A 72089-nucleotide genomic window follows, 5' to 3' on the forward strand; every position below is an offset into this window, starting at 1 on the left:
CGTAGTATTGGAAGTCCAAGCCACAGCAATCAGACAAACAAAAGAAATGAAAGGCATCCAAATAGGAAGCAAAGAGGGAAAACTGTCACTGTATGCAGATGACATGATACTGTATATAGAAAACCCTAAGAACTCAACCCCAAAACTACTTAAATTGACTAACAAATTCAGCAAAATAGCAGGATGTAATATGAACACTCAGAAATCAGCCACATTCCTCTATACTAACACAGAAATATTAGAAAAGGAATAAAAAGATACAGTGTCTTTTAAAATTGCACACCAAAAAGTCAAATACCTGGGTATACACCTGACTAAGGATGCAAAAGGCTTCTATGCTGAGAAGTATAAAACATTAATCAGGGAAATTAAAGAAGATGTAGAGAAATGGAAAGATATTCCATGTTCCAGGGTTGGAAAAATTAATATTGTAAAAATGGCCATACTACCCAAAGCATTCTACAGATTCAGTGCAACCCCTATCAAATTACCCATGACATTTTTTACAGAACTAGAGCAGACACTCCAAAAATTTATATGGAACCACAAAAGACCCAGAATTGCCAAAGCAATGCTGAAGAACATCAACCAAGCAGGAGGCATAACCCTCCCAGACTTCAGGCAATATTACAAAGCCACGGTCATCAAGACAGTGTGGTACTGGTACAAAAACAGACAGACAGACCCATGGAACAGAATAGAGAACCACAAAATAAATCCAGACTCCTATGGTCAGTTAATCTTTGACAAAGGAGGCAAGAACATAAAATGGGAAAAAGACAGTCTTTTCAGTGAGTATTGCTGGGAAACCTGGACAGCTGCCTGCAAATCCATGAAACTAGAACACACCCTCACACCACGCACCCAAATAAACTCAAAATGGCTTATGGACTTAAATATAAGACAGACACCATCAAACTCCTGGAAGAGGACATAGGCAAAACATTCTCTGACATCAACCTTACAAATATTTTCTCGGATCAGTCTCCCAAAGCAATAGAACTAAAAGCAAAAATATACCAGTGGGACTTAGTCAAATTGAGAAGATTTTGCACAGCAAAGGAAACCAAAAAGAAAACAAAAGGCAACTTCCAGAATTTGGGAAAATAGTTTCAAATGATGCAACTGACAAGGTCTTAATCTTTAACATATACAAACAACTTATAGAGCTCATCAGCAAAAAATCCAACAACCCAGTGGAGAAATGGGCAAAAGACCTGAATAGAGTGTCCTCCAAGGAAGATATGCATGTCGCCAACAAGCACTCGAAACAATGCTCAACATCACTGATTATTAAAGAAATGCAGATCAAAACTACCACGAGATACCACCTCACACCGGTCAGAATGGCCATCATTAATAAGTCCACAAATAGCAAATGCTGGAAGGGGTGTAAAGAAAAGGGAACCTCCTGCATTGTTGGTGGGAAAGTAAGCTGGTACAACCATTATGGAGAACAGTATGGGGGTACCTTAGATAACTATACATAGAGCTACCATATGACCCAGCAATCCCACCTTTGGGGATATATCTGGACAAAACATTCCTTGAAAAAACACATGTATCCACATGTTCATTGTAGCACTATTCACAAGAGCCAAGACATGGAATCAACCCAAATATCCATTGACAGATGATTGGATTAGGAAGATGTGGAATATTTATACAATGGAATACTACTCAGCCATAAAAAAGAAGCAATTAATGCTATTTGCAGCAACATGGATAGAACTAGAGACTCTCATCCTTAGAGAGGTAAGTCAGAAAGAAAGACAAATACCGTGTGATATCACATATATGGACTATAATATATGGCACAAGGGAACCTTTCCACAGAAAAGAAAACCTTGCACTTGCAGAATAGACATAAGTTGCCAGGGAGGTGGGGGGGGAGGGAAGGGGGAGGGAACTTGAGGTTAATAGATGCAGACCATTGCCTTTGGAATGGATTAGCCATGAGATCCTGCTGCGTATCACTGAGAACTATGTCTAGCCACATATGATGAAACATGATAATGTGAGAAAAAATTATGTATGCGTATATGTGTAACTGTGTCACCATGCTGTACAGTAGAAAAAAAAAATGAAAGGAAAAAAATGAAAGGGGAAAGTCTGGAGATTTACGTGTGCCTTTTCTGTCAAAGGAAGTCTTTTTTACTCCATTTTCCTCAGGGTTCATCTAAGACACCCTCCTGCAACCCCCTCCTCTTTACCTCTTCTCTTGGCAACAGTTTGTTTCAATAGGCCAACCAAGAAGAAGGTGTGCCCCTGACCTGAACAATGGGAAGGGGATAGGTACATCACCTGAGTTAGGGATAAATAGCTAGGGTCTTTTCTTCTTTAGAGCCATTCTGCAGAAGTAAAAGGCCTTATTGAGATCTCCCCCTGTTCATGTGTCTCACTCTCTGACACTGATGACCTGAGCCAGAGTCATTTTTTTTTCTTCCTACTCAGTCACGTCTTCAACCTACACCACAACTCATGGCAATGCTGGGTATTTAATTCACTTAGTGAGACCAGGGATCTAGCCCACATCCTCATGGATGTGGGTTTTTTGTTTGTTGTTTTTTCCCCCACTGAGCTACAAGTGGAACTCCTGGCCAGTTTCTTTTACATTTTCTTAGAAATACTTAATTTGTAAGTGCTGACTTTTAAGTTAATTAAATACAGCTCTTTATCAATTTAATTTTGATAAAATTTCCCAGAGAGAGAGATATCTCATGTATCTGATGTATACACAGACATATAACCAGATGAAACTAGATATAGCATGGGTTCACTTTAAAATCTTTCTTATGAAGCAGGTTTTAAAGCACAAAATCACTTTTTTTATTATTAAAAGTTGGAATATATTAAATATTTTTCCTCAGATGACTACGGCTTTAGTACTTATGGAGAAGAGTTTTAAGATTTTTACTTGTCCTTGATAAGCCTTTAATGGGGTCAATGAATTAGACTTTCCAAAGCTTTTGAATTTAATAAGGGCTTTCTTACTCTCCCCACCTCCCCACCTCCCTACCGCTTGGTTTCCTGTTTTACCTGATTGAGCTAATTAGACACATTCTGTCACTCTGGCCTGTGTTTACATTTCTGATTTGCAAAACAAAAGATTGCAAAACAAAGACAGTAGCCTTTAATTCTCCAAAGGGCTTCTGGGCCACCCAAATGATAATAAAAAATTGATTTGTCCAAACACATTCATTTATATGATTTTTTATATCAGTAAGATGATTTCAAACTAAAGTGAAATTTGAGTCTTAAGTTGAAATATAAGCCTTATTTACATAATATTACCTGAGGATGGTTTCATATACCCAGTCTCATAATACAAGACAGGGAAAATATTGCCCAGTGAAACACGTTTTCCCCCCCACAATATAACGAGGCAAAAGAGATGGTTCTATAAAGCCTATTTAAATATACCAATGCTATAAACTCTTGTCTCAATTCTATCAACTTTCTGTACTTCTAATTTCATTTCCATTAGGATCCAATCAACAAGTCTCGGTCTTACAAGGAGTCCTGGAATCATTATATTTCATCTCCTGACCATTTTATCTATTTCAAATAAAGTTTCTGGGGTTCCCAGTGAAGGTTGATTCAAAGGACTTGCGACCACTAGTCAATATTTTAACTTGATTTGTAGGCCTAATATTGCACCAAGTAATTGTCGGTCAGGTTATCTCAATGTAATTTTCTTCTGACTTTTAAGTATATAATTATTTTAAACTGGATTATATAGAGTGGATTTGATTGGGGTGCTCTAGTGTTGGGGACCAGTATGGAGTCCCGTTGGCTCATCCAACCTCAGATAATATTGTATCAAAATATTTGTGGGTTGCCCAATGTGACTCAGCAGGTTAAGGGGCTGACAGTGTCCATGAGGATGTGGGTTCAATCCCTAGTCTTGCTCAGTGGGTTAAGGAGCTGGCATTGCTGCTGCAAGATGTGGTGTAAGTCACAGAGCAACTCAGATCTCATATTGCCATGGCTGTGGTTTAGACCTACAGCTGCAGCTCTGATTTGACCCTTAGCTTGGGAAGTTAAATAGCCACAGGTGCACCCCATGAGACAGGAAGAAGAAAGGAAGAAAAGAATGAAGGAAGGAAGGAAGGAGAGAGAGAGGGAGAGGGAGGGAGGGAGGAAAGAATGAAAGAGAGAGAGAAAGGAAGAAAGAGAGAGAGAAAGAGAGAAAGAGAGAAAGAGAGAAAGAGAGAAAGAAAGAAAGAAAGAAAGAAAGAAAGAAAGAAAGAAAGAAAGAAAGAAAGAAAGAAAGAAAGGAAGGAAGGAAGGAAGGAAGGAAGAAGGAAGGATGGAAGGAAGGAAGGAAGGAAAGAAAAAAGGAAGGAAAGAAGGAAAGAAAGAAAGGAAGGAAGAAGGAAGGAAGGAAGGAAGCAAGGAAGGAAGGAAGGAAAGAAAAAAGGAAGGAAGGAAGGAAAGAAAGAAAGGAAGGAAGGAAGGAAGGAAGGATGGAAAGAAAGAAAGGAAGGAAGAAGGAAGGAAGGATGGAAGGAAGGAAGGACGGAAAGAAAGAAAGGAAGGAAGAAGGAAGGAAGGATGGAAGGAAGGAAGGATGGAAGGAAGGAAAAAAGAAAGGAAGAAGGAAGGAAGGAAAGAAAGAAGGAAGGAAGGAAGGAAGGAAAGATAGAAAGAAAGGAAGAAGGAAGAAAGGAAAGAAAGAAAGAAAGGAAGGAAGGAAGGAAGAAAGGAAGGAAGGAAGGAAGGAAGGAAGGAAGGAAGGAAGGAAGGAAAGAAAAAGAAAGGAAGGAAAGAAAGAAAGAAAGAAAGGAAGGAAGGAAGGAAGGAAAGAAAGAAAGGAAGAAGGAAGGAAGGAAGGAAGGAAGGAAAGAAAATAGAAAGGAAGGAAGGAAAGAAAGAAAGAAAGGAAGAAAGAAAGAAAGAACGAAAGAAAGAAAGAAAGAAAGAAAGAAAGAAAGAAAGAAAGAAAGAAGGATGGAAGGAAGGAAAGAAAGAAAGAAAGGCAGACAGACAGGAGGAAGGAAGGAAGGACAGAAAGAAAGAGGAAGAAAAGCTTTGTTTCAACAATATTAATTTTCATTTTATTTATCCCACTTTTAATAACTGTTTACCCCTTTGCTTGTTTGTTTTGTTTTATTGGCTTTTCTTAACCTCAGGTAAAATTGCTTTAAAATATTTATTTTTTGGGAAAAATCCCCCAGAGTTTCCCTTATGCTTTTCCTGATTTCGCTGTTAATCAACCTGATTAAACATTAATTATTATAATTTTTTAGCACCTCTAAAATTCATTGATGGGAAGTGGAGATCATCAATAACATTTTCTAAACATTTTTGTTTGTTTGTTTTTTGTTGTAAAGGCATTCATGAAGATTTCACTGTGGTGGGGTGGGTTAAGACTCCACTATGGTCTCTGCAGCAGCTTTGGTCAATGCTGAGGCATGATTTAGAACCTCGTCTTCCACAGTGGGTTAAGGATCCAACATTGCTCTAGCTGTGGCATAGTTTGCAGCTGAGGCTTGAATTTGATCCCTGGCCCAGGAATTTCCATGTGCTGCAGGTGTGTCATATATAAATAAATAAATATACAAACAAATAAAATTAATGTAGTTATTAATTAATGGTGATATAGATATCTACCTTCTAAATAGCCTGCCCTCCTCATAGGTACCCATATAACACCAGAGTAAAATGAGAGCTCTCTAAACATTTACAAGTATAGAAGCCTCTCAAATTTAAAGAATCTGTCATCTGGCCATTGATGAGATATATATTAATAGTGATTCCAACTAAGAAGACACAAGAGGTGGCTACACAAGAAATCATGAGGGATGCCACTTAAATAACGTCCATAAATTTACTGCTGCAGCAAAGGTTAAGATGGCCCCCACAGTCCCCTAAGAATTTGGCACAGCCAGGCAAAAACTGCTCAGAACCCCAGTCTGCTTAATTGGTCGCTGGTGTACACCATATAAGTACTTTCTCTCGGCAGAGGCCAAGCACTCAAAACACAGACACACACGCAGACACACACACACGCAGACACACACACACACACACACACACACACACACACACACAAAATGCCTAATTAAAACAGATGGAACATTTACATCTCAAAGGCACAGGGAGAGAAATGCAATGTTTGTAATTACATAAAACCAGCCAGGGTGTTAGCTGGAGGCTGGCAATCTGTTGCTCATTTTTTTTTTTTTTGAAAACTTTTCCCCTACTCTGAATTCAGCTTGTTGAGATAAAATTGCTAGTCAAGATCATGTGCTGTTTGTGAGCTAAATCCCTGTGTGTGTTACCCTAGAGTTGTTTTCAGCTTTCTTTACCTGTCTTGGTTTCTCCTTTCAGAAGCCTAAGACCTCTGTGTGGGCTGGGCTCATGGACTGGCCTGTTCTTATGCATGTCCAGTAATGAATAATGATTTAGGTGTTTAGTGTAGAAACATGAGCTTTGACATATTCTTTGATTCAGTTGTTGATTAATGTCTATGATTTGGGAGTTCCAGGATATAATATTCTCACAGGCCTTGTTCTCTATAGAAAATACCTCTGCTTTATGTCTAGGTGAATGTTAATCTCTAATTCACCCATTGACTGATGGGGAAGGGATGAGAGGAATGGCGACTCCCAGTCCAGGGGAAAGAAGAACAAAGTAGCCATAATATGTATGGGGCATATCCATCTCTAAGACCCCTATTGGGCGAGGCTTGCTATAGTTGACTGGACTGGGAAAAAAGAAAGATGTCTAGACCCCATGTTTGTACCCCTGTCCTTAAGAAATAAAAATCTCCACAGAACAATAGCAAGGGGGAAAATCTTCCTCCCCCTCCCAGTGTCTGGGCTGGAAGCTATTTGCTTTCCTGTAAAAAAGACTTTTGCTTGCTTGCTGCCTGTGTGTTTGTGAAGTTCACACTTGGGCTCCATGAACAAGAACCTGGAGTTTGGTAACATCTTTCTGCTAACATCAGCAGAGCAATTTTTAATTAAAATGAGTGGATTTCCCTATGAGCACGGCTGCATGATCTGAGGACTTGCCTCCACAATTAGGCAAGTTTCTCCATTGCCTGAAAAAGCCATTCTAACCAGAAAGAGACATCTCTTTTTTCTTCTTGCAGCTGACAACTCCCATGAGTTATCTTCATTTTCATTCCAACATACTCTACTAAAATAGCTAATTCAGGGGCAGGGGAGAAGCTGTCCAGTCTTTCACCTAAAATCCTGCCCCAAGTTAGTGTCTTTCAGTGGAAGAAAGTCTTCCCAGTCTTTCAACTGAGAATAAACCCCTCAGTGTCTAAATGGAGCAAAAATATTGCCAGTGTCCTTCCATGAGGACAATCTACGTACCTCTTCTCTATGTGCTTAACTCCTCTGGGTTTTACCGTAGAGTTGTTTCACTTCCCTTCCCTGTCTCAGTTTCAAGGATAACCTTCTTCTCCACAGAGGATTTTAACCACATCATATAAAATTTAGGATCATGAACCCATAATGCGAGACCTGAGAACCAGGATAGAATCACCCAGATTCTTCTGGACTCTAAGGCCAAGTGGCCTCTGCTGGTACCAGGGCTCCAAGTCCTCATAGAGTTGGGGTGAAGGAGAGAAGACTGCTCAGGGCCCATACACTGACTGCAAAAACTGTCAAGAGAAAAATTACACAACCTAAAGGTTGAGAATTATGTTTTACTTGCGGGAGATACTAAGGACTTTTATGCCCCAGGGAAACAGTCCTCTGAGCCAGTGAAGGACTGTTTCCTCAGCTTAAGTTTCTAATTTTGCACTTTGTTTCAGTAGGCACATCCTTCCAGAGCATGGGAGTTCTTAACCCAAAAGTCAGTTCCAGTGGAATGTGTTCACTCAGGCACTACTGCTTTTCCAGGCTTATGAAGCACAGGACAAGACCATGATGATCAAAGATCAGCAGTGATCAACTCCCAACCAAGCTGATGCTGTGGTGTTTCAAGTTTTGAGTCCCAAACATTTGAGGTGTCCAGGATCAATAGGGCAACTGACAGTCCCCTGGCTATGTAGCCTCCACACCAGTCACAAAAACTCATCCATCCTTGTACCACTTGCATTCAGTCCAGGAAGGTGGGGCTGATGGGCCCACAAGTTGAGTTCCCACTGTGGTACAATGGGATCAGTGGCCTCTTGGGAGTGCTTGGGACACAAGTTCCGTGGCCTGCCTGGCACAGTGGTTTAAGGATCTGGCATTACCAAATCACTGATGTAGGTTTCAACTATCTCTTGGATCTGACCCCTGGCCTGGCAACTGCATGTGCTGAGGGAAAGCCAAAGAAGAACTGGGGAAAAAAAAAAAAAAAGACCACAAGTAGAGGAGAGCACACAAAGAGTTACATTCAGGTGATTTTGGCAGGAAATCAGTCCCTCATAATGCAAGACATTAAGGACACAATGGTGTGGGCCACTACCCAGAGAGGGAAATCCCAGGAGGAAAGGAGTCAGAAGGAGCTTCTGTGTATAGGTGATGTCAACAGCACAGTAGAGAAAGTCTGAGTCGGGGGAACTCCAAAGAACAGCAGTGGTTCACAATGTTTTTACAATCCCAAGGCTTCTGCTGAGTTAGCCTATGTTGAGTGTACTCTGTCATGAGGTATGCAGAGGAGCAAAACTGTTAACTGCTAAAAAATATTCCTATGTAACTGTTCATAAAATAACTGGATACGAAAAATTTGAGTTTGTCACCAGTGAGCTTTTGAGATTATGACCTCAGCGTGCTATGAAGAAGTCAATAACATAGGGCCAATATATGGGTCCATATTTATGCATTTATATTACATTATAGAACATTATATACTCCCTCCAGTTCTGAACACGGGTACTCAAAAAACATGCACACGATTGTTCATAGCAGAACTATTCATAAGACAAAAGAAAGGACCCAAATGTGAATTGACTGAGAATAGATGAGCAAAATGTAGTAGATACATTCAAAAGGAAATTTTTTAGCCATAGAGGTAATGATGTTCTAACACATACTACAATGTACATAAACCACATAATCATTATGCTAAATGATGAAAGCCAGAAGCAGAAGGTCACACTTTGAATGATTCCATGTGTATGAAATATTCAGATAGATAAATTCATAAAGACACTGTGTAGATTAGCTTTTGCCAGGGCTCAAAAGGAGAGGAGAGATGGGGAGTGACTGTTTAATGGGTACAAGATCTCCTCAGTGCATGATGAAATTGTTTGACACTGTTAGAAAAAGATACTGAAACATACACAGTAAAATGATGACTTGACTTTGCATGGGTTTTCCCTCATTAGGGGAAAAAAAAAAAAAAAAAGACTGAGTAGCTATGTTAATTTCAGAGCATTTCCAAGATAAGAGATGGTCCATCAGAAAGACCTAACCACAAATGCTGATATATTAGTAACCTAGTTTCAAGATATATAATATAAAAGATGATATATTAATTAAGAAAAATAAATATGTACAGTATGAAGTTTTAGTACTGTCAACTCAAGAAAATATAGGCCAAATATACACACATAAAATACTAAAGATATGCAAATTCTTGACCCCGTTATCAACTATGTTGAGATGCTTACAAAACAATAAATCCAAAAACAAAGCGTTTGATAGAAATAGAGTAAGAGAGTGACACAGGGAGAAATCCCACTGCAGGAGACGGAGAGCAGGACTCCAGGAGATCACCATAAGCTAGACACCTGCCAGGAAACGGCCAGGATATATGGCCGCTAAGCAAGCATCAGAACATTTTGAAACTAAGTAGTCTCAGGCCACTACCACAGAAAAATGGATACAAGACTTGTATTTGCCCTTGGGGGGTCTACAAGATCACAGACCCTGGAAAAACCTGCATCCCCACAGGAAGCCAAAAAAGGGATATAGGTGAAAGTGGGGAAAAAATTATATTAAAGTGGACACTTTACTAAAATCTGAGGTGAATGACCACATTTTAGTAAAAGTCATCACCCTTTTGCTAACAAGATGTATGATTAAAAATAGTGCCATGGCAGTCCTTGTTAAACCATATCAGGTCAAGGGAGGAACTAATGATGTAAGCCTTGGTGTCTATTCGAGAAGGAGGAAAAAGGCAGTCTTCTCCCCTGAGTACTTTTTATTTGATTGTAAAATGTAGATCTCTTTGTTTCCAGGACTGTGCTCCCTTGCCTGCACACTTCTATCTCTCGCAAGTGTCCTAGGCTATAAACTCTTAGCCTTACACTGACAAGAGGGAAAGTAAGCTTCAGTAAGTCCTGACATTCTGTGAAGAGTGTTAATTAAAAGACAGTGGGTTTGAGTCTCCTCCTAAGTCAGGAATTGTAGGTTTGGGTCCCAATGTGATGTTTTGGCTGGATTGGGGTCCCATCCAAGAAGGAGTTTGGTCTCACATTCATCTCAAGATTTTTAAAATTTCATAAAGGGGAATCTGACTGCAGTGGTTGGGGTTACTGTGGAGATACATGCTTGGTCCCCAGCCAAAGGCAGTGGGTTAAAAGATCCAGCATTGCCAATTGGATTCAATCCCAAGCCTGTGAAATTCCATATGCCCTGGGTATGGCCACAGAGCTAAAAACAATAAAATAAACCTAGTAAATAGTGAAAGACTTTTCTAAGAGAGTATTTCTGACTACAAGACAATCATACTTGAAGTCTATAACAATAAAGAATTCTTGAAGAGAACACTGTAAATTAAGAACATGCTTCAGAATAGTCCACAGGGCAGAGGAAAAAGCACAAGGAAAAATAGAAAACACTGCAAACTGAATCATAATGGTAATACACATCAAAAGTTATGGGATGCAGGCAAAGCAATTCTTACAATTTTTTAAAAAAATCTTTAAACATATCAGAGGAAGAAGAGAGATCTAAAACCATTTGTTACTAAGTCCAAAATCATTCTGCTTACTGCATGACAGGCCAGTAAATCAGGAGATGATTTGCTGGGGGCAAGGGACAACAACTCTATTTGGGAAGCCAGGCAGACTGAAAAGATGGCAGATGAGAACCATATTATCTGAGTTAGAACTCAGGCTACTTTTATACCAAAAGAAGAGAGAGTGTGGATCACCCTTGCAAAATTCTTGGTGTCAGGATATTTGTTCTTTTATTTGCCCATGTAGTCCAGGTCAAGGTGTTCCCTTGAGCCTCCAACAAGACAAATGTTATTCTCTGTTCTGCAACTTTTTATTTTTGTGTTATGCTTTTAAAGTTCAGAACCTTGTCTATGGGATATCCTATAACATTTCAGGCTGTAGGCAACATCACTTTACAATGGATGCAGAGCCAACATGACCTAACACAGGCAGCAGAGCACAAAGATCAAAGCAAAAGAAACAGATCCAACATGGAGTCAATATGTGTTCTTCCCTATTACACAATGACTTAAGTTCTGTGGGGGAGGAGAAGTTTTTCTTTCTTACATTCTAGGTTCTTTGCCTGGGCTAATAATTAAGTGGACATAAAGCAGGTGAAAGGAGGAGGAGGAAAACAAATTAAATTATATACCTATGGGAGCCCCATCAAAAATAGGAGATTCAGGAGTTCCTGTTGTGCCTCCATGAGTTAAGAAACTGATGCAATATCTGTGAGGATGCAGGCTTGAGCTCTGGCCTTGCTCAGTGGATTAAAGGTCTGGGATTGCCACAGCTGTGCCAGAGGTTACAGGTGTGGCTCAGAACCAGTGCTGCCCTGTCTGTGGCCTAGGCCAGCAGCTGCCACTCTGACTCAACCCCGACACTGGGAACCTCCATATGACACAGGTGCAGCCCCCCAATTTTTTTTTTAATGAAAAAAAAAAAACTACCAACAGCATATGCAAAGCCAACTGAGGATTATGGTTGCACGACACTGTGAATATTTTTAATGCTACCTTGAGCTAAGGAAAGTGACAGGGGTCTGGCCTATAAAGAAAGGGCAGGAGGCCAATTTATAGGAAAGTGATAATAGCAGAGGTCTTATAATCAGATAACTGCCCTGCCATGCAGATAAGCCTTTCAAGTAGGAAAAAGTTTACTCTAGTAAGAGTTCTCTTTCTGGGCCAGGCCACCTATTTCTGAACCAGGCCTTCTATCTAAATTCATTGAGGCAGTTATGGGAGACCTACAAAGATTTTCTGGAGTCTGCTGGGTCTTAACTGCCTTCGGCTCAAAATAATCCACCGGCCATGGTGGTACATTTTGAGGTGGAATATTCCACTCCTCTTCTGCATGAAGAGATACTCATAAATCACTAGTTGTTGGGGAAATGTATATCAAAACAACCGAGGTACTATACACCCATTAAGCTGTCTATGATTAAGAAAGGAAACAAAGAGAGAGAGAGAGAAAAGGAAGGAAGGAAGGAAGGAAGGAAGGAAGGAAGGAAGGAAGGAAGGAAGGAAGGAGGGAAGGAAAGAAGGAAGGAAAGAAGGAAGGAAGGGAGGGAGGGAGGAAGGGAAGGGAGGGAGGAAGAAAGAAAGAGAAGGAAAGAAAGAAAGGGAAGGAAAGGAAGAAAGGGAAGAAAAAAAAGAAAGGGAAGGAAGGGAAGGAAAGAAGGAAGGAAGGAAGAGAAAGAAAGAAAGAAAGAAAGAAAGAAAGAAAGAAAGAAAGAAAGAAAGAAAGAAAGAGAAAGAAAAAGCAAGAAAGGAAGAAAGGGAAGGAAAGAATGAAAGGGAAGGAAGGAAACAAAGAGAGAAATAAAGAAAGAGAGAAAGAAAGAAAGAGAAAGAAAGAAAGAAAGAAACAAAGAAACAAAGAAAAAAAAGAAAGGAAGGAGAGAGGAGAAGAAAAGAGAAAAGTACAAGGAAAGTAAAAAAGAAAAGAGAAAATAACAATTGCTGGGAAGGCTATGCAGAAATTGGATCATTTGTGCACAGCTTGTGGGAATGAAAAGTGTGGAAAACAGCATGGTGTTAACCATAGAAATGTCATTATAATTTAGCAATCCTACTTCTAGGGGTATACTCAAAAGTATTAAAAGCAGAGAGCTGTGTAACAATGTACATAGCTGCATGATTCACAGTAACCAAAATGTGGAAACAACCCAAGTGCCCTTGAACAGATACAAAGATAAATTTTTCAGCTTTCAACAGGAAGCACATTCAGACAGGCTAGAATATGAATGAAACTTGAAAGCATTTTGCCACATGAACTAAGCCAGCACAAGCTGACAAATGTCATATGATTCCACCTCTATGAGGTGCCTGGAATAGGCAAGACCATGGAGACAAAAAGTACAATAGAGGTGTCCATGGATTTGGAATGTTGATTTAATGGGTACAGATTTTTGCTTTAGGATGATGAAGGTTTTCTGGAGATGGAGAGGAGTACAGACATTACAGAACCTTGTTTGTTTAATTAGTGCCAACAAACTGTACACTTAACAATGGCTAAATGATTAGATTTTTTGTTGTTAAATATCAGATGAAAAATAAGAGAGAGAAAAAAAGGATTGAAACCATCTTATATTCTACAACTAATATATGAAAATAAAAAGGAAAGAGTAACAAGAAAATTAATAAATAGGGGAAGCTATGAGAGTGGTAGTTGGGGGGCAGGGGAAGAATTCATCTCCCTAACCAAGTGACTGACCAAGTGGCATAGACTGCAAACGGTCCACTAAAACTTCCATGAGATTCATGCCAAGAACCCATAATCTTCAGGAAACACTATATAAATCTCAGTTTGGGGAGCTATCTGTTATCACAAAGGGGAACACTTTCCTTTCTTCTACATTTTTTTTTTCAGGTTGACTCATTTAAGGGACAAAAGATAAATTAGTAGCCATTATGAGCAAGGGAATTGGAGAAGGGACAGGGATTCCAGAGACAGGAGGGACATTCACAGGATGAATGAGAAGAAAAGAAAATGTTTGGTGATTATATGTCTGCCCTGTCTAAGCATTCAGAATGAGCCTCTTCAAGATGAGCCACTCATAGGTGGGGTTTGTTTTGAGTTGAGGCAATGAAGACCCTGTGGGTTCAAGAAATATATCTGTCCCTCAAGTATAGCCAAGTAGGACACTATGGGGCCTTCCTAGGGCAGGTTTTTCTTCCCATATCATCTGCTTTAGCTCCTCTTGGAAGTATAACAAAATGTCTTCTTGGAGGTTTACAGGAACCTCAGGACCTGACCTCTGTGGACAGCTGTGGGAACAAAGGATATCTGCACCAAGTAGATTTCAGAAACAGCCACAGCCCTCCCTCACTTTGCTTTTCAAAATGCTTTGCAGTTTTGGTTTAGAGGGTTTGGGATATTTGGGGGGCATGAACCACCCATCTTGTTGCATGGCTCTGCAATTAATATTTCTCTGCTCCAAACTCTGGTGTTTCATGTAGTCTGACCTCACTGTGGTTTGGGCACATGGACTAACACTAACAATTTTGGCAAGCCACCCAGGAGTCTGTGCCTATGGTGGGTTGGCCCTGTCTGAGTCAGGCTCTTCCCTGCCCCCTCAGCAGCCAACAGAGCCCATTTTTCTCTGGTCACCTTGGGGGAAATGTCCCCCCAGGCTCTGGCCATCCACAATGTGAAGCTCTTTGGAGCCAAGAAACATCTAGAGCTTCAGTCCACATTTGGTGTCACTTGAGGATAAGTTGTTGAAACTTGCATGGACTTGGAATTCTCTCTACTCCATTTGGGCTCTTTCCTTGGCAGGAAGGGCAGCACTGGGTATATTCTCCTTTAAGAGCTGGACCAGTCTGGAGGTTTCCTCCATTTGTGAGTGGAAGCGAAATTGTAGACTCTCATTTTCCGTCTGTGTGACCATTGCTCACTTGTTTTTTTGTGATTTTGTGTGTGTTATTTTGTAGTGAGCCACTCATGGTCCATTCTCTTTCAAAAGCCAGGTATCTCTTGAGAATTCCATCAGGGAATGAAGGGCTACTCCTGCTCAGATCCTTTGTCATTTTTTGTGTGCATTGTAGTACTTACATCAGTGAGTAGAGATGCCTTTGGTAAGGAGGCTGATGTGTGACAACACCAGGTATCCTTCTTTATTATATTGGGTTTCACCAATAGTGGAGAATTGGCACCATTTTTCTTTGCAGCAGGTATGGATCTCCTTTTTTGGTGCTAGGGACTTGTGATCCTGAAGAGACGTTTTGCACTGCATTTGTTTGTTTGAGATTTGGTAACGCATTCCTTGATAATCAGAGCTCTATTGCATTCTACAGTACCCCCAAGGTATGTTTTGCAAAACTGGAGGACAATCTTTAGTATCTCTCTAGAAAGGGAGAGAAAAAATATTTATTTATTTATTTATTTTAACTCTGAATGACCTCTCTAGCTTTTAGACTCTGGAGAAAATTGATTAAGAAGAAACTCTTGGAAGTCCAAAACTGTCTCTTTTTGCACATGCAGATAGAGAAACCTTGCTTGATGACTTCACCTAGGTATAACTGAAGTTAAATGAAATCTTGTTTTATGTGCCACCAATTTGTCATGAAAAGTAACTTGGTATCATCTGAAATTTTGTGACTGAATTAAGTGCAAACAAGATAAAATCTTTTAGGTAAACTCTATAGGAATAATAATGTTTTTAGAATGTCTACATTCATCTCTTCAGGTTTTAGTAACAAGTGCTTACCTCAGTTTTTACTAGAAAGTCAAAGTTTCTAAGACTTCAAGATTCTAATCAAAATATGCAATTAAAGCTACTAAAAATGATAAAGGAAACATTTTACTATATAGTAGGAAAATTGGATACATGTTTTGAGCAGAGAGGTTTTACGAATGTCAGGCTGAGATTAGCTTAAGCTTAATTAGGTAAGTGGACTTTGTTATTAAAAGTAGGCTGGTGCAGGACTAGATTTGGTTTCCTCTCTGCTAAGAGAACAAGTTTAGTTAGAAGGCTGCTTTTGATAACAAATGGTGAATTCCTTGCACTTAAGTGCTCTGCACTTGTTTTTGTTTTTGCTTTTGGGGGCCCAGGTTAGGGGTCAAATTGGACTTGCAGCTGCTGGCCACAGGTATGTGGGATCTGAGCTGAGTCTGCAACCTAGACCACAGCTCACAGCAATACCAGATCCTTAACCCACTGACCAAGGCCGGGGTTGAACCTACATCCTCATGGATACCATTTGGACTTGTTACCATTGAGCCACAATGGGGCCTCTGATCTGTATTTGTTTTTAAGTATTCTCAGTTACCTAGGATTCTATCTTAAGAAGTGTTTCTCTCTTTTTTGTCTTTTTAAAAATTTTTTCCTAATGGTTTTGTTCTGAATCTTTTTTCAATGACTTAATGAACTGTATTACACTTAGAGGTGTACAACAATCATCACAACCAAATTTTACATCATTTCCACCCCAAAACTCAGTCCATCCCCCAAGCCCCATCCTGTATCATTTGGAAACCGTAAGATTTTCAAAGTTTATGGGTCAGTGTCTGTTCTGCAAAGAAGTTCATTGCATACTTTTTTCAGATTCCATATGTCAGTGAAAGCCTTTGATGTTGGTGTCTCATTGTCTGGCTGACTTCACTTAGCATGATAATTTCTAGGTCCATCCATGTTGCTTCAAATGCTGTTATTTCTTTCCTTTTAATGGCTGAGTAATATTCCACTGTGTATATGTACCACATCTTTTTTAGCCACTCCTCTCTCAATGGGTATTTTGGTTGTTTCCATGTCTTGGCTATTGAAAATAGTGCTGCAATGAACATTGGAGTACATGTGTCTCTTTGAGTCATGGTTTTCTCTGGATAGATGCCCAGGAGTGGGATTGCTGGGTGAAATGGTTGTTCAGTTTTTAGTTTTCTGAGGAACCTCCACACTGTTTTCCACAGTGGTTGCACCAATTTACATTCCCACCAAGAGTGTAATAGGGTTCCTTTTTCTCCACACCTTCTCCAGCACTTATTGTTTGTAGACTTTTTGATGAGGGCCATTCTGGCTGGTATAAGGTGGTATCTCAGAGTGGTTTGATTTGCATCTCTCTAATAATGAGTGATGTTGAACATCTTTTCACGTGTTTTTTGGCCGTCTGTACGTCTTCTTTGGAGAACTGTCTGTTTAGAACTTCTGTCCATTTTTTGATGGGGTTGTTTGGGGCTTTTTGTTTTTTGTTTTTGTTTTTTTTTGGTATTGAGCAGTAGGTGGTATTTATAAATTTCGAAGATTAATCCCTTGTCAGTCGATTCATTTGCAAATATTTTCTCCCCTTTTCTGGATTGTCTTTTCATTTTGTTTAGGGTTTCCTTTACTGTGCAGAAACTTTAAGTCCCATTTGCTAATTTTTGTTTTTATTGCCATTTCTCTAAGGCATGGATCTGAGAAGATATTGCTGTCTATGTCAGAGAATGTTTGGCCTCTGGTTTCCTCTGAGAGTTTTATAGCATCTGGCCTTATATCTAGGCCTTGAATGTATTTGGAGTTTATTTTTGTGTATGGTGTTAGGGAGTGTTGTAATTTCATGCTTTTCCATGTGGCTGTCCAGTTTTCCCAGCACCACTTATTGAATGGGCTGTCTTTTCTCCATTGTATAGTCTTGCCTCCTTTGTCATAGATTAGTTGACTGTAGGTGCATGGGTTTAGTCCTGGGCTTTCTATCCTGTTCCACTGATCTATATGTCTGTCCTTGTGCCACTACCCTATGGTTTTGCGGACTGTAGCTTTGCGGTATCATCTGAAGTCAGGGAGCCTGATTCTTCCAGCTCCTTTTTTCCTTTTCAGGATGTTCTTGGCTATTCTGGGTCTTTTGTGCTTCCACACAAACTTTAAAATATTTTATTTGAGTTCTGGGGAAAATGTCCTTGGTAATTTGATAGGGATTGCATTGAATCTGTAGATTGCCTTGGGTAGTATAGTCATTTTGCTAATATTGACGCTTCCAGTCCAAGAGCATGGTATGTCTTTCCATCTCTTTTCTGTCATCTTTGATTTCTTTCTTCAGTGTCTTATAGTGTTCAAAGTATAGGTCTTTTGTCTCTTTAGATATATTTATTAGTACCTAAAGATGTATATTTTTTCTTTTTGATGCATGTTGGCGTCCTTTGGAAAACATATTTCCTCAAGTATTTCCTGGCCCTCTTCCACATAAATCACAGAGTTTAAAGAGCTTGTTGGATATTTTTTATTACTACAGTAGTTTGGGCAAATTCTTTCCTGTCTTTTGTTTCCTCCAAATACCTGTAGATGCCCATGACTCTTAAAGCCCATAGGAACCACTATCCAAGTCTTCTATGAGTGTACATTTCCAAAGATTGTTCTCTTCCCCTATTACTACAAAATTACTACAAAATTTCTACTCTAGGATCCAAAAACATCCAAGGGAATAACATTCCTCCAAAATTATGGATTAACTGACATTTCAGTTCTCACTTTTTTGAGCCAAACTCTGTCTTCTCTTCTCTTTCTAACACAAGCTCATCAAAGTCATAGCAGAGAGACAAGGAAAGATATTGTAGTATCTCAAAACATTTAGAACAGTGTCTGAAAGGCTTCATCACCAGTCCTACAAAAAATCCTGCCAAGGAAAATGAAGATTTAATTGTTGCATTCCGTGCAATCACCTTGCCCAAAAGAGCTGTATGTAAAATATATTCAGTCTTGCTGATTAGAGGTCTCACTGTATAATTATAAGCTTCTCCATAACAATTTAATTGCCAAACACTCTTCTAGGCATCCTTAAGGTCCCTGGTGAACTAAAAGACTGGGGTCTATGAAATCCTGAGAAAAGATATTACTTCACTACTAGAGAAATATACATATCCTGAAACATTGAAAATGAAAGATTGCCTTAAAATTATAGCCAAACAAGAGTTGTGATTTTTCTTGTCACCCAAAATAGAAAATAATCTGCAGAGAGAAACAAAAGGCAATAAAGAAAGCAAGCAATATAGAAAACAAAAATATATATATAATAAAACCAAGCAAAGAAACAAAATTAAATACTCTTCCCTGAAATCTCTCCAGCTCTGAATATGATTTAATGGGTTTTCAGATTTATTGATGAAGATGAAGTGAGATGACATTAGAGAAGTCAAAGAGTTATGGGGGATTTGTCGGAAGTAAAAATGTGAAGGAAGTTGACAGAAAGACTGCACAAAATAGTGCTGTGTGCCTAGATGAAGGAGCTGGGCAGCAATACCTGTTTCGTACCTGAGGAGTGTGCTGTGCCAAAGAAAGCAAAACACCATTTGAACATGTTGAAATCGGAGAGGTGTAATTCCATATCATGTTGTCCCTCAAATGTTCTTCTGAAAAGAAGCCTGACATCTCTTTCACCTGATAAAATATGACATGGGACCATGCCCAGTTCAGGCTGAGCACATTAGCAGATTTCATTTGCTCAGCCTTTGGCTATATATGCATAGCACTCAGGAAGTCTCTGAATGTACTTTATGCAACCAAGAGACCTGTAACCCAGATGTGCCTTTACTATCTGTCAGACCAGTATCCTCATCCAAATGAATAATACAAATTCTTCCAAGATGAAGGCACAAAGTTGTCTGCTCAATCTTGATTTCAATGCCACCTTTCATATCATGTGGTATTGACTCAGTGACTGCCTGCTCATCTAAGTAATTTATGATCAGTTTTCCAATACCTTAGGACATGCAGGGCCACAAATGTTTTTGATTGAGTTGCCCACAACTTCTCCCTGCAGAAGAATAATAGAGAAAGTCTTGCAATGATTTTTGCTCCATTAGACAACTTGGATTGCTTTCTGGATTAAAATTCATTCTGGCCATGTTCCACCTACCCTATGAGGTGGAAAAGGGCTTTGAGTGTAATTCTCATTCCAGGAATATGAACAGACTTCTCATTTGTTTGTTATAAACCAAAGTACTTCAACATAATTCATGATTCCAGTTTGAAACTTGGAATAAACTAGCAAATTATTCACTAGAGAGCATTATCCAATTCCACCAAGAATGCTCATTTCCTAAATTTTCAGTGTTTTCCTCTGCCTCCAACCAGTCCACTCTCAGCTCCAAAATTTTGTGCAGAATCTTCCATCTGGCAACTCTAGAATCACCCACTTGATCCTATTTGAATTGTAGATGAAGAATATCTCTAAAATTGCTGAACACAAATCTGGTGATTAACAGGGGGAAATGGGATCAGGAAACAGTTTGATATATTTCAGCCTTTAGAATTGGGAATAAAATCTACCATCACCAATTTTTTTGTTAGATTAAGTTTTTCCCATGAGCATATACACATGCATTATGATTTTCAAACTTTCATCTTCTAAGAGGGAGATGAAAGGTGAAGATGTTTCATCTCTAGCATGCAGAGATATAGCACTGAATTATACCACAGCTGTCTGTCACCATTGCACTGCATACCTAACTGAAGTCCTTCTTTGTTTGAAGGTGGATTCAAAGAAAGGGATCTTTCTCAAAATTTGTGTTTAGTATAGTATATATGGGGGTAGTCACATGTACATGGGTAAAAATATATTGTAATAGATGGATGTTGGCACATTACTTTCTCCATAAAACTCTGTCAAAATTCTTCCTGTAAAACAAATTATATATGATACTGCCTCCACACAATGCCCACAAAAAAAAAAGAAAAAAATATTCAAAGAGGGAGAAAACACTTTTGTGACTTTCCACTTGTTAGAAGCATGGGAAAAAAAATCTTAGAAAATACAAAGCATTATGAGGAAGTTTTTAAAAGTGACATTGCCAATGGAATAAACTTTTGAAATCAGAACAAATTGCTATCGTACTGGCTGATTTATTGGCCAAAATATTTGTCAAATGCATGGAGAGAGTTGTGAGTGTGTGGAAGTCAAAAGAGCACGTGGACCCTTGGTCAATATGGAAGCAGCACTAGATATCATGCTGTCCCACCGAAGCTCTTCTGAGAGGGCTCCTGAAATCTCTCTGCAAAGATAAAGCATTAAAAGTACCATGACAAAGCAGGCCAAGGACTTTTATTTATGCAAAGTCAATTCACCAAGCTCTTGTGATGGAATTATTTTTGGCTGATGCATACTCTGAATATATTTTGGGCACAAAAGCCATCTGAAATCAAGCTGTGTGACTCCTATGCATTGTCCAAATATCTCAAGCCCTTGTACGGTATGCAATCTCCCAAACTGGTAATGCAAATTTTGAGAAGGAAGCTGAGGATTATCTACTGAAAGTAACTGAAATCCCAAATTTTAAAACAGAGGTTTAAAGTGAGCCTGGGTTCTTCTGCTCCCCCCCCAAAACTTAAAGATGAGATCCAAAATATTACATAATGGAGAGCATCAAAAACTTTAAATTGCTTTCTGAGGATTTGTTTGTGCAGCATGAAAATTGAGAAGGTCTTGTGACGCTTGTCTTTTAGGTGGAAAACCATGGAACACATATTTTCTTAAGGCTCCCCTGGCCCTCTTTAAACACATGGAGTTTTAAAGTGCTAGTTGTATGTTTGCCATAAATAGAGAAAGGTGGGTGTATTCTTTTTTGTCTTTTTCTTTTCTTTTGACCACTCTATACTGTCTGCATTTTGCAAGATTCCCTAAATACCATGATAAAATATCTGTCTGTAGGAATGACATATATAGCCCATAGGAGTCCCCATGCAAGTTCTCCAGAGGGCTCATTGTGAAAGAGTGCTCTTTTCCCATAATATTGCACATGGTACACTGTAGAATCCCAAACCATCCAGCTAAATAACCCTTCTCAAAAATTATGGGTGGACTCATATTTTAGTTCTCACCATTTTGAGCAAACACTGGCTTCTCATCGATTCCTAACATAAGATCTTCAAAATGTGAGAGTAGAGTCCTAGAAAGAGAGAAGCGTTCCTCAAAACATTTAGAAAAGTGCCTGAAGGGCATCATCCCCAGTCTTATCAAAAATCCTTCCAAGGAAAGTGAAGACTTGTTGCATTCAATGTGATCAGCTTGCCCCAAAGAGCTGTGCTTTTTTCTTGATGAGTAGAGGTCTCATAATTATATGCCTCTCCATCACAATTTCATGGAGAAGAAAACCTCAAGGTCTCCTGCATGTCCCCTGTGGCCTATATGATTGGGGCCTGTGAAATCATGAAGGGAGGTGTTATTTATGATCCTGAAAATATACATATTCTGAAACATCAACAATGAAAGATTGCTGAAAATTTGTGGACTAACATGAACTGTGATTATTTTATGTCACTGGAAATACTATAAAATCTGCTGAGATAAAAAAAAAGAATCATGGAAAGCAGAGTATGTATAAAAAATAAATGAATAAAATAAAATGAAGCAAAGAAACTAAAATTAAACAATTGTCCAGAAATCTCTAGACTCTGAGGATGGTTTTATGGTTTTCAGATTTCTGGAGAGACTACGATGAAAATAGGTAAAACAAAGAAGTACAGGGGAATTGTAGAATGTGAAATTACCTAGGAAATAAATAGGAAGTTTTCACAACCAGTTTCTGTGTGCTGGGCAGCAATGTGTGCTGAGTGCCTGAGGTATGCGTTGTGCCAAAAAAGGCAAAACACCATTTGAACAGGTTGTAAAGGGGGAGGTGGAAATACTTAACACTTTGCCATTCAAAAATTCTTCTGCCATGATATTTCTCTGTCATGACAGAAAGTGACATCAGGCAGAGCGTATTAGCCAGATTCCAGCCACCCAGCGCTTGGCTCCATGTGCTTTGGACTCAGATACATCCTGAATGCAAGTTTGGCAGCCAAGACACCTGTAACCAGGCTCTTAACCTCCTAACAGTCAGGCAAATTTTCATAAAACTGGAAAAAATATAAAGTCTTCAAAGGAAGCAGCACAAAGTTCTGTGCCGAATCATAACTTCAATACCATGTTTTTATCTGGCAATTAATGTGAGTCAGAATCTACTCATTCAAGAAATTTATGATCAAATTTCACATACCTTAGTACAGGCAGGGCTATAATTTTTTTTGGTTGATTTATTGTTATTTCCCACAACGCTTCTTTTTTCCCCCACTGTACAGCCTGGGGACTCAGCTACACATAGATGTATACATAATTTTTTCCCCATTGTCATGCTATGTGTTAGTATCTAGACATAGGTCTCAGTGATACACAGCAAGAACACATTGTTAATCCATTCCAAGAGCAATAGTGTGCATCCACTAACCCCAAGCTCCAAATCCCTCCAACTCCCTTCCCCTCCCCCTGGGCAACCACAAGTCTGTTCTCCAAGTCCATGATTTTCTTTTCTGTGGAAAGGTTCATTTGTGCCACATATCAGATTCCAGATATCAGTGATATCATATGGTATTTTTCTTTCTCTTTCTGACCCACTTCACTCAGGATAAGAGTCTCTAGTTCCATCCATGTTGCTGCAAATGGCATTATTTCATTATTTTTTATGGCTTAGTATTCCGTTGTGTATGTAAATCACACCTTCCTAATCCAGTTGTCTGTTAATGGGCATTTGTGTTGTTTCCATGTCTTGGCTATTGTGAATAGAGATGCAATGAACAAGTGGGTGCATGTGTATTTTTAAGGACAGTTTTGTCCAAATATGTGCCCAAGAGTGGGATTGCTGGATCATATGGTAGTTCTATGTATAGATTTTTAAGGTACCTCCATACTGTTCTCCAGAGTGGTTGTACCAGCTTACATTCCCACCAACAGTGCAGGAGAGTTCCCTTTTCTCCACACCCCGTCCAGCATTTGTTATTTGTGGACTTCTTAATGATGGCCATTCTGACTGGTGTGAGGTGGTATCTCATGGTAGTTTTGATTTGCATTTCTCTAATAATCAGTGATGTGAGCATTGTTTCAAGTGATTGTTGGCTATCTGTACCTCTTCCTTGGAGAACAGTCTATTCAGGTCTTTTGCCCATTTTCCCCTTGGGTTGTTGGATTTTTTTGCTGATGAGTTTTATAAATACAATATTCTAGAGATTAAGACCTTGTCAGTTGCATCATTGGAAGTGATTTTCTCTCATTGTGTAAGTTGTCTTTTTGTTTCTTTTTGGTTTCCTTTGCTGTGCAAAATGTTGTCATTTTGATTAGGTCACATATGTTTAGTTTTGCTTTTATTTCTGTTGCTTTGGGAGACTGACCTGAGAAAATATTCATAATGTTGATGTCAGAGAATGTTTTGCCTATGTTCTCTTCTAGGAGTTTGATGGTGTCTTATCTTGTGTTTAAGTCTTTCAGCCATTTTGAGTTTATTGTGGTGCATGGTATGAGGGTGTGTTCTAGTTTCATTGACTTGCATGTAGCTGTTGAGGTTTCCCAGCAATTCTTGCTGAATAGACTTTTTACCATTTTATATTCTTGCCTCCTTTGTCAAAGTTTAATTGACCATAGGTGTCAGGGTTTAATTCTGGGTTCTCTATTCTGTTCCATTGTTCTGTCTGTCTGTTTTGGAACCGGTACCACACTGTCTTGATGACTGTGACGTTGTAATTGTTCATGAAGTCTGGGAGAATTATGCCCCCTGCTTGGTTTTTGTTTCTCAGGATTTCTTTGGGGATTCTGGGTCTTTTGCGGTTCCATGTAAATTTTTGGATTGTTTGTTCTAATTTTGTGAGAATTATCCTGGGGAATTTGATAGGATTGCATTGAATCTGTAGATTGCTTTGGGTAGTGTGGCCATTTTTACAGTATTATTTTTTCCAATACAGGAACATGGAATATTGTTCCATTTCTTTACATTTTCTTTAATTTCCTTGATTAATGTTTTATAGTTCTTGGCATATAGATCCTTTACTCCCTTGGTCAGGTGTATTCCCATGTATTTGATTCTTGGAGTGCAATTTTAAAGGGTATTGTGTTTGTGTATTCCTTTTCTAATATTTCATTTTTAGTATACAGAAATGTGACTGATTTCTGAATGTGAATCTTATATCCTGCTACTTCGCTGAACTTGTTGGTTAGTTCAAGTAGTTTTTGGGTTGAGTCCTTAGAGTTTTCTACGTAGAGTATCATGTCATCTGCATACAGTGACAGTTTTCCCTCTTCTCTTCCTATTTGGATGCATTTTATTTCTTTTGTTTGTCTTATTGCTGTGGCTAGAATTTCCAACACTATGTTGAATAGCAGTGGTGAGAGTAGGTGTCCCTGTCTTGTTCCAGATTTTAGTGGGAAGGCTTTTAATTTTTCTCATTGAGTATTATATTTGCTGTGGGTTTGTCATAAGTGGCTTTGATTATGTTCAGGAATGTTCACCCTATACCCACTTTGGTGAGAGTTTTGATCATAAATGGATGTTGGACTTTGTCAAATGCTTTTTCTGCATCTATTGAGAAGATCATGTGGTTTTTGACTTTTCTTTTGTTAATGTGGTGTATGACGTTGATTGATTTGCATGTGCTAAACCATCCTTGCGAACCAGGGATGAACTCCACCTGGTCTTGGTGTATAATATTTTTGCTATGTTGTTGGATTAGGTTGGCAAAAATTTTGTTGAGAGATTTTGCATCTATACTTATCAAAGATATTGGCTGATAGTGTTCTTTTTTGGTGGCATCTCTGTCTGGTTTTGGAATTAGGGTGATGGTGGCAACACAGAATGTCTTTGGGAGTGTTCCTTCTTCTTCAACCTTTTGGAAAACTTTAAGGAGCAGGGGCACCATTTCCTCTCTGTATGTTTGGTAGAACTTGCCTGTGAAGCCATCTGGTCCTGGACTCTTATTTGTAGTGAGTGTTTTGATGACATATTCAGTTTCATTTCTAGTGATCAGTCTGATCAGTTTGTCTAGTTCTTCTTGATTCAGTTTTGGCAGGCTGTAAGATATTAGAAATTCATCCATTTCTTCTAGATTGTCATATTTGTTGGCATATAATTTTTCATAGTATTCTTGCATGGTTTTTCATATTTCTGTTGTATCTGTTTTGATTTCTCCTTTTTCATTTCTTATTTTATTTGGGTTATTTCCCTCTTCTACTTCTTAGTGAGTCTAGCCAGAGGTTTGTCAATTTTGTTCATCTTTTCAAAGAACCAGCTCTTGGTTTGATTTTTTTTCCTATCATTTTTTGAATTTCTCTTTTATTGATTTTTATGATTTCCTTCCTTCTGCTGACTTTAGTTTTTCTTTGTTGTTCTTCTTTTTTTTCTAATTCATTTAGGTCGTGGCTTGATTTGTCAATTTGAGATCTTTCTTCTTTTTTGAGGAAGGCCTGTATTGCTATGAATTTCCCTCTGAGCATTGCTTTTGCAGCATCCCATAGATTTTGAGAGGTTGTGTCTTCATCATCATTTGTCTCCAGGTGTTTTTAAATTTCTTTCTTGATTTCCTCATTGATCCCTTTTTTTTTTTTTTTTTTTTTTTTTTTTTTTTTTTTTTTTTTTAGTAACATGTTGTTTCCTCTCATGTAATAGGTTTTTCTCACTTCTTTCCCTGTGGTTGATTTCTAGTTTCATTCCATTGCAGTCAGAGAAGATACTTGAAATAATTTCTATACTCCTAAATTTGTTGATGTTAGCTTGTGCTCAATATGTGGTTAATTCCCAAGAATGTTCTGTGCACACTAGAGAAGAATGTCTATTCTGATTTTTTTGGATGTAATGTCCTGAAAATGTCAATTATGTCTAACTTTTCTATTGTTTCCTTTAGGATCTCTGTTGCTTTGTTGGTTTTCTCTCTAGAGGATCTGTCCATTGATGTGAGGGGGGTGTTAAAGTCTCTTACTCTGATTGTATTCCCATCAATTTCTCCTTTTATGTCTGTTAATATTTGTTGTATGTATCTGGGTGCTCCTATATTTGGGGCATATATATATTGACAATTGTAATATCCTCTTTTTGAATGCATCTTTTAACCAGTAAATAGTGTCCTCTTTGTCTTTCTTTATGGCCTTAATTTTAAAGTCTATTTTGTCTGATATAAGTCTTGCAACTCCTGCTCTTCTGTCTTTTTCACTGGCATGAAATATCTTTTCCTGTCCTGTCACTTTCAATCTATATGTGTCCTTTGTCCTAAGGTGAGTTTTTTGTAGGCAGAAGATTGAAGGTTTTTCCTTTTTTATCCAATCAGCCACTCTGTGTTTTTGATTAGTTCATTCAGTCCATTAACATTTATGGCATTAATTGATAGATGTTTATTTATTGCCCTTTTAATCCTTGTCTTCCAGTTGATTCTCCAATTCTCCAATTCTCCATTCTTCCTTTGCTTTTGTTTGTTTGTTTGTTTGGATGGTCTCCAATTATTTTCTGCTGGAGTGCGTTTCTTTTCATTTTTTTGTGAATGTAATGTTCAGTTTTAATTTGTGCTTTCCCTGTTTTTTAAGTATGTTAACCCCTTCCTTTTATTGTGTGTTTGAGCCTGATAGTCCTGTAGGTTCAAACACTCCATTACCATGATAAAATATAAAAAAAGGAAAAGAGAAAAAATAATCTTTTCATTTCCCTACTTCCCTTTTTGTTGTTTTGAACATCTTCATGATTAGGTCTGTATTCTGGCTTATTTAAGTGACTGCTCTCTGATTGTGATTTAGATCTCAGACCTGCTGCTCCACTTTTCTCGGAGTCTGGAGAGCCCTCTGACTTGGTTGATCTTTCCATCAGGTGACTTTCCAGTGTGTAGGTTCCCTTTCTCTTTCACAATTACCTCTCAGGAGTGCCAGTCCAGTTCTGATTCCTCTTCTCTATCTCTCCTCTTTTCTCTTACTTTACCCAGTTATGTCAAGAGATTCTTGCATTTTTGGTGGTTTAAATTCTTCTGCCAGCACTCAGGTGTTATTCTGCGAAATTGTTTTATGTGTAGATGTGTGTTTTTGTTGTGTTTGTGGGAGAAGGCAAGCACTTCCCCCTACTCTTCTGCCATCATGCCTCCTCTCTGTAAAAGTTTAGTGTTTAGGAATGTATATATGAGGACAGCCACATGCACATCTGTAAAAATATATTGTAATACACAGACCTGGGCACATTACTTTCTCCTGAAATATCTGTCAATTTCCTTTCAGTGAAACAACTTATATAATACTGCTTACAAAGAGCACCCACCAAAAAGAAAAAAAGAATAAAAAATTCAAAGATAGCAAAAACACATTTGTAGCTTTCCATTTGATGTAAATACATGAAAAATCATTAGAAAAGACCAAGCTATATGAGGATATATGAAAAAGTGTCATTCCCAATGGAATAAATATTCAAAATCAGAACAAAATGCTATGGTTCCTGGTGATGTAATGCCCAAAATATGTGTCAAGGGCATGGAAAGATTGGTAAGTTCATGAGTGGACATCAAAAGAGGAGAGGGAGTCTTGGTCAATGAGGAGGCAACTTTAAATATCATGCTCTTCCACTGAAACTCTGCCGAGGGGAATCCTAAAATCTCTCTGCAAAAATAGAGGATGAAATGTGTCATGAAAATGCAGGCCAAGCGCTCTTATATCAAGTTCATTCACAAAGCTCTTGTGATATAATTATTTGGCTGAAGCATTTTCCAAACACACTTTGGACACCAAAGAAATCCACTATCAAGGTTTGCAACTCCTATCTATTGTCCAAATATCTCAAGCTGATGTAAATTGCTCCACAATCTCACAAAATGCTGAAGCAAATTTTAAGAAGGTAGCTGATGTGTGTCTGCTGAAACTAGCTGAAATCTTAAGAGGTTTAAATTGAGCCTGGAATTTCTGCTCCTCCCAGAATTTAAAGTTCGAGATACAAAAAACTACATCACGCATAGAATCAAATAATTTTGAATTACATTCATAGGATCTGTCTGTGCTGAAGGAAAATGGTGAAGGTCTTTTTTTGTGGAATACTTTGGTACACATATTTGTTTAAGGCTCCCCTGGCCCTCTTCCACATAACACATGTAGTTGTAATGAGCTTGTTGGGTATTTGTCATTACTGCAGAACCATGGACAAATTCTTTGATATCCCTTGTTCTCTTTTGACCACTCTATATTGTTTACACTCATTTCCCAGGAGTGTTCTCTTCTCCTATTATTGTGCATGGTCCAGCCTAAGATCCAAAATCATCCAGGGCAATAACTCTTCTCAAAATTTAAGGATTTACCCACTTTTTTTTTCTCACCATTTTGAAGCAAATACTGGCTTCTCTTCCGTTCTTAACACTAGTCCATCAAAATTGGAGATGAGAGACCAGGAGAGGTAGTGAAGTTTCTTGAAGCAACAGAAAATTCCTGAAGTACATCATCACCATCTTTCACAAAATCCTCACCACAATAATGAAGATTTGGCTGTTGCATTCCATGAAAACACCTTGTCCAAAAGCGTTGGAAATGGAATATTCCACTACATATTCTTGATATGTAGTGGTCTCACCGAATAATTATAATCCTCTTCATCATAATTTCATGGCAAAGCATCCTTCTGCGCCTTCTGCAGGTCCCTAGGGGACTGAAAGACCAGGGTCTCTGAAATCCTGAAGGCAGGTGTTATTTATGATCCTATAAAAATACACATATTCAGAATCATCAACAATGAAAGGTTGCCTAAAAATTGTGGACAAACATGAACTGTAACTATTTTATGTTATCAGAAATACCATACTGTCTGCTGTGAGAGAAAAAAATAAAGGAATAAAGGAAAGAAATTATGTAGAATACAATAAATGGATAAATTAAAACCAAGCAAAGAACCAAAAATTAAATAATCTGCACAGAAATCTCACAGACCCTCAAGGTGTTTTTAGGGATATCAGATATCTGGAATGATTAAGTTAGAGAAGACAAAGAAGTATGGGGGAATTTTAGAATGTGAAACTGCCAAGTAAGTCAATGGAAGAACTGAACTACCATGAGCTGTGTGCCTAGTCAATGGAGTTGAACAGATATATGTGTTGAGCACCTGAGGAGTGCAAAGAAAGGCAAAACACCATTTGAATAGTGTCCAGGGAGAGGTGAAATTACATAACATATTACTACTCAAAAGTTTTTCTGAACGGAACCCTGATATTTCTTTGCCATGATAAAACATGACATGGGGCCATGATCAATTAAGGCCAAGCACATTAGCCAGATTCCAATTTCCTAGCTCTTGGCTACATATGAATTTGACTCTGGAATTTTATGACTACAATGTGGACAGTCAAGACACTTCTATACACAGCTATTAACTTCCAATCTGTCAGGCCAATGGTCACAATCAAGGGAGAATAAAGTTTCAGGAAAGCAGCACAAAATTCTGTACTTAATCATAACTTCAATGCCATTTTTGATACCATGCAGACAATGTCAATCAGTCTGTCTGCTCATCTAAGGAATTTATGATCAACTTTCCCATTCCTCAGAACATGCTGGGTGACAAAACTTTTTGACTGAGTTGCCCAGGATCTCTCCCTGCATAAGGATGATGGAGAAGTGTGAATGAGGATTTACTTTCAATTAGACAACATGGAATGACCTCTGGATTAAAGCTCATCTTATCCATGCTAGACCTAACTTACAGCATCAAAAAAAGCTTGGACGATATTTGTTATTCCAACAATATAAACAGACTTGTCACTGGGTTGTTATTAACCAGAGTACTTTAACACAGTTCATGATATCTATTTGAACCTTGTAAAAAAAACTGGGATCAAAACAATACAAGTTATGCACTGCAGAGCATTATCCAATTCCAACAAGTGGGCTCCTTTCCTAAATTTCCTGTGTTTCATCTGCCTATAACTAGAGAGTTCTGATCCAAATCTTAGTGCAGAATCTTCCCCCCCTGGGAGATTATGGAATTTCCCACTTGATGCTTTCTTTTTAATTGCAGATGAACAAGGTCTCTAAATTTTCTAAACTTAATCTGGTGATTAACATGGAAAAATATCAGGAACAATATGATGTATTGAAAAGTTTTGTGTTGGGAATAAGGACAACTATAACCATTTTTTTAATTTGGAGTTACTCATGATAATATATAACTCCATTGTGCCTGGAAAGCACTATTTTTCAAATGGGGGAAAAGGAGGGGGAGGAGTTTCATCTTCTAAAGGCAGAGATTTAGCACTGCATTATAACAAGTCTGTCTGGCACCATTGCAGTGCAGAGGTATGCCAAGTATTTCCATGTTTGTGTGGCAATTCATAGAACTGTCTTTTCACAAACATTTTGTGTTTTGGGGAATATACATGAGGAAAGCCACATGCATCTATGGATAAAAATATTTCTAAGACAGATAATTCCTCATTAATTTTCTGCCAAAATATCTGTTCAATTTCTTTCCACTTAAACAACTTATATAACACTACCCCCAGACAATGCAGTCCAAAAAAAAAAAAAATCAAAGAGGCAGGAAACACATTTGTGACATTACAGTAGTTGAAAGCACGTCAAAAATCATAAGAAAAGACAAAGCTAAATGAGGAAATAAATTTAAGTGACATTTCCAATGGAATAAACATTCAAAATCTTAACAAAATTCTATGGCAATGGGTGAGGCACTGGCCAAAATGTGTGTCAAGTTCATGGAAAGAGTGATGACTGAGTGGATGTCAAGAGAGCAGATGGAGCATTGGTCAATGTGGAGTCAGCATTAGATATCATGCTGTCCCACTGAAGCTCTTCTGAGAGGGGTCCCAAAATCACTCTGCCAATATAAAGCATGAGATGTACCATGAAAATTCAGGCCAAGGACTTTTACATGACGTGCATTCACCAACCTCTGCTTATGGAATTATTTAGCTGAGCATTTTACAAACATCTTTGGACACCAAAGCCACCTGATATCAAGGTGTGGGACTCTTATCTGTGGTCAAAATATCTCAAGCCCATGTACACTAGACAATCTCCAAAATGCTGATGAAAATTTCAAGAAGGGACTAGAAGGACATCTCATGAAATTAGCTGAAATCCTAAAATTTAAACCAGAGGTCTCATGTGAGCCTGTGTTCTTCAGCTCCCCAAAATGACTTAAGCTTGATATTCAAAAGGTTATAACACAGAGAGCTTCAAAACTTTTGAATTGCTTTCCAAGAATCTGTCTGTGCAGCAGGAAGGTGGGAAAGGTTGGTGACTCCTGATATTTTTGTGGCAAACTTAAGAACACATATTTGCTTAAGGCTCTCCTCTTCCTCTTCAATAAAACACATGGAGTTGCAAAGATTGTGTAGGATATATGTTATTACTACATAAGTTTGGGCATATTCTTTGGTAAATTTTGTTTCATTTTGACAACAGTATACATTCTACATCCTTCAAATTCCCGTAGATACCATGACAAAATGTCTGTCTGAATGAACAACCTTTAAATCCCTTAAATATCTGTCAACTCGACAATGAGTTGTCATTTCCAAAGAGGTTCTCTGGCCTTATTATTGCACACAGTTCACTCTAGGATCCAAAGCCATCCAGCAGAATAACCCTCCTCAAGAATTATGGATTGAACCACATTGTGGTTCACGCTGTTCTGAGCCAAACTGTGTTTTCTCCTCTGTCCCTTACACAAGTTCATAAAAAGAGGAGAGGAGCGACAAGGAAAAGATATTGCAGTTTCTCAAAACATTTAGTACAGTTCCTGAAGGGCCTCATCATCAGTCTATGGAAAACTCCTTCCAGGACAATGAAGATTTGTTTGTTGCATTCCCACATCATCTTGCACAAAAAAGCTGGAAAATGGACATATTTGGCCTTGTTGTTTAGAGGCCTCACTGAATAACTTTAAGCCTCTCTATCACGATTTCATGGCAAAGCATACTTAAAAGTCTCCTGCAGGTCCCTGGGGGACTAAAAGACCAGGATCAATGAAATCCTGAAGCAAGGTATTATTACTGTTCCTGGAGAAATATACATTTTAGGAGACATTGATGACAAAATATTGCCTAAAATTTCTTGTCAACAAGAGGTTTTATTTTTTTTTCCTGTCACCCAAAATACAACATGGTCTGCAGAGAGAGTAAAAAGAAAACAACAAATGAAAATAAGGCATGTAGGTAAAAATTAAAATTAAAATAAAACCAAGCAAAGGAGCAAATATTAAATAATCTTCCCAGAAATTTCTCAGACTTTGAAGGTGTTTTTAGGATACCAGATTTCCCAAGAGAATGAGATGCAATTAGAAAAAAACAGAGAAGTAGGGGTTATTTGTAGAATGTGAAATTGACAAGGAAATAGATGCAAAGATTGCACAACCATGGGATGTGTGCCTAGGTGCACAATTTGGCAGCCATCCATGTTGAGTACCTTAGTGGTGTGCTGTGACAAAGAAATTCAAAACAGAATTTAAACAGAGTGTAAAGGGAGAGAGGAATTCCATACCAAGTTGCCTTCACAAAGTTCTTCTGAAAGGAACCCTGACATCTCTATGTTAATAATTCAGTCTGAGGTCATTAACCAGATTCCCATTTCCCAGCTCTGCTACATATTAATTTGACTCAGGAATTTCCTGAATGCACTTTGGGCAGCCAAGAGACCTGTAACACATCTCTTAGCCTCCAATCTGTTGGGCAAATATCCTCAATCAAGGGAAAATGCAAAGAATTCCAAGAAGGCAACACAAAGTTGGGTGAATCATAACTTCAATGCTATCTTTTATATCTTTCAGGAAATGTGAGTCAGTGTCTGGCTTCTCATATGTGACATATCTGAACAACTTTCCCATAGCTTAGGACATGCAGAGCTGTGAAAGTTTTTGACTGAATTGCCCAGTATCTCTCCATGCAGAAGGAAAATGGAGAAAATAGTGTGAGGATTTACTTTCCATTAGACAACATGGAGTGCAGTCTGGATTAAAGTTCATCCTGGCCTTATTCCACCTACCCTACAGAAGTCAAAAATGTCTTCAAAGATAATTGCCTTTCCAACAATAAGAATGGACTTATCACTGGGTTTTTATTAATCAGAGTACTTCAGCATAGTCATGATATCCATTTGAAACTTGGAATTAATTGAGACTAAAAAAACCATAAAATATTCACTAGGGAGCATTATCCAAATCCACTAAATGTGCTCCCTTCCTAAATTTACTCTGCTCTCCTCTGCCTCAAACCAGTTCAATCTAGGGTCCAAATATTTGTGCATAATCTTCCTCATGGTGATCTATAGAATAATCTACTTGATCCTACTTTTGAATGGTAGATAAATACTCCTCTTTTTCTGACCTACACTCTGGCAATTAACATGAGAAAAATGGGATAAGGAACCAGTGAGATGTATTGCAAAGTCTTTTGAATTGGGAGCAATTTAATTTTAGACTTGGAATTTAATTTTAGACTTGGAATTTCCCTTGAGACTATACATATCCATTCTTTCTTGAGAACATGTTACTTATAAGGGAGAGATGAGGGGGGAAGGTATTTCATCTCCAGTGGGCATAGATATAGCACTGAAATATATTAAGGCTCTCTGTCACTGTTGCACAGAAGAGTTATATCTAGTCTTTCCTTGCTTGTGTGGGGATTCAAAGAATGGACTCTTCACCAAAATTTTGTTATTAGGAGTGTACATATGAGGATATAAAGAGGCACATATGTAAAAATATACTGTAATTCACAGATATTGGCATAATATTTCTCCTGAAATATCTATCAAATAAATTCCTTCCAGTAAAACAATTTATATTATACTGCCTCCACACAATAACCCCAAAGAAATTTAAAAAAATAATAAAAGGAGAAAACACTCTTTTGACTTTATGGTTGTTTAAACCACACAAAAATCATGAAAAAATACCAAGCTGTATAAGGAAATATGAAAAAAAATGGCATTTCCAATGGAATAAGCTTTCAAAATCACAACACAATGCTCTTATATTGGGTGATTCATTGGCCAAAATGTGTGTAGGGTTCATGGAGAGTGACTGAGTTGACATCAAAAGAGCAATTGGAGAATTTTCAAAATGGAGGCAGCATTAGATATCATGCTTTCCCACTGAAAGCTCTTCTGAGAGGAATCCAGAAATCCCTCTGCAAAAATAGAGCATGAAATGCACTGTGACTGTGCAGGCCAATTACTTTTACATAAAGTCCATTCAGAAAGCTCTGGTGATAGAATTATTGGTGATTAGAATTATTTAGATAGAGATATATTCTGAACACATTTTTGACACCAAAGCCATATGATGTTAAGGTATGCAACTCCTATGTCTTGTCATAACACCCCAATATAAAATCTCCAAAAACATTGATGCAAATTTTGAGAATAGAGCTGAAGGCTATCTACTGAAAGTAGCAGAAGTCTCTAATTTAAACCAGAGTTTGAATGTGAGCCTGGGTTATTCAGTTTCCTGAATGGCTTAAGATTTGAGGTCCAAAATATTACAACATGGGGAACCTCAAAGACTTTAGAATTGCATTGCAAGAAGCTATCTCTGCAGCAGGAACATGGAGAATGTCTTGTGACTCCTTTCATTTTGGAGGAAAACATTGGAACACGGTTTTGCTTAAGGCTCTCACTGGCACTCTTCCCCAAAACATATGGAGTTGTAAAGAATTGGGATATTTGACATTACTACCGAATGTTGGGGAAATTCTATGCTTTTTATTGTTTCCTTTTGACTGCAATATAGTGTCTAGATCCTGAAAAATTCCAGTAGAAACCCTGATAAAATATGTCTGAATGTAGCAAAATTATAGCCCATAGGAATCTCTCTCCAAGTCCTCCATTAGCACGCAGTTCCAAACAGTGTTATCTTCCATTATTATTACACACAGTCCAGTCTAGGATCAAAAAATATCCAGCAGAATAACTCTCTTCAAATATTATGGATTGAACAAATATTTGGTTCTCACAATTATGAGGCAAACTCTGCCTTCTCTTCTATTCAAAAAAAAAAAAAAATTCTTCTAAATGGGAGAGGAGAGACCAGGAAAGAGTGGAGTTTTCAGAAACACAGAAATATTTCAAACAGTGCCTGAAATTCATCATCAACAGCCTTTCAAAAACTCTTCCCAGGATGATGAAAATTTTGTTGTGCCATTCCATGCAATCAATTTGCCCCCAAAAGCTAGAAATGGAATATATTCAGTCTTGCTTGGTAGAGGTCTCACTGCATAATTATAAGCCTCTCTGTCACAATTTTGTGGCAAAACATACTTCAGGATGTCCTACAGGCCCCTGGGTGATAAAAGTCCAGGGTCTATGAAATCATGAAGAAAGATATTATCTCTGGTCCTATAGAAACATACATATTCTGAAATATTGACAATGAAATATTGCCAAAAATTCTGGCCAAAGAAGGGCCTTGGGTTTTTCTATCACCCCAAATACAAAAAAAAAAAAAAGCAATAAAGGAAAGTGAAGAATGTAGATAACATTAAAAACATAAAAATTTATAAAACCAAGTGAAAGAGCAAAAATTAAATAATCTGCCCAGAAATCACTATGACCCTGAAAGTGCTTTCAGCATTTTTCAGATTTCTGGAGAAATTGAGATTAAGTTAGAGAAGACAAAGAGAAATATGAGATTTGAAGAATGTGAAAATGCCATGGAAATTGATGGAAAGTTTGCACAATGATGTGCTATATGCCTTGGTGAACGAGCTTGGCAGTAATACGTGTTGAGTACCTGAAGAGTATGCTGTGCCAAAGAAAGTCAAAACACCATCTGAATAGTGCCTAAGGGAAGATATTGAATTCCATATAGGGTTGCCACTTGAAAGTTCTTCTGAAAGACACCCTGGTATCTCTGACATGAAAGAACATGACATGGAACCATGACATATTCAGGATGGGCACAGAGGCCAGATTCCTATCACCCAGCCCTTGACTCCATATGCTTTTGACTCAGGAGGTTCCTGAATGCGGTTTGGCAGCCTAACCATTGCAACCATGCAGTGCATCTCCTACCTGTCAGGCAAAAGCTCTCGACCAAAGAAAAGTATATAATCTACTAAGAAGAGAGCACATAATTATGTGCTTTATCATAAATTCAATGCCATCTTTCATATATATATATATATTTTTTTGTGTGTGTCTTTTTGCTATTTCTTTGGGCTGCTCCCGCAGCATATGGAGGTTCCCAGGCTAGGGGTCGAATTGGAGCTGTAGCCGCCAGCCTACACCAGAGCCACAGCAATGCTGGTCCGAGCCATGTCTGCAACCTACACCGCAGCTCATGGCAACACCGGATCGTTAACCCACTGAGCAAGGGCAGGGACCGAACCTGCAACCTCATGGTTCCTAGTCAGATTCGTTAACCACTGCGCCACAACGGGAACTCCTGCCATCTTTCATATTGTGTGGGTAATGTGACTTGGTGTTTGTCTTCTCATCTAAAAAATTTATGATAAGATTTCCCACTCCATAATATATGCCAAACAACAAAACTTTTGACTGAGATGCCCAGGATCTCTCCCTGCAGAAAGATGATGGAGAAGGTCTTATGAAGATTTTCTTTACACTAGAAAACATGAAAGGCCCTCTAGCTTAAGGTAGATCCTGGCCATGATCCCCCATCCCTATGGAGTGTAGTAGGATTTCATGGATACTTGTCTTTCCAAAAACCTGAATGATCATATCATTGGGATATTATTAACCAGAGTATTTCAACAGAGTTCATGATTCCTCTTTGACTTTTGGAATAAACTTTGTCCAAAAGGATGTAAAATGTTCACTAGGGATCAATACCAATACTATGAAACATTCTTCTTTCCTAAATTTGCTGTGCTCTCCTATGCCTCCAAACACTCCATTCTCAGGTCCAAAAGTTTGTGCAGAATCTTCCTCCTGGGGAACTACAGAATCACCCACTTGATCCTTTGTTTTGAACTGTAGATGAATAATATCTCCACTTTTTCTGACCTCAATGCTGACAACATACAGGGACAAAATAGTATTAGAAACCAGTGTGGTTTATTGCAAATTCAAATGAATTTTCAACAAAAAAATATCATCACTGTTTTTGTTTGTTTTGGATTTCCACATGAGAATATACACATAGATTCTGCCTTGCAAGCATTGTTCTCCTGAGAGTGAGATGAGTGAGGAAGGTATTTCATCTCCAGTGGGCAGAGATGTAGCATAGAATTATATTGAGTCCTTCTCTCACAATTGCACAGAAGAGCCTCCTCTACTCTTTCCATATTTGAGTGGGGATAAAAAGAACAGATCATTTGTCAAAATTTTGTATTTAGTTGTGTACAGTCGAGGATAGCAACATGCACATGTGTAATATTCTGTAATACACAGACATTTACACAATGTTTTCCCCTGAAATATCTGCCAAATTCCCTCCAGTAAAGGAACTTATATGAAACTGCATCTGCAATAAGAGCCCCCCCCCAAAGGAAAAAAAATTCAAAGTGTGAGAAAACTCTTCTGTGACATTCCAGTTGTTGGAAGCAATGGAAAAATCATGATAAATGATGAAATGGAAAGAGGAAGTATGAAAAAGAGACATTGCCACCTAAATAAACTTTTGAAATCAAAACAAAATCCTCTTGTACAGGGTGATTTATTGCCCAAAATGTTTTTCAAGTGCAGGGAGAGTGTGGTGACTGGATGTCAAAAGAACATGTGGAGTATTTGTCAATGTGGAGGCAGCATTAGACATCATGATGTGTAACTGAAGCTATTCTGAGCAGAATCCCAATATCCCTCTGCAAAGATAAAACATGAAATGTACCATGACAGCGTAAGTTTACTTAGGTGTCAATGCAGTCTGGCATCCAACCATTCCACTGTTAGGTCCAAAGGTTTTTGCAGAATTTTCCCCCTGAGGAACAATAGAATCACACACTTGATACTATTTTTTAAGCTGTAGATGAGAAATGTCTCCAATTTTTCTGAACTCGAGTCTGGTGAATAACATGGAAAACATAGAATCAAGAACCAGTGTGATGTATTGCAAAGTGTTTTTAACTGGGAACAAAATCTTACATCAACACTTTTATTTATGTTTGTATTTCCCCATGACAATATAAATATCCTTTTGCCTTGCAAGCATTCTCCTATTAGAGAGATGATGGGGGAAGCTATTTCATCTCCAGTGGGAGAGATATAGCAATGAATTATATTGAGGCTGTCTGTTATCATTTCACTGCAGAGCTACTTCACATCCTAGCATTTTTGGGTAGGGATTCAAAGAATAGACTATTTGCTAAATTTGTGTTTAGGAGAGTACATATTAGAATAACCACATGCACATGAGTAACTAACAAAATATTTTAACATTGGCACATCTCCTTTCTCCAAAATATCTGTCAAGTTACTTTCAGTAAAACAATTTTATTATATTGTCTCCACAAAACACCCACCAAAAAATAAAGAAAAAATTCAAAGAGGGAGAAAACAATTTGTGACATTCAGGTTGTTTTAATAACATGAAAAATCATGAGAAAAGACCAATTAGTAGGAGGAAATGTGATAAAGTGACATTGCCAATGGAATAAACTCTCAAAATCAGAACAAAAGTCTCACCTACTGCATGACTTACTGCCAAAATGTGTGTAGAGTACATGGAGAGTGTGCTGACTGAGTGGACATCAAAAGAGTAGGTGGAGCATTGGTTGCTGTAGAGGCAGCATAAGTTATCATGCTGCCACACTGAAGCTCTGCTGAAAGAAATCCTGAAATCCCTCTGCAAAGATAAAGCATGAAATTTACCATGAGAATGCAGGCCAAGGATTATTATGCAAAGTCCATCAGGAAGCTCTGGTGATGGAATTAATTACATGATGAATATTATGTACACACTTTGAATGCCAAATCCACCTGATATCAAGGTGTATAGCTCCTATCTCTTGTCAAAGTATCTCAAGCCTTTGTAAACTATACAATCTCACAAAATGGTGATTCAAATTTTGAGAAGGAAGTGGAAGCATATCTACTGAAACTAGCTAAAATGGCAAATTTTAAACTAGAGGTTTAGTGTTAACATGGGTCCTTCAGCTCTCCCCCAGTGGCTTCTGCTCTGATGTTGCAGAAACTGCAAAAACCGTGGCAGTGGAAGGAGACAAACAGCACTCGGAGATGTGGAAAAGCAAGGTTTATTCAGCACTGGTGCAGACTCCAGAGTCTGAGCACCAGGTCTTTGTTCTCAGTAACTTTTATACACTACAAGGTCTTGATTGTGCCATGTAAGCGTCCGGGACCTCCCCCCCATCCCCAAGCAGACAGTGTTCCTCCCTAAGAAACTGAGCAAGCAAGGTTACAGAAGCAGAACTGATAAGCAATATTGGGTACATGATTAGCAGGGCTGCTGGCTTGGACATAGGGCCCACAGTTGTTACATTATTACAAAAGGGTGGTATAGTGAGGAGCATGGCTGGAAAGGCTTGCAGCTGCCTTCTTAGCCAAGGGGGGGGGGGTTGTTCTTTAGTTAAAACTCTATTTCATTCCCCCCTCTTGATGTTTAGGGTGCATCTGCACCCTTCAGAGATCATCATCAGTCATAACCCTTTGGTAGCCTCTGATAAGTAGCAGGTGGGAGGCTGTTTTTTTTTTTTTTTAACCATGGTTTTTATTAAAATCTTTTATAATATTTATCAGGAGAGGTGCAAGGCAGGGAATAAGTGGGCACCTTGTGAGTATGATTACTCTGACCATTGTCTTAATTCCTCCCAACAAAGAGAACTATTTACCAAAGAGACTGTCTGCATCCCAGCCTTTCCAAGTTTGTACAGGCACATGGGCAAGTTTAGTCATGAGGTCAGCAATTTCTTCTATCACCTTTCCAGTGTCATCTATTTGTAGACAGCAATTACTTAAGCTAAATTTTTTACAAACCCCTCCTTCAAAAGCAAGTAAATAATCCAAGGCCAAGCGATTTTGGTAGATTACACTGTGCATTTAGTTTGTTGTTGGGCCAATATAGTCAAGGCCTTTGCAGTGTAATTTGTTAATAAGTTCCAAAACTGCCTGTAGTCTGATGATGTGGTTCAGCATATAGATAGGGATGCGATATCCCCAAGAGCCGTCCTCTGCCCAGGTGGCAGGTCCATAATGTTGAATTATCAATTCTGCAGCCATTCATCATCTTTCCAGTCTCCAATTTGGAGAGCCCTCCCATCTCTCTGGGTACCCTGTGCCCTATATATAGGAACTCCCAGTTGCTCCCCTAGTGACAGTGGGAGCAGGAAGAAGGAACATCTGATTGTTCACAGTACACATGCCCCAGCCCAACTGGGGAGGGGGGAGTATGGAATAGGCCATTTTTTCTACAAATCTGATATAATCCTCATGGTGTCCACCATTGGATATTAGCACTGATATCTTCCCATGCTCGTAGGAGGTGGGAAAAGTTGGACAGGGGATTAGGCTTGGGCTCTGAGAGGTTGCAGGATGATCACCATTGATTCTTTTTGGCAGTCAGATTATAATATCTTAGGCCTTAAACATGTTAGGCTTCCAACTGAAACATTAAACCATCCTCCCCACCTCGTAAGACAATTTCTCCCTATAATAGCAGTGCTGAGGAGCCATACCCCACTGGTGAGTTGGGGGTATGCAGTCTCATTATGAAGCTCTAATGGGTCCAGTTCTCTGGCTTGCCAAGGCCAGTGGTCTCCTGTGTTTGTTCCCCTGTATACATAACAAGAGAAGACCTTGAGAGTTTGTGCAATAGTTTCTGCCAGGGCTAAGAACAAGTTCTTAGTTGTGGCCAGAATGGGAGGTGGGGTGTTTTTTACCTCTTTATAAAAGGAATGAAAGACCCTGTGAGAGGCAGCTTAGACCACAAACATGATTCTCTGGAAATGTAGCACAGCTCCAGTGTCAAGGCCTCTTCCAGCTATGTGAATGCTTATTTTGAAACCCTCCTTCCATTTGGGCTCACTGGAATTAAAAATAGTGAAATTAAATGGGCTACAAGTTTTAGTCTGACAGTCTGGATGGGCTATACCCTTTTGAAAGACAACTGTTTTGTCTCCCTTATTCCAGGTTGCCCAGGTCACACAACTCCAATAAGTGCATTCCTGGCAACCACTCCAGGTGGTTCCCCAGCACATATATTTATGCTGGAGCCTATATTCTCTTTCCCATGACAGGCTTTCACGTGGTCTAGTAGAAGTCCATGACCCATATCTTCGCAGGCATCAAAGAGTATTGATACTGGCAACTTGGGGTTGGTAATTTGTCTCCCCTTAATTAACTGCCCTGATATATGAGAACGATGGCCTTCTAACCATTCCTCAGTTGGTGAGCACCATGGATTAAAGCAAGTATATTGGTCCCCCTGTTGACAGATAGAATAAGTGGTCCTGTTGTGAGTACAACTTCCATGAATTTCTCCGGAACAGGAAAAATGAGTGGAGTAAAGCAAAGTCCATGTAACCCCTTGATCTGATTGGGTCACTCGAATGCACAGGTCACATGAGGAAATGGACCCTGGCAGAACCAAAGAGGACCAGATTAACAGCAACAGGCAGCAAACATACATGTTGGTCATAAGATAACAGTATATAACAGTAAGAAAGTCTCTTGTGGAAGGTAGGTAAGGCAGTTTATTTTACCAGACATCTATAAATAAGGTATATGGCTGTGAAACTACAGCTCTTATTTGAAGAAGGATGATCTTAAAGAGAAAGAATGATTTTTCAACATATTAAGGCCTTACTATTAGTCAAAGTGTTTCAAATGATTTATATAAATCATACATAATTTCATCCTTAAAAAATTAAACTTTACTATACTTTTATTCTTAGTATTTTATAGATAAGAAACAGACTCAGAAAGGTGGAATCACCTGTGAAATGTGTTCATCAGGCCTGCCAAGTGATTTCATCACAGAGCTGATAACTGGGAGGCTTCATAAGCAATATACATCAGTATATGAGCAGTGATTTCTAAGAGTGTGGAGTAGAATGAAATTATTCATTCAAAAAAACTGAGGATCAGCATGAAAATTGTACACTGACAACACAAAGAAAAAGTAATGAAGACAGCATGAATGTATAAGGCATTAGATTTGAAAAGAAAACTAACAAAAAGGAGTTCCTTGGTGTGTAGTGGGTTAAGGATCCAGTGTCATCACTACCATGGCATGGGTTCACTTCCTTGCCTGGGACCTTCCCCATGCCAAAAGCACAACCAAAAAGAAAAAAATAATAATGAAAAAAGCAATACTAATGGCTTATAATTTACAATCCATGTAATACAGAGAGTGAAAGAGGATAATTACAAAAAGATGTCAATGCAATAGGAATTGATTATGAATGACCAAATCAAATAAATATTGGTCCCAAAAAGCATCTCTCAGATTTTACCATAAGAACTTAAGAAATATCTCCTTGATGTAATGATATACCTAGACAGACAGAAAAATAAATATTTTATACTGAGATTAAAAAACAAAGGTAGATATTCAATGATTTAATTATCTTTTAAATATCTACTATGCAATTAATAACAAAGTCCTAGATTTCCATGTCCCTTTGCGATTAAATGTTTTACTCCAACTTTAACACCATTCCACACTCTTCATAGAGGAGAAAGGTGTATAAAACCCTACTAAACTAAATTTTTTTTAAACTTGAAAAATGAGAATATATATGCAAGTATATATTGTATACAAAGCAAAATTGCAGCTAAACAAATCAAATATATATACAAAGAAAAAATTTTTCATGATTGTATGAGTATTATCTGTTGGTGAGTTCATAATTACAAAAAATTTCATTATAAAAATCTCAGAGATCCAAAACAAATATAATACAATTAATATAGAGTCACTGTAAGTACTGAGTCAATATAAACAGAGTCAAATTAAAAACTAACACTGCTATGACTAGTGAATAATTGCATCTAAAGTAACACACACCTGATAGAGTTCTTCCAAGCTGTACTTAACAGAGATATTGTTCTGGATAGCTTGTACAGCTTCCTTTAATTTTTGCCATGTTTCTTCAGTATAGTTTTCCAGCATCAGTGGTTTATCTAAACATTTAAAAAAAAAAGATTACAAAACAAATCTTTTAGGAGACAATGTCAAAAAAGATTTTTAAATGTAACATCACCAAATGCATCTATGGTGAACTGTTCATAAACAAGGTTCTTTCAGTGGAGACAAATAGTCCCTTCAACAAATGTGCCAGTACAATGATAGCCACATACAAAAGAATGAATAAGTACCACCATTTCATATCATATTCAAAAAATAACATAAAATGGATCAAATATATAAATATAAGGGCAAAACTTATAAAACTCTTAAAAGAAGTCAAATTCTTCATGACCTGGGATTAGTAATAGGTTTACACATATGATAATTAAAAAAACTCACTGAGTATCATTAAATTAAAATTAAAAATCTTTGTTCATCAAAGGACATGTTCAATAAAGCAAAAGGTCCTCAGGACAGAAGATAATATCTGCTGAATAAAGAACCCTTAAACTCAACTACACAAAAAATAAATTTAATTAAAGTTAAGCAAAGAATATGAAAAGACATTTCCCATGACATACACATGGACAACTATTTTATGAAAAGTTGCTCAACATAATTAATCAGTAGGGAAATACTAGTCAAAGCCATGACATACCACTCAGATCTCCTAGAAAATATTTAAGTTATTGAGAGGAGGTGAAAAACTGCAATCATTATAAATTCCTGGTGGAATATAAACTGGTATAGCCAGTGTGTAAGTTTGGAAGTTCTTTAAGTTATTAAACACTGAATTATCATGTGACCACACAATTCCACTCCTGGTTTATACCCAAAAGAATTAAAAACAGGTATTCAAATGAAATATAAATGTACTGGGCAAACTTTTATATAAATGTTCCCATACAATGAAATTTTATTTAAACTATAGAAATGACTCATATATGTTACAATGTGGATGAATTTCCAAGGTACTATGCAAAGAAAAAGAAGCCAGACATAAAAGGTCACTTATTCAATGATCTCATTTATATGAAACACTCTGAATAGGCAAACCTATAGAGAAGGAAAGCAGACTGCTGATTGCTTAGTGAGAAGACAGGAGGGAAGAGAAAAGAAAGGGAACTGAGAAATGGGGATTGCTTATAGGTATGGAGACTCATTTTGAGGTGATGAAAATGTCCTGAATTAGACTGAGGTGGTGGGTATACAACATTGTCATCTACTAACAATGAAGTGTACACTTATATTTTAAAATAGTTAATACCTAATTTTATGCTATGTGGATTTTGCCTCAGTAAAAATATAAGTACGGTATTATTAAAAATACTGTCATGAAAAAATTTTTAATTTTCACATTTAAATTACTAAAGAAAAATAATATTTTAAAACAATTAGATGATAAGGTTATACCTAAGAAGCTGTCAAAGCATAACAAAGTGAATAAAAAAATGAGGAAAAAATAAATACAAATTCAATCACAAATTAACTGATTCAGGGAGTTCCTGTAGTGGTGCAGTGGAAATGAATCCAACTAGGAACCAAGAGGTTGCGGGTTCGATCCCTGGGCTCGCTCAGTGGGTTGAGGATCTGGTATTGCCATGGTGTAGGTTGCAGACGTGGCTTGGATCTGGCATTGCTGTGGCTCTGGCATAGGCCAGCAAAAACAGCTCCAATCAGACCCCTAGCAAGGGAACCTCCATATGCCACTGGTGGGGCCCTAAAAATACAAAAGACAAAAAAAAAAGAAAATTAACTGATTCAGAAAACAGCTAATTCAAGATTTTCTCTCTTTGGGAGAGGGAAACTATATATCCACATAACTGTGAGTCATATTATGTGTATATATATATATATATAACTACAATGCGTATGTTTAATAATATATATTGTGTGTGTGTGTGTATATATATTTATATTTACATAAATTAAGCCACTTCAGAAAGCCAAACAAGAAACCAGAAATATACTTCTTTAAAAAAAAAAAGGTACTTATTTTGAAACTCCTCAGAAGGTAAGTTTTTTAGGCCAAGAATAAGTTCCAGATTAGATTCCATTTTTTTTTTTCTGTGTGTTGTAAAGAAATATACTCTCTCTCACTCTCTAGAAATTTCATTCTCCAAGGTGGCAAATATTCCCCCTTTCCACAGAATTCATCTAATAAAACAAATTTTACTCTGAAAGAATGAGTTATTTTAAAAGTACGAAAAACATTATTATTAATTATATCGTGAAAATGAAATAAGTACTACTGTTTAAAAATCTATGAGTTTACATTTTAAAAGTCAGCAAAAAAGACTAAAAATCAGGTATTTGGTTCTGATAATCAAGAGAATTACTCAATGTTCCAACTCTACCAAGAGAAAATTTTCTAGTTTTTCATAGTTTTTAAAATCGAAAACAAAATGACAGTTTTCATTTATATCACTCATAAATATGAAATTATATAAAAGTATTTAAAAAACTTTAGGAGATATTTAATGTATGTAATAAACCTTAAGTATGAAAATACAGATCAAATGAACAGCTAATGTTTACCGAAAAAAAAAAATAAAATAAATAGAGACCAAGGCATTCTGTATACTGAAATGTATTCTATAAATGATAAAATATACCATAAAACACTAGAAACATCATATGCAATAATGCATGAATATTACAGAAATTGTGGAAATTTCTACTATTTAAAATATTAACTAGTTCCTAAAGTTAGATTTTTTTCTCACACTTTGAAAACTAAAGATTCAGCACAAAAATTCAGCATGCATTAGGTTCTGGATAAGGAACAGTGGGAAAAACAATTTCATGTTTGAAAAAGTCTTGTGTTTTATTCAGAAATTTCTGTAATAGGTGATATTTTTACTACTATGAAGAATAGAATTATTCAATGAGAAAAGAACTGAATACAAAATTTTTAAATAAATATAATTAATTAAAATGGGAAAACTTAAATTTTCTCCTGACAAAGATACAATTGAGGTTGGGATATGTAAATTAAGAAGTAGATAAGTAGATATCTGATAAGATACCAAGGATGTTGGTTTTTACAAGTTAAAATACCCATGTAATTTTTTTTTTACAAGGAAAAATGGATTAAGCAGCCCTGCTTAATTTCTAACTTTTCAATGACATTTGTATTTCCCCAGAAATTTTTGAAAGTCATTTATTCTTAATAATGAATCTTTATCTTGGTTCATTGTGTTTTTTTCATGTGCATTGTTTTTTTGTGTATATGTTCCACAAGTTAAAAAATTAAAATGGTTGCCTTTTGACCACCAGGGGAAACGATCTCACATTAATATTTCAGATCCATTCAATAATAAGCAAAAGTGCACCATTCTAAAACTGTATTGCAAAATTTATTGGAGCCTGTCATTTTTTAGAGGAAAGCCAAATTTGAAGAATGAAATAATTTCAGTGGTAAAAACATGGCTGAGCCCAGGTCTTCAGAGTCCAAAATGAATGATGTTTCAAATTCATCTAAAAATTGTGCTCATTAACTTGTATATCTTCCAATTTACAATTAAAAAGCAGCAATAGGATATGAGAAGCCAAACCAAAATCTTTTTTAAAATGATCATCACATTACCTTTAAAGTTTCTGATTACCAATTTCTTGACAGAGCCAGTGCTGGGCTTGATATTGACAAAACTGGACAAAGTCATGGGGGGTTTAGTCAAGGCATCTGTGTGGTATTCTTCAGCCATAGAGTAAATTATCAAGTTTCTGTTTTTCAATTGTTCTTCTTCCTGAGAGGCAGTAGATGAAGGTGATGCGTATTCTTCTGCCATCTTCACATTAGGTCCTACAAAAGCCAAGAAAATCTAGTTTCCCATTTTGTTTATACTGCAAGATTTGGGTAGTTCAGATAAAAAGAAAGAAAACTACCAACTTAAAGAGATGAAGGGAAAAGAGCAAGTAAATTTAACTTTCAGTAACAGACAAAACAAAAACTGGAAGGGAGCAATCTTGAAAACATGAAAATGTAACATAATAAACAGATGAATAAATGCCAAAACAAAAAAGAAAAAAACAACTAAGATCAAAGGAAAAAGAACAAGAAAGGTGAAATAATAAGTGACTTTCAACAACACATTGCATATGATAATCAGGCCAAATTATACTGAAATGGTTTTTAATCCTGGAGTAAACTGAAGAAGGCAAATATAGGAGGGAAACACTACGTAGCAGAAATTAAAGAACAAGAGAGAATGGAAGATACAGGCAAGAAAAAGAGAAACAGAAAAAGTCAGAGACAGGAAATGGGGAAAAAAAAAAAGTACAAGGCACCCACAGCACTACAGTTTACCATTTGCCACAGCCATACTAATCTCGGAAAATTAGAGACAAATACAAACCTAGAGCAATTGAAGTATCTACAGTAGCTAAGTAAAGAAAGCAGAAACAAAGGGCAGAACATTCTTATATTGTGTACCAAACCATTCCATGTTTAGCCTCATAGATGTTAGTAACTATAAACAAAAGATGACACTCCCAATCCTCATTTTTGAAAGATTCAGAAAAATCTGGCAAACGTCAAACTCAAGACACAAAATGGCGGGTGGCGGGAACCCACAGTATACTGGGAAAGGACCCACAATATTGTGGGGAAGGACAAAGTTTAAGGAAATTTTAAGAAAAAAAATGTACATGCAATGAAAGAGAAAGGGGAATAAAAAGAAAATGAGAAAAACCAGAGAGAAAACAAAAGACATAACAAGGCAAAATATCACTACTCACATAGCCATAAACTATCATAAAAGAATATGTAAACAGTAAAGAAGAGAGACAGACAAATGTATAGAACAGCGAAACTCAAAAAGACTTTAAAAGCATCCATGAAGAAACAGCATTAAAGATAATCAAAAGACAAAAGATTGAAAGAAATGACAGCAAGGAAAGAAAGGCAGGAGAGGAAAAAGAGAAAAAAAGAGCACAAGAAAGAGGAAGTCTAAAAGCAAAAAGAAAGACAAAGGGATTGCAAGAGTTCAAAGCGCCTAAGGAGAAAAAAGGAAAGGGGAAATGGTTACCATTAAGAAATAGAGAAAAAGAGCCAGTACATACAGTTTGAATACTGAAATACAAGGGAAAAAAAGTTTGGTGGAGAACTCTTTTCCTATATAAAATCTTGGGGAACAATGGGTGAAAAACCAGGGATTGTGAAACACTGGTTTACAAACTTTTTCTTTTTTTTAATTTTAAGAGTAAATTATTTAAAGAGAAAAAAAAAAAAACAAATACGGATAGTTTGACACAGAAAGAAAATGAGGAGACAGCAAAAGATATAGGAAAAGAAGCAGAGGGAACAAAAAAGGATGGGCAAAAGTCATAGAAATTAAAACTAAGTTTAAAAATACTGAAAATAACGTGATTACAAATATAAAAGAAATTTTGATAAAGACAGACCAACAAGAAGAAAAGTGTAAGACTACAAGTGAGGATTAAGACACAATGAAAAATGGCAAAAATTATACAAAGAGGCATATCGGTGTGAAAGTAGCAACAATAGCTGAAGAGCACAGCAATACAGTTTATAAAAAATATTTACACACACAAAAGACTGAGAAAACGATCAGGTAAGTCAAAAACTAAAGGGGCAACATTTAGAGGGATACAAAGAAAACTGTTCACACACATCCATGACAAAGTCGATGTTAGAAAACTGCTAACAGCTGAGAGCAAAAAGTGGCAACATTTACCCTCAAATTAGTCATAACCTACAGATTCTTGCCTGAAGTCCGGGAACGCGATTCTTACCTCTGAAGAAGCTGAGAGAATACTTCAGAAGAGACCGTTGACTACACTATGGCATCACTGTCTCGCGAGATGAGACCTCAACCAGTCTCTGCCGGAAATGACTGGCTCCAAAATTCCTATTATGACGGCCGTTTGACCACTGCAACTGTCAGCGCCGTGGTGAAAGGAGACGAGGTGATCCACTACACTCATGTCCAAAGTGACGTAGTATGCTTGTGGATGTGAGAGATAGTTAATGCTTTATGGAAAAAAAAAGTTTAGGAGGTTAGACTTAATCGTTTCACGTTTCAAATGTATGCCGTTAGGGAAGTACGTTACCTGAGGATGAAGCCTTTCATTTGTCAATTCAGTATATGGAAACCTAGAGGGCAAAGAAGGGTTAGGCTTCCTCATCCAATGTTTTTGTTTTTTTTTTTTTTAAATCACAAATTTTTAAAAATTGTAAATGATAATATAGTGAAAAGTAAATGCTGACTAGCCCAATTAAATATGTAAATCCCTTCACCGTCTTCCTCATAAAAGCAACAACTATTCTGACTAGTTTTTTGTATTTCTGGTGTAATTCTTCACCATGTACCTAATTTAGAATAATGTTTAAACAATGTGTACACAAAAACAAATACTGTGGTTGAAATAAATACTTATTTTGGTAAACATTAAAACTAATGTCACTTTCCAATTGTATTTCACTACAATGAATAATGAGTTACATTTAACCATGCACGTCTTTTACTTCATAAATTGCTGCCATCCATTTTATATTGTTTGTTACCAAATTCTTCAAATTAATGTGAATTAATTTTTCAAAAAAATATAACTGGGGGTATATCTGCATGTATTCATCAAAAAGCATTTGACTAATTTCATATTACTGGGGAAATACTCCTTCCTCCTTTTAATCAACCATAACAAGTCTAAAAATTATTTAAAGTCTTCAGACCCATCCTCCTTACAGTTGCAGATGGTAACATAGTCTTAGGAAATAACCCAGTGCCACTACAGTATTAAACACTTCATTACAGTTATTTCATTTAATCTTCCCACCAATCTGATGACATGTAGAAGGAATAATCATTCCCATTCTATAGATAGAAAAGTGACCTTCAAGTAAGTTAAATATGTTAATTTTGTTTAGAGCCTAAAGAAAAAGAGTTCACCTGTCTTCACAGTGGTGTAGGAAACCCTGTATTCTTTTAGCTATAGAGCTGAAAAATTGTGACAGCAGAGTGTGAGATTCATGAAGGCCAGGATTTTGTCTCTTTTATTCCAATCTATATTCTCATCCCTTAGAATCATTCTTGTCAAATACTTGCTAAGTGAAGTGACTCAGAGGTCTTCAGCCTTAAAAATGATGAAAAAAATTCTTAATTTTCACAAAGGGTAGACAAGAACAGTCATATTGAAAAATCTTTGATCTTTTATCCAAGTCTACTCCAACTGTGTCTAGCTATTAAATGTCTAAACAATAGTTAGTGTCCTTTACAAGGACCAATAGAATGTCTTTATTCCTTGAATCATAGCAAGTTTTTCTGAGTTAGAATTCTCCAGCACACAGAATTGGGTAAATTGAAACAGAATAAATTGTCTACCAACAAGATTGGTTGGTAGACAATTTATCCTGTGGTTAATGGGAACCATGTTTCTCTTCTCAGATAATTATGCTTATATTTCAAACTATTTAAATATCTTCACTTTAACTGGGGATGTTTATTGCTGTTTTCTATCAGCTTCACTTCTCCTCTGATATCCAAGTCAAAAATGAGCAAAATTCCAGCTTGTAACTATAACTTAAAACATATTGTTTCTCATAATCTAAACAAAAGCAAGATAGAACTACCTTTCTCTTCTTACTCATTAATTTGTATAGATATAAAACTGTCTTCTCTCCAGGGAGGTAGATAATTTGGAAGAAGGGAGAAACATCAAGTAGAAAAATTCTAAGAAAATTCAAAGTCTGTATCTCTTCTCAGTTTAACAGATTTTAGTAAAATGAAACATGATAGTGAACATGAAACATAGAGTATCTGGTATTAATGTGTTAAGTTAGGCATAAACTTAATTTTTCCTTTCAAATATTTAAATACCCTCCATAAATCCAACTGATTTTTTTAATCCTCTGAAAATCTGTAGCGTAATAATTTCATCTAAATATATATTCTGAAAATGACACAACCTCCTTGATGTGCCCAGTATCACTAAAGTGAATTCCCTCCATGTTCTGTGAGTTGAAACTTAATTATTCATCAGTTTAATAATAATTTATTTCAGTATAGCCATTTTAGAAGACCCTCACAAATTCCCATTAATTAGTATTTCCTCCATTCTCTGGTCTTGGGCTGTTACATCACAGAAGATTCTAATTTAACACTATTAAAACTGTTTCTCATTTTGGCTTGGTCAATGTGAAAGAAGGACTTTTTGGACTACAAGCCACCTACAGAATGATAATGTAGGCTAGACTGTATTCATAGTCTATATAAATATAGTCTTATAAGTAGACATTATAAGACTTATAATGTCTACTCTTATAAGTTATCTCTACCAGGGTTACCTTGAAACTAAAATTTGACTTCTTTCCAAGTTAATGAGTTATTGTTTAGTGTGTGCAGAGTTTTGGTTTGAGAGGATTTTTTTTTTAAATCTCTGGAAATAGTGGTGATAGCTGCACAACACTGTGAATGTATTTAATGGTGCTAAACTGTGTATTTGGAAATGGCTAAAAGTGACATAACTGTGGTTGAATAAGACATCACCCCTCCTCATCGACAATAAATTGGCATCCATCCGCTCACCAAAGTGCCTTTTTGGATTTGTGGGAAGCACCATATGCCAATGAACCCAGAAGGAGTCTAATATACCTGTCAAATGAAGTAGGTATGCAGATCTAATCATGGCTTTGGACCCTACAGTGGTCCATTAATTGATTCAATTACAGACTTGAATCCCTGGCAAACTTGGTTAGATAATCACACACAGACAACAGGGCTTTTGTGAAGTCTTGGAAAAATGAGAGAAGTATATAGAAAGGAGATCCTTTGCAAAAGTTCACATGAGAAGTTCAATCATTGGGCAATGAAAACAAATTGACTTTAGATGCACTGGAGAGGTTTGAAATAACAGATTTAACACTCACATAAAATCCTGCCCCAAGGTATTACAGCCTAAAGGAAAACTATATCTTCTCAGCCCATGATTTTTCCAGCAAAGAAAAATGAGATGCTGATGAAACTCCAACTTCCCCAGCTGTATTGGATGCTGCCAAAGAAGGCCATTTCTTTCCCATCCCAAGATTCATGAGCTACATGGCTAGAGGAGGAAAAGAAGCTAGGAGAGTGGCAGATAGGATTATGAGGCCATTAAAAAGACACAGATTCTGCTAACTGTATCATAGACTCTATCAAGATTTGTGCTCTTGAGACATGGGGGAGGACTCACCTGTAGAAGTCCTCAATATTCCCATGGTTTACACATGACACCACACACACACACACACACACACACACACACACACACACACTCAGAGTCAGTTCCCTATGCAGGCTTCAAATAAAACTAGTATAATTTGGAAACATACTGAGCATGCAAAGAAATCCAGCCTGATTCTATAGAGTACAGAGAAACCACTAACTTAAATAGCACCACCATTGGGAACACAAAAAGAAGGCTGTCAGGGCAAGTCCTGGGGAGTTGAAGAATCAAGAGAAATATATAAACCTAAACTTACATCTAAAGCAACAAGAGAAAAAAAAGGAAACAAGGAGTTCCTATTGTGGTTCAGCGGGTTATGAAACCGACTCAAATCCATGAGGGTGTGGGTTCAATCCCTGGTCTTACTCAGTGGGCTAAGGATCTGGCATTGCCAGTATCTGTTGTGCAAGTTATAGATGAGGCTTGGATCTGGTGTGGTTGTGGCTGTGGTATAGGCTGGCAGCTGCAGCTGCAATTTGACTCCTAGACTGGAATTTTCCATATGCTGCACATGAGACACAAAAAAGCAAAAACAAAACAAACAAACAAACAAACAAAAAAAACAAAAAGAAAGAAAAGAAAGAAAAGAAAAAATAAAATGGCAGGCCAATAACACTGATTAAGATGGAAGCTGAAGTTTCCATCATAGCTTAGTTGAAACAAATTCAACTAGGATCCTTGAGGATGCAGGTACAATCCCTGGCTCAGTGTGTTAAGGATCCGGCATTTCTGTGAGCTGTGGTGTAGGTCAGAGGCGCAGTCCATATCCCATGTTGCTACAGCTGTGGTGTAGGCCTGCAGCTGCAGCTCCAATTAGACCCCCTAGCCTGAGAACTTCCATATGCTGAAGGTCTGGCCCAAAAAGAAAAAAGAAAAGAAGAAAAAAGAAAGAAAGAAAAGATAGAAGCAAAACTCCCCAACAAAATATAAGCACACTGAGTCCAGTTCTCCACTTAGAGGATCATACACTATGACCAAGTGGAAATTATGGCAGGGATGAAAACCTTCTTTAATACCAAAAAATCAATCACTGTGGTACACCACATTAACAAACTGATGAATAAAAACTATGCGGTCATCTCAATAGATGCAGAAAAACCTTTCACAAACTTTAAGACCCATTTACAATAAAAACTTCCCATAGTGGGCACAGAGAGAACCTACATCAACGTGGTAAAGATCATATATGACAAATCCACTTCTAACATCATTCTCAGTGGTAAAAACCTAAAAGCATTTCTACTAAGATCAGAAGAAGGATCCTGAATTTGATCCTTTGATCAGGATATCCACTTTCACCACTATTACTCAACAGAATTTTGGAAGTCATAGCTACAGCAATTAGGAAAAAAAATGAGTAAAATAGATCCAAACTGGAAGAGAAGAAGGAAACTATCATTGTTTGCAGATGATACAATACAATATCTACAAAATGCTAAAGTTGCTAGCAGAAAAAAAAAAAAAGAGTTCATCAATGAATTTGGAAAATTTGTTAGATGCAAAAGTACCACATGGAAATCCTTTGCATTCCTATACGCTAAAAATGAAAGATCAGAAAAAGAAATTAAAGAAATAGCCCATCACTTCAGACCAGTAAGAATGGCCATCATTAAGAAGTCCACAAATAACAAGATCTTCAGGGGGTGTGGAGAAAAGGGAACCCTTCTGCACTGTCGGTGGGAATGTAAGCTGGTACAACCACTATGGAGAACAGTATGGAGATGCATTAGAAATCGAGATATAGAACTACCATATGATCCAGCAATCCCACTCTTGGGCATATATCTGGACAAAATTCTCCTTAAAAAGACACATGCACCTGCATGTTCATTGCAGCTCTATTCACAATAGGCAAGACATGGAAACAACCCAAAAGTCCACTGACAGATGATTGCATTAGGAAGATGCAGTATATATACACGATGGAATACTACTCAGCCATAGAAAATAACAACATAATGCCATTTGCTGGAACACTGATGCAACTAGAGACTCTCATCCTGAGTGAAATAAATCAGAAAGAGAAAGGCAAATACCATATGATATCACTCATATTTGGTAGCTAATATACAGCACAAATGACTATTTCCACCAAAAAGAAAATCAGGGATTTGGAGAATAGACTTGTGGTTGCCTGGGGGGAAGGGGAGGGAGTGGGAAGGATTGGGAGCTTGGGGTCAACGGATGCAAACTATTGCTCATGTAGTGGATTTACAATGAGATCCTGTTGTGTAGCCCTGAAAACTATGTCTAGATACTTACAACGCAGCATGACAATGGGAGAAAAAATTATGTATACGTGTAGGTAACTGAGTCCCCATGTTATACAGTAGGGAAAAAAAAAAGTGTGTTGGGGAAAATAACAATAAAAAATAAATTAAAAAATACTCTAATTAAAAACAATAGATAACCCCACTTACCATCACATCAAAAATTATTGGGGAAAAAAAAAAGCACTTTCCTGAGGAGCCAAAGACCTGTACTTTGAAAATTATAATATGCCAATGAAAGAAATGAAAGATGACAAAGATGGAAAGTATAAAATGCTCTTGGATTGGAATAATCAATATTGTCAAAATGGCTATGCCAAAGTAATGTATAGATTCTTTTCAATCCCTATGAAATTATCAGACATTTTTCACAGAATGAGAAAAAATAAGATTTTAGTTCCCATGGAAACACAAAAGACCCCAAATACCCCAAGCAATCCTGTGAAAGAAAAATTGAGCTAGAGGAATCAGGTTCCCTGACTTGAAACTATATTGCAAAGTTACATGCATCAAAACAACATGGTAGTCATACAAAAACAGTAATAGATCAGTAGAACAGGATAGGAAGCCCAGAGAAAAACCCACACATCTATGGTCAACTAATCTATGATAAAGGAGGCAAGAATATGCAATGGAGGAAAGACAGTCCCTTCAATAAATGTTGCTGGGAAAACTGGACAGCTATATGTAAAATAATTAAATTAGGACATTCTCTAACATCATACATAAAAATAAACTCAAAATGGATTAAGGACCTAAATATAAAACTGGATAATATACAACTCTTAGAGAAAAATAGGCAGAAAACAGTTTGATGTGAATTGTATCAAGAGTTTTTTGAATCCATTTCCTAGGATTAATACACACTCACACATGTACACACACTTGCACACACGCATGCACACATAAATGGGACCTAATTATGCTTAAAACCTCTTACACAGCAAAGGACATCTTAAACAGAATGAAAAGACAATACACATGATGGGAGAAAATCTTTGCAAATGAAGCAGTTGACAAAGGATTATTCTCCAAAATATACACAGACCTCATTCAGCTTTATATAAGAACTAATAACCCAATCTAAAAAAAAATGACTGATATATAAAAGACATACAGGTAGCTAAAAATCACATGAAAAATGTCCAACATCACTAATTATTAAAGGAATGCAAGTCAAAACTACAATGAAGTATCACCTCATATTGGCCAGAATGGTCGTCATCAAAATGCCAACAAACAATGAATGCTGGAGACAGTGTAGCAAAAAGGGAGTACTACACTCTGTTGGGAATGTAAATTGATAGAACCATTATGGAAAACAGTATAGTGTTCACTCAAAAAACTAAAATTAGAACTACCATCTATCAATCCCACTCCTGAGCATATATTTGAAGAAAACTATAATTCAAAAACACACATGCACCCTGATGTTCATTGCATCACTATTTACAATATCCAAAACATGGAAGCAACCTAAATGTCCAGTGACAGATGAATGGATTAAGAAGATGTGATACATGTAGACAGTGGAATATTACTCAGCCACAGAAATGAATGAAATCACGTCATTTGCAACAACATTATGGACTTAGATATTATTATATAGTGAAGTAAGTCAGGCAAAGACAAATATGTATGATATCATTTATATGTGATGCATTATAAAAATGACACATTTATCTATAAAACAGACTCACAGACTTTGAAAAAAAAAATCATTGTTACCAATAGGACAGGATAGGCATGAGGGATCCACTGGGGATTTGGAAATGGCAAACACACACTTTTGTATATGGAATAGATGATCAGTTGGGACCTGCTGTGTAGGACAGGGAATTCTGCTCACTATCCCTATATGGGAATGGATATCTGTGTATACATACACAGTCACAGAGATATATATATACGTGTGTGTGTATATGCGTGTATGTATACACATATATACACACGCACATACATATATACATACATATATGAATATATGAATTTGAATCACTTTTCTATATAACAAAAATCAACACAACATAAATCAACTATACTTCAAAAAAATTTTTTTACATGAAAAGTTTTATAAGTTTAAGAGAACAATTGAATTCCTGAGAAAACCTAACAAAACCAAGCAGGGCTGATGGAAAATATCCCTCTCCTCAAGGCAGTGAGTAAAGCCTGAGTGAGATAGCTGATACCTCCCAATTAAGAGCAGGAATCAAAGGATGCCATTAAGGAAAATTTCTAATTCACAAAAAGATGCGGAAATATGTGGAAGAAGAAAAAAGAAAATGAAAAAACAGAAAGAAAACAACATTGGAATCAACGTCATTATCTAGTAATAAATACTGTAAATGAAAATTGAGTAATTCTTTAGTCAAAAGTGCATAGAGTAACTATATTCTTTTTTTAAAAAATGTCCCCAATTTACACTATTGACAAGTGATTCACTTAAGCCTTAAGGACAGATATAAAGTCAAAAATATTCTGTGCATATGAAAAACAATAGAAGACAAAAGTTACGCTTCTGAAAAAAAAAAGTAGAATTTAAGCTAAAAGCTAAAAACAGTAACAAATGACAAAGGAGTTAATTGTATAATCATAAGGAAGTCAACCATTCATGGTGTAGCAATTATACATCATCAGCCATTCAAGGTGTAACAATTATAACTATACATCATTATTACATAAATGTAATAAATTAATACAAAATAAAGGGAGAAATAGATAACAGTAGATAACAGACGGGAAATAGGATTTCCCTTGTGGCTCAGTGGTAACAAACCTGACTAGTATTCATGAAGACACAAGTTCAGGCCCTGGCCTTGCTCAGTACATTAAGGATCTGGCATTGATGTGAGCTCTGGTGTAGGCGGAATATACAGCTCAGATCCCACATGGCTGTGTCTGTGATATAGGCTGGCAGCTGCAGCTCTGATTTGACCCTTAGCTTAGGAACTTCCATATGCCATGGGTATAGCCCTAAATATGATATAAAATATGCAAATATAATTATATACATAAATATAAATATATATATAATATTACAAATTATATATGTATAATAAAATACCAAGGGATTTCCATACTTCATTTCAGTAACGGCTACATCATCCAGAGAGAAGATCAAGAAACATTGGCCTTAAAAAACACCACAGGCCAAGGGACCTACAGACAAAAACACATCCCTCCTCAAGTGCATATGAACATTCCTTGGGATAAACATATGTTAGGTCACAAAATAATACATACCAAATTTAAGAAGTTTAAATAATTCTAAGCATCTTTTCTGATCAAAATTGTATCAGACTAGAAGGTAATAAAAAATGGACAAATACACTAATATATGGAAATCAACACACCTCCAAACAACCAATGGGTAAAAAAAAAATCAAGACAAAAATAGAAAAATATCTTGATACATATAAAAACGGAGACATAAGAAAACTACAGAATGCTGCAAAAGTAAATCAGTTGAAGAAAAGAAAAACGGAGATTTCCCATGCTGGAAATTCCATTATGGCTAAGTGGGTTACAAAAATAACTAGTATCTATGGAGTTGTGTGTTCATTCCCTAGCCTCACAGGGCTACAACACACCACCACCCCCACAAACACACCTTAGATCCTGCATGCTGTGATTATGGAATAGGCCAGCAGCTGCAGCTCCAATTCAACCACTCTCTTGGGAATTTTCCATATGTTGCAGGTGTGGACCTGAAAAGCAAAATAAGTAAATAAATAAATAAATAAATAAATAAATAATAAATAAATTTATTTCCATATTTATGAATTGGAAGAATTCTTTTGTTAAAATGGCCTTACTTCCCAACTGCAATTATATTTGATGCAATCCTTATCAGAATTCCAATATCATCTTCATGGGAATAGAAGAAAATATAGTAATATCTCTATGGAATCACAAAAACTTAAAATAACAAAAATTTTCCTTAGAAATAAAACTAAGAATGGAAAATTTCCTAAATTCAAGCTATAAGACAATGCTATAAATTTTAATCAACATAGTGCTGGCATAAAAATAAACACATAAAATAATTGTATGGAATCAAAGACCCTTGATATAGTTCTCATGCAGCCAACTAATACCTCATAGTCAAGAATTCTCAATGAGAAAAAGATAGTCTCTTCAATATACAGTATTAGGAAAACAGAATAACCACATGTACATGTGTTCACAAGTACATTTGTCTTAAGAGAAGCACTGAATGTTCGAGATTTGTTTCTAAAACAATTTCTACACGTGCTTATAAAACAATTTTAAAGGAATAGTCAAATTGAACTGCTATCTTACACCACTCACTGATATTAGCTTATAATAAATTACACATTTAAATATAAGATGTGAAATCATTACACATCTAAGAGAAAACATAGGGACCAAGTTCTTAAAACAGTTTTTAGCTATGGTTCTTTGATATGAAACCAACATGTAAACAACCAAGGAAAAAATAAATAGTAGTACTACATCAAACTGAAAAGTTTCTGCACAGCCAAAGAAACAACAAATAAAAAGACAGCATAAGGAAAGGGACAAAAAATTGCAAATGACATACCGGGTAAAAAGTTAATATTCCATAATATATTAAGAACTCAATAGCAAATCAAACACACACAGACATACAAACACACACACACACAACCCAACAATCCAGATGACAACTGGGAAGAGCAGTAAAGAGATATTTTTCCAAAACAGATATTGATGAATCCAACAGATACAAAGAGATGCTCAAAATGAATAATCATCTGGGAAATATATAATGAGATATACACAACTTTGATTTATTTTGTTTATAATTATTAATGAATTTTATTACATTTATATGTGTACAACAATCACCACAACTAAATTTCCATCACAAGCACTCAGTGTATCCCCTCCACGCACCAAACTGTCTCATTGGAAAACATAAGTTTTTCAAAGTCTGAGAGTCGGTATCTGTTCTGCAAAAAAGTTCACTCTGAACTTTTCTTTAGATTCCACATGTGAGTGGATGCTTATGTCTCATTGTCTGACTGACTTTACTTAGCATGATAATTACTAGGTCCATTCATGTTGCTGCAAATGCAGTTATTTCTTTCCTTTTAATGCCTGAGTAATATTCCATTGTGTATATGTACTACATCTTCTTCAGCCACTCCTCTGTTGATGGACATTTAGGTTGTGTCCATGGGTTGGCTATTGCAAATAGTGCTGCAATGAAGATCTGAGTACATGTGTCTTTTTGCGAGTCATAGTTTCTCTGGATAGATGCCTAGGAGTGGGATTGCTGGATCAAATAGTAGTTCTATTTTTCGTTTTCTGGGGAATCTCCATACTGGTTGCACCCATTTACAATCCCACCAACAGTGTAGTAAGGTTCCTTTTTCTCCACACCCTCTCCAGCCCTCATTGTTTGTAGACTTTTTGATGATGGCCATTATGGCTGGAATAATTCCATTGGTAATGTCATTTAATCATATTTCCTCATACCTCTTGGTCTTTACTTGTAATTTTTCATGTGCTTCCTACAACTGGAATGACACTTTTTGATATTTTTTTGTTTTTTTATTGGTGGGTATTTTGTGAGGCAGTGTAACATAAGCTGTTTTACTGAAAGAAATTTGACAGATTTTAGGGAGAAAGAATGTTCCAATGTCTCTGCATTACAATATATTTTTTACACTTGTGCATGTGGCTATTCTCATATGTACACTACTAAACACAAATTTTTGGCAATGACTCCATTCTTTGAATACCCCTAAAACATGGAAAGAAGAGGTAGCTATGCACTGCACTGGAGACAGACAGCCTCAATATAATTCACTGCTTGATCTCAGCCTGCTGGATTTGTAGAACTTGCCCAGTTATCTCCCTCTTAGTAGAAGAATGCCCAAGATACAAATGTATGTGCATATTGTCAAGAGGAAATCCAAATTTTAAACAAAAATTTTGATGGTAATTTTTGTTCCCTATTCAAAAGACTTTGCAATATATTGGTCCTAATCCTATTTTTCCCACTGTTAATCATGAGAGTTGAGTGCAGAAAAGTGGAGACATTGTTCATCTACATTTCATAAGATAGGATCAAGTGGGTGATTCTATAGTTCCCCGGAGGAAGATTCTGCACAAACTTTTGATCCAACTGTGTGTTTTTTGGTGGTGGAGGAGAAAATAGGACATTTAGGAAAGGAGTACACTTGGTGGAGTTGGATAATGCTCCCTAGTGAATATTTTACACCATTTTGAACACAGTTTATTCTAAGGCTCATAAGAGAATCATGAACTCTGTTGAACTAATCTGGTTAATCACAACCCAGTTATACATACATTCATATGCTTGCAATGATAAGTATTCTTGAAACCCTATAAACTCCATAGGTAAGGTGGAAATTTGCAAGGATGAACTTTAAGCCAGAGGATGTTCAATGTTTTCTCATGGAGAGAAAATCATCACAAGAACTTCTATGCTGTCCTTCTGCATGAAAATATCCTGGGTATTTCAATCAAATTTTTGTGGCCAGGCATGTCCTAAGCTGTGGGAAAACTGACCATATATTTCTTAGGGGAGCACAGAAACAAGGAGTCCCATCATACCAACTATATGAAAAATGGCATTGACATTAAAATTCAGAACAGACCTTTGTGCTCTCTTATTAGAAGACTGTTTTGTCTCATTTGTTAAGATCATTCACCTGACAGGAAATGTAGAGCTGTGTTACAGGTTTTAGGCTGCCAAAATTGATTCAGGAACTTCCTGGTTCAAAAGCATTTGTAGAAAAGAGCTGGGTGATTGGAATCTGGCGTCTGTGCTCAGCCTAAATAGGTCATTTTCCCAGGTCTATGTGGACAGAGTGATACCAGATTTCTTTCTTTCTTTACTTCTTTTTTTTTTCTTTCTTTTTTTTTTTTTGTCTTTTTTTTTTTTTTTTTTTTTTTTTGTCTTTTGGCTATTTCTAGGGCCACATGGAGGTTCCCAGGCTGGGGGTCTAATCAGAGCTGTAGCCACTGGCCTATGCCAGAGCCACAGCAACACAGATCCAAGCCACATCTGCAACCCACACCACAGGTAACAGCAACACTAGATCCTCAACCCACTGAGCAAGGCCAGGGATCGAACCCACAACCTCATGGTTCCTAGTCAGATTTTTTAACCACTGAGCCACAGTGGGAACTCCATACCAGGTTTCTTTCAAAAGCATTTTCAAGGAGACACCTAATATGGAAAAATACCTCTCCCTTTACACAGTGTTCAAATGGTGTTTTAACTTTCTTTGGCACAGCACACACTTAAGGTACTCAACACATATTGCTGCCCAACTCTTTTACCTAGACACACAGCACATATTTGTGTAAAATTCCCTTGATTTTCCTTGTCTCTTTCACATTCTACAACACCCACATATCTTTGTCTTCTCTAATTTCATCTCATTGTCACCAGAAAACTGAAAATCCATTGAAACACATTTAGCCTTGGAGATGATTCTGAGCAGATATTTAATTTTTGATTCTTTGCTTATTATTTTATTTTTTAATGTCTTCTCCATTTCTTACCTTACTTTTTTTGCTTTCTTTTTTTCCCTCCCTGAAGATAGTTTTGTATTTGGGGTAAGAGGAAAATCAAGCCTCTTGTTTAGCCAGAAATTTTAGGCAAACTTTCATTGTCGATGTTTCAGAATACGTACATATCTCTAGGACTGGAAATATCCCTTCCCTCAAGATTTCAGAGACCCTGGTCTTTAGGCCCCCAGGAACCTGCAGGTTGTCTTTTTGACAATTTTGCAATTTCACCATGAAATTTTGATAGAGAGGCTTCTAATTATGCAGTGAGATCTCCAGTTAGCATGACCAAATATATTCCATTTCCAGCGCTTTTGGGCAAAGTGATTTCCTGGAATGGAAAAACACTATCTTGTTTTTCTTAGGAAGGATTTTTTGAAAGACTGATGATGATGACCTTCAGGCACTGTTGGAAATGTTTTGAGAAACTCTACTCTCTTTCTGGTCTCCTCTCCCATTTGGATGGTCTTCTCTTAAGAATAGAAGATCAGCTATTTTTGCCTCAAAATGTTGATAACCTCAAAGTGGGTCAATCCATAATTTGTGAGGAGGATTATTCCTCTGTAGGTTTTTGGATCCTAGAGTGGGTCATGTGAAATAATATGAGAAGAGAACCCTCATGGGAAATAAACTCTTATGGAGAATAGAAATTCTCCAATAGAATAGAAGTTCCATGGACATTAAGAGTTGTCCTTTCAGACAGATTATTCCTCATGGTTTCTAAGAGAATCTTGCAGGATGCAGACAAAAGAGGGTGGTCAAAAGGAAACAAAAGATAGCATAGAATTTGCCCAATATTCTGTAGTAATGACAAATATCCAACAAGCTCTTTTCAACTCCATGTGTTATGTGGAAGAGGGACAGTGAGAGGTTTAAGCAAAAAGTGTACCAAAGTTTTTCTCCAAAAAGAGAAAAGTCACAGCCCTTCCCCATTTTCCTGCTGCACAGAGAGATCATTGGAATGCAATTCAAATAGCTTTGAAGCTCTCCATGTTGTAATCATTTGGATATCAGTATTTAAGACATTGAGGGGAGATGAAGGACCCTGGCTAATATTAAATGACTGGTAAAATTTCCAAAATATTTCCAGTTTCAGTATATACACTTCAAATTCTTTTCAAAATTTGCATCATCATTTTGGGAGATTGTCTACAAGTCTGTACAAGGGCTTGAGATCATTTAGCAAGTGATAGAATTCAGACTCTTTGATATCCCCTGGCTTGGATATCCAAACAGTGTTGAGAAAATACCTCGGCCTAATAATTCCATCAGTGAAGTTTGCTGGATGGATTTTGTGTAAAAGTCCTTGGCCTGCACTATTACGGTATATTTACCTCTATCTTGCAGAGGGATTTTAGGAATGCTATCAGTAGAGATACATGGGACAGCATGATATCAAATGCTTCCTCTAGAGTGACCAATGCTCCATCTGCTCTTTTGAAATCCACTAAATCACCACAATCTCTGTACCTAACACACATATTTTGCCAATACATCACACAGTATGAGAGCATTTTGTTCTGATTTCAAAAATTTATTCTGTTGGAAATGTTTTAAATACTTCCTTACTGGAAGGAATTTGACAGATATTTTGGAAGAAAGGAATATACCAACATCAGTATATTACAATATATTTGTACACATGAGCATGTGGCATTTGTACATTCATAAACACAATTTTTTTCAAAGATTTTGTTATTCAAATACCCACAAAAACATGGAAAGTCTTGGGGCAGCTCTGCAGTGCAATAGTGACAGATAGAGTCAATATAATACAATGCTATTTCTGCCTGCTAGAACTGAAAAAAATTCCCCACCAAACTCATACTTAGGAGAGCAGTGCTTGCAAGGCAGAATGATTTTGTATATCCTCATGGGCAACTCAAAATCTAAGAAAAAATAATGTGGATGGTAGTTTTTCTTCCCAATTCAAAAGACTTTGCAATACATCATACTGCTTCCTGATCCTATATTTTCCCTGTTAGTTGATAAGTTGAGTTCAGAAAATTGGAGCTATTTTTCATCAACAATTCAAAAGGTAGGATCATGTGGGTGATTGCTTGGCTCTCCTGAAGGAAGAATATGCTCAAACTTTTGGACTTGAGAGTGGACTCATTGTAGGCAGTGGATAACACAGGAAATTTAGGAAAAGAGCACACTTGGTGGAATTGAATAATGCTTCCTAGTGAATACTTTACATCCTTTTGGACTCGATTTATTCCAAGATTCAAAAGTGAATCATGAACTATGTTGAATTACTCTGGTGAAAAATACCCCAATTATAGGTACTTTTTATTTATTTATTTTTGCCATTTCTTGGGCCGCTCCCATGGCATATGGAGGTTCCCAGGCTAGGGGTCGAATTAGAGCTGTAGCCACCGGCCTACGCCAGAGCCACAGCAATGCGGGATCCCAGCTGCATCTGCAACCTACACCACAGCTCATGGCAATGCTGGATCATTAATCCACTGAGCAAGGCCAGGGATTGAACCCACAACCTCATGGTTCTTAGTTGGATTCATGAACCACTGTGCCATGATGGGAACTCTCATAGGTACTTTTATATTGTTGAAATGACAACACAATCAAACACCTATTGCCCTCCCAAGAGAAAGTGGGATACAGCCAGGAAGAACATTAAGCCAGAGGTCTTTCCAAGTTATGTAATGAAACAAAATCATAACAAGACATTCTCCATCATCCTTTTGCCAGCAGAGATCCTGGCCATCTCAATCAAAAGTTTTGTGGCCCAGAATGTCCTAAGTTATTGGAAAGCTTATCATAAATTTCTTAGATTAGCAGACAGGCACTGAGTCTCATTAACCTCAAGATATGTAAAAATTGCATTGAAGTTATGATTCAGGACAGAACTTTGTACTTCCTTGTTGGAAGACTGTTATTGTTCCCTTGGTTGAGATCATTCACTTGTCAGGAGATGCACACCTGGGTTACTGGTATTATGCTGCCCCAAATTGCATTCAGGTACTTCCTGAGTCAAAAGCATAAGTGGCCAAAAGTGGGTAGTTTGAATCTGCGCTCTGTGCTCAGCCTCAATTTTTCATGGTCCCACGCCATATTTTGTGAGGACATAGAGATATCAGGGTTTCTCTTGAAAGAATTTCTAGGGGTAACCTAATGTGGAAAACAACATATTAATTTACAAACTGTTTAAATGGTGTTTTAACTTTTTTTGGCAGATCCCACTCCTCAGGTACTTGACATATATTGATGCCCAGCTTCTTAGCCCTGTCAGTCAGCATTTGGTTTTGAATACATTCCATCAATATCCTTGAGGTTTTTACATTTTACAAAGTCCCCATACATCTTTATGTTCTTTAATTACATCCCAGTCACTCCAGAAATCTAAAATCTCATGAAAGCATTTTTAGGGTCTGAGAGATTTTGGGAAGATCATATAATTTTCTCATTCTTTGCTTGTATTATTTTATTATTTTTTAATTTTTCCATGTTCTTTACCTTTATTGCTTTTTTTTTTCTCTCTCTCTTCAGTGTTTTTGTGTTTTGGATAACAGAAAAAAATCATGGTTCTTATTTGTCCACTATTTTTAGGCAATCTTCCATTATAAATGTTTGAGAATATGTATATTTTCCTAGGATAGGAAATAATGCCTTCCCTCAGGATTTCATAGACCTGGACTTTTAGTCCCACATGGAACACTTAGGACTTTGTGACATATTCTTAGCCATAAAATGGTTACAGAGAGCCGTATAATTATACAGTGAGAACTCAACCATCAATATTGAAAATATTCCATTTCCAGTCTTTTGAGCAAGATAATTGCATAAAATGTAATAACCAAATCACTGTTCTGGGATAGAATTTGCAGAAGACTGGTGATGATGCCCTTCAGTCACTGTTTGAAATATTTCAAGAAACTCCACTCTCTTTCCTGATTTCTCCTCTCCTATTTGGATGATCTTGTTTTAGGAATCAAAGACAAGCCAGTGTTTTTTTATAAATGGTGAAAACCACAATGTGGATCAATCCATAATTTTTGAGGAAGGTTATTCAACTGGGTGGTTTTGGAACCTACTGTGAACCAAATGCAATAATAGGGGAATAGAACACTCTTGGGAAATGAGCTTTTCTGGAGAACTGGAGACAGCTTCCTATGGGCTTTAAGTGTCACCCTTTCAGACAGATGTTTTCTTGGTGTACCTACAATAATTTTGCAGGACATAGACAATACATAGTGGTGAAAAGGAAAGAAAATAAAAGACAGAATTTGCCCAACCTTCTGTAGTATTGACAACTCCATATTATGTGGAAGATTGTCAACTAGAGCTTTAAGTAAAAATGTGTTCCAAAGGTTTCCTCCAAAAAGATAGAGGTCTCAAGACCTTCCCCACTTTCCTGCTGCACAGTGTTCCTTTGAATGCAATTCAAATGTCTTTGTAGCTCTCCCTGTTATAATTATTTGGATTTAAGACCCTAAGCTATTGGGGTGAGCTGAATAACCCAGGCTCACATTAAACCTCTGGTTTAAGTTTGGGCTAATACAAGTTTCAGTAGATACCCTTCCACTTCCTTCTCAAAATTGTCAGATTGTCAATTTTACAAGGGCTTGAGATGATTTTTCAAGAGATAAGAGTCACACATCTTGAGATCAAGAAGATTTGGTATCCAAAGTGTGTTCAGAATTTGCCTCAGTGAAATATTTAAATAACCAGAATTTGCTTAATGAACGTTATGTAAAAGTACTTGGTCTGCAATTTAAGGATTCATTCTATGCTCTATATTTGCAGAGGGGTTTAAGGGTTAGTCTCAGAAAATCTTCTGTGAGAAAGCATAATATCTAACATTGCCTCTACAGTGAAAATTGCTCCACCTGCTCTTTTGACATCTAATCATTCTCCACACACTCCATGAACTCTACACACATTTTGACCAATAAATCACCCGGTATGAGAGCATTTTGTTCTGATTTTAAATATTTATTCCATTGTCAATGTCACCTTATCATATTTCTTCTTACTGCTTGGTCTTTTCTTAAGATTGTTCTTGTGCTTTCAATGACTGGAATATCATGAAAGTGTTTTCTCCATCTTTGAATTTTTTTTCTTTTTCTTCTTTCTTTTTGGAGGGCATTGTGTGAGGCAATATAAAACAAGTTGTTTTTCTGGAAGGAAATTGACAGATATTTCAGGAGAAATAATGTGCCAAAATCTGTGTATTATAATACACTGTTAGATATGTGCATGTGACTATCCTCACATGTACATGCCTAAAAACAAAATTTTGGCAAATACTCTGTTTTTTTAATTCCTACACAGTCATGTAAAGAATTGAGGTATCATTGCAGTGACAATGTGATAGTCAGCCTCGATATAATTCAGTGCTATATCTCTGCCCACTGGAGATGATATACCTTCCCCATGCATCTCCCTCTTAGGAGAACGAATCTTGCAAGGTAGAATTGATGTGTATATTCTCAGGGGCAAATCCAAATCTAAGAAAAAAATGGTGATGGTAGTTTTTGTTCCCAATTCAAAATGCTTTGCAATATAACACACTGATTCGTGAATATATTTTTCCCTCTTATTTAATAAGTAGAGTTCAGAAAAAGTGGAGATATTTCTCATCTACAATTCAAAAGATAGGATCAGAGAGAAAAAAGATAGCAGAAGAGTAGGGGGACAAACTTGTCCTCTCTCACAAACACACACAAAAAAAACACATCTACACATAAAACACCTCACACAGAACTACAACTGTATGCTGGCAGAATTTAAACCTCCAAAAACGGCAAGAATCTATTGACATAACTGGGTAAAATAAGAGAAAAGAGAAGAGAAAGTGAGAAGGGTAATCAGAACTGGAGTGGCACTCCTGGGAGAGAGCTGCGAGGGAGAAAGGGAACCCATACCCTGGAAAATCACCTAACTGATAGAAAGGTTAAATGAGTTGGAGGGATTTCCAGACTCTGAGAAAAATGGTGCTGCAGTTATGAGACCTAAAAAGCAGAGTGAGAGCTGCACAGATCATCTGAACCACTGGCATAGACACCAAAACCTGAGAGGCTTGAGTGGGGGCTGGGCACTGAGACCTAGGCCGTGGAGGTTAGTCCCTGGGAGTGGGTTGGTGTTGATGGTGTAGAGGCAGCATGAGGGATTAGGAAGGTGAGTGGTCAAGGGTGGAGGGAGCAATATGATAAGAGCTGGGGAAGGGAAAGCCACATCAGAGGGAATCCTGGACAGGAGGTAAGATGGCAGAATAGAAGGACTGGAGCTCAAATTCTCTCCTAAAAACAAAATTCATAACTAAAGACTGAGCACTCTTCACTCAAATGGACTGGAAACCTTAAAAAAGACATCCTACTCCAGAAGAAAAAGAGGAGGCCACATCAAGAGGTAGGAGGGGTGATTTCACAATATAAACAACCCCATACCTTCTGGGTGGGAAGCCCGACAGAATGGAAACTAAATGGTTCACAGAAACTCACCTACAAGAGTGAGAGTTCTGAGCCTCACATCAAATTCTCTTATGTGGGCATCTGGCATGGGGAGAAAGAGCCCCAGATTATCTGGCATTGAAGGCCAGTGGGGCTTGTGTGCAGGAGCTCCACAGGACTGGGGGAAATGGAGACCCCATTCTTAAAAGCCACACACAGACATCCACATGCACTGGATCCTGGGGCAAAACAAAGTCTCCATAGGAATCTGGGTCAAACCTGACCGCAGTTTTTAGAGGACCTCCTGGGAAAACAGGGGTGAATGTGGCTTGTTGTGAGGGAGGGACACTGAAAGGCAGAACTCTCAGGAATATTCAGCAGCAGTGCCTTTCTCTGGAGGGGGCCATTTTGGGAAAATCTGGCCACGTCCATCAGTCAGCTGCTGAGAAGCCCCAGGGCAAACAATAGCCCAGCTGGCATCACAGCCTTGCCCCTCAGTAAACAGGATACCTAAAGACCCCTCAGGCACACAACAGCCTCTAATTCCATCCAGAGACTAAGCCCCACCCACCACAGGGATTAGAATCAGCTCCACCTACCAGGGGGCAGGCATCAGACACTCCCATCAGGAAGCCTACAGCAAGCCCCCATAATGACTTCAGCCACAGGGGGACAGACATCAGAAATAAGAAAGGCTACAACTCTACTATCTGTAAGAAGGTCACAACACCAAAAACCTATAAAAATGAAAAGACAGAGAACTATAACTCAGATGAGGGAGAAAGGAAAAAGCCAAGAAAAACAGCTAAGTGAGGAGGAGATTCTTAGCCTCCAGAAAAAGACTTTATACTGTTGATGCTGAAGATGATGCAGGACATTGGAAATAAACTGGAGGCAAAAATGGATAACTTACAGGAAACACTGACCAAAGAGATACAAGATATAAAATTAAACAAGAAGAGATACAAAATACAATAGCTAAAATAAAAAATTCACTAGAAGCAGCTAACAGTATAATACAGGAGGCAGAAGAACAAATAAGTGAGGTGGAGGACAGATTAGTAGAAATTACGGATGCAGAACAGAAAAGAGAAAAAAGACTGAAAAGAAATGAAGAGAACATTGTCTCAGAGAACTCTGGGACAATGTGAAACACACAAACATCCGTATTATAGGGGTGCCAGAAGGAGAAGAGAGAGAGAAGGAGACAGAAAAAACATTCCAAGAGATAATAGCAGAAAACTTCCCCCACATGGGCAAGGAATCACTCACAAATCCAGGAAGCACAATGAGTACCATATGAAATAAACCCAAGGAGAAACACCCCAAGACACATGCTAATCAAACTGAACAAAATTAAAGACAAAGAGAAAATCTTGAAAGCAGCTAGGGAAAAGAAACAAATAACATACAAGGGAACCCTGATAAGGCTATCGGCAGATTTTTCAGCAGAAACTCTGCAGGCCAGAAGGGAGTGGCATGATATACTTCATGTGATGAAAGGAAAAAACCCCCAGCCAAGATTAATGTATCCAGCAAGGCTCTCATTCAGATTTGAAGGAGAAATCAAAACCTTCACAGATAAGCAAAAGCTAAGAGAATTCAGCAACACTAAACCAACCTTACAACAAATACAAAAGGAACATCTCTAGACAGAAAAGTACAAGACAAGAAGGAAAGAAAAAAGAGGAGCAAAACAAATCCAAAGCAATTAATAAAGTGGCAGTAAGAACATGCATGTCAATAATTACCTTAAATGTGAATGGACTAAATGCCCCAACCAAAAGACATAGACTGGCTGAATGGATACAAAAACAAGACCCATATACATGCTGTCTTCAAGAGATCCACTTCACTTCTAGGGACATATACAAATTGAAAGTGAGAGGTTGGAAGAAAATATTTCATGCAAACGGGGATCAAAAGAAATCTGGAGTAGCCATACTCATATCAGACAAAATAGACTTTGAAATGAAGAATATTTTAAGGGACAAAGAAGGTCATTACATAATGATCAAAGGATCAATCCAAGAAGATGATATAATGATTTTAAATATCTACGCACCCAACATAGGTTCACCACAATACATAAGGCAACTGCTAACAACCTTAAAAGGAGAAATTGACAATAACACAATCATAGTGGGGAACTTGAACACGCCACTTACAGCAATGCACAGATCAACCAGACAGAAAATCAATAAGGAAACACAGGCCCTGAATGAGGCATTAAACCGGATGGACTTAATAGATATATATAGGACATTCCATCCAAAACCAACAGAATACATATTATTCTCAGGTGCACAAGGAACATTCTCTAAGCTTGATCACTTCTGGGGCTACAAATACAAACTCAGTAACTTTAAGAAAATTGAAATCATATCAAGCATCTTTTCTGACCACAATGCTATACGAGTGGAACTCAACAAGAAAAATACTGAAAAAACACAAACACACAACAGATACTGCAGAAACATCAAAAACCATAAGAGAATACTATCAACAACTATTTGCCAACAAGTGAAAATCTGGAAGAAATGGACAGTTTTCTAGAATCTTACAGCCTGCCAAACTGAATCAAGAAGAAACAGACCAACTGAACAGACCGATCACTACAAATGAAATTGAAGAGGTCATAAAATCACTCCCTACAAATAAACGTCCAGGACCAGATGGCTTCACAGGAGAATTTTATCAAACATATAAAGAGGAATTGGTGCCCATCCTCCTTAAACTCTTTCAAAAGGTTGAGGAAGAAGGAATACTCCCAAAGACATTCTATGATGCCACCATCACCATCATTCCAAAACCAGACAGAGATACCACCAAAAAAGAAAACTATCGCCCAATATCTTGGATGAATATAGATGCAAATATTCTCAACAAAATCTTAGCCAACCGAATCCAACAACATATCAAAAAAATCATACACCATGACCAGGTAGGGTCCATCCCAGGTTCACAAGGATGGTTCCACATATGCAACTCAATCACCATCATACACCACATTAATAAAAGAAAAGTCAAAAATCATATGATCATCTCAATAGATGCATAAAAAGCACTTGACAAAGTCCA

General features: G+C 37.3%; 1 protein-coding gene across 1 annotated transcript; it reads right to left on the bottom strand.

Moving 5' to 3' along the window:
- Positions 1 to 27717: 27717 nt before the first annotated feature.
- On the bottom strand, positions 27718 to 49396 carry LOC146394425 (cullin-4B-like). Its single transcript, XM_085009040.1, has 4 exons — positions 49307 to 49396; positions 47139 to 47354; positions 43487 to 43602; positions 27718 to 29253 (listed from the first exon to the last, which is right to left on the bottom strand). Exons 2-4 carry the CDS (start codon positions 47338 to 47340, stop codon positions 29242 to 29244), a joined length of 330 nt encoding a protein of 109 aa, XP_084865166.1. The 5' UTR covers positions 47341 to 47354; positions 49307 to 49396; the 3' UTR covers positions 27718 to 29241.
- Positions 49397 to 72089: the final 22693 nt, after the last annotated feature.

This window comes from Sus scrofa, chromosome Y, assembly GCF_054392235.1.
Source record: "Sus scrofa isolate SSC_HxYL_T2T_F1_AM1 chromosome Y, Sscrofa_HxYL_maternal_Yorkshire_Landrace_v2.0, whole genome shotgun sequence".
NCBI classification, from domain to species: domain Eukaryota; kingdom Metazoa; phylum Chordata; class Mammalia; order Artiodactyla; family Suidae; genus Sus; species Sus scrofa.

Excerpts from the sequence above, each read along its gene's own strand:
- LOC146394425 (XM_085009040.1), bottom strand. The coding sequence starts at position 47,340 with ATGGCAGAAGAATACGCATCACCTTCATCTACTGCCTCTCAGGAAGAA. Across the intron at positions 43,603-47,138 it reads GGTAATCAGAAACTTTAAAG|ATAAACCACTGATGCTGGAA; the intron begins GTAATGTGATGA and ends TTAAATGTTTAG.